Raw genomic sequence first — 72,089 nt, 5'->3', positions numbered from 1 at the left:
TGATGATAGAATCTACTTCAAAGGACCCTAGCAAGAAAGGAAGAAATAGGTAAAAAGCATTTGGAACGGTAGAAGGATAAAATAAGCACTCAATGCTAGTTCTTGGTGTCACAGTCATTAAAATTATTCCTAGAAATTGAATTGGAATCGAGGATCAGCAGGAGAACTAGTTACTGGGGAATACCTACCCACAAACAAGCGCTAATTACTGTTCTCCAAACAATTTTCTATACCAAATCTCTAAATTAAATTTTTGGTTGGTGCTGATTTTCTACCTTTAAAAATAGAGTCACAAACGCTCCATTCTATGTCAAATTATCTCCCCAAATAGTAGAATGCCAGACAGTTAAACAGCAGTAGCAACCTCACAGTATGCACATTTTCCCAGTTTATATTTGTGCCATCACTAACAGAACTTCATAAAAACTGGTTATTGTGAATGCTTACATTCACATAAAATAATCTATAATAAACATATTGAATTTAAATAACCCATGACCCAGCTCAAGAAATAGAACATAAAGATTTTTAAAACCTCCTGTTTTTGTCTCTTCAACCATATCTTCTTCCTCTAGACTTTATTCTGAATTTTTTCCTCTCATTTATTCTTCAAGGAAGAGTTTTTACAAAATGTTCACCTAATTCTGTGTCCTTCTGGGTCCTGTTTGTATAAGCACTAACATACTCTCTTCCCTTGTAGTGCTCCAACTATTACCTCCTGTCCCTTAACTTTTTCATCACCGTCTCTCCTGGCTCCTTCCCATCCACTCCGTGTACCCATATATTCCCTAATTCTAAAAAAACAAAAACAAAAGCAAAAACAAAGGCTCCCTTCCATTGAGACTGCAATGGCATTAAGTGACAGTCTACCTCTTTCCTCCACTGATAACTTTCTTGTAAAAATACTTTTCACTTGCTGCCTCCAAATCTCCCATCACCTACTGCTTAATCTTTTATAATCCATTTACTACCAGCAACCAGGAGCCTCTAGCTACCCTCGACCCCAGAGCTGGATGGGTCAATCTCTTCAACGCTCCCGTCTCGCTACCCTCTCTGGCGCCATAATCTGCAATAAGAATCTTCAGTTGATGTTCCAGTCTCTCCCCACCCGGCCCTGCCCCATGACTGAGTGATCTAAGTCAGAATCACCTGGAAGTTTTGTTAAAACACTAGGCCCTGCCCTAGGGTTTCTGTGATACAATATTTGAAGGTGATGTCCACTATGTGGCTCAATATCATTGCCCAGTGGGGGGACTTTTCTTTCACAGTTTAGTCCTATGAAAAGCTTGGCATTTCCAACAAGCTCCCAGGGCATGTCCATGCTGCTGGTCCCAGGTGGCATGGAGAATATTTTCATGTATTTCTGACTGTTAGCACCTGATGGTGCACCACGTGCAAGGCTTTTCCAACCACGCAATGAGCCCCCTTGAGAACCACTGCTCTGTGATACCACAGGCGTACATGGGCTCAGGTGTGTGGGGGGGGGGTCAGGTAGGGGGAGCCCAGGTGTATGGGGGGTCAGGTAGGGGGAGCCCAGGTGTATGTGGCTTAGGCATATGGGAGGCTCAGGTGTGAGGGAGCTCAGGTAGGGCACTCAAGTGTATAGGGGGCTCAGGCGTGAGGAGACTCAGGTGTGGGGGAGCTCAGGTATGAGGGGATGTGGGGGGCTCAAGTGTGGGGGCTCAGGCATGTGTGTACAGCGGTACAGGTGGGTGAACCCTTTTCTGAAATTAAGTGCTTCTTGGTCATCAGATAAAGCTCCACTAACTCAGCTCTCATGGGCCACTGGAACATTTGACATCATTCACACTCTTTCTCGCTTTCAAGCCTCTCTTCTTGGCGACTAGGGCTCCCCACGCCTGCGGATCTCCCACTACTATTGCAGCTTCTGTCTCCTTTGCCATTTCTTTCTCCTGCCACCAGCACTCTTCCTAAGTCCTCGTCTCCTTCATGACAGGCTACCTTAGCTGTCCCACACCAAGCCCATGGACCAGCAATCTTGGCATAATCTGGAAGTTTGATAGAAATGCAGACCGCAGGCCCCAGCCCAAACTGAGCCAGAATCTGCATTTTAGCAAAAGCCCCAGGTGATTTTTACGTACCTTACATGTTAAGAAGCACTGCTCTAGGATGAAAATGGTTCTCAAATCTCTCCCCAGTCCCACACCCCCCAAGCTTCCAGGCACCTTTCCAACAGCCAATGATATGTCGCCACGTGGCTGATGCCCAGGCATCCAAAGGCTCAGTGCCAACCAAGCTCCTGTGCTTCTCTCCCCTCCCCTTCCTCAGCCTGCTCCCTGCCCCGACTGCAAACCCCTGCAAACCCCGGGCTTCCTACTTTCCTGCCAGTTAATAGCACCTGCAGGCACCCAGGGGTCACAAAGCCAAACTCAATGGGCACCAGGTAGGTGATATAAAAGTGGGCTGGGTGGGGACTGGGGTGCACTGGAACCGCCTGCTTTGTCTAGTGGGTGAGCCTCTGAAAACTGCCATTTGGAAATATGGTTTCAATGTTGCCAAACTGTGAATTTTTATGTGAGATCTCCGGATTTTATTGTGGCAACAAATTCAATTTTTTTGTTAAACTATGAGAGCCAAAGAAAACCTGTTGCAGGCTTCATTTGGCCTGTGCTCAAAACCAAGTTATCTTTGGCTTTCTCCTCCTCCCTTCACCTTCGTTTCTCCAATCCCTGCCAAGACCTATACATTTCCCTTTCTGGCTAAGTCCTAGCCTCTCTTTTCTTCTGCCAACTGACTCCATGCACCAGGGAAGGTGCATAACATCTGATATTGCTGCCTCCATCTTTTTGTAGTAAAACCCACCTAAGAATTGCTAAATTATTTTAAAATATTGCTCCAATCATGTATGCTACCTTTCTATGCAAAACCTTTTAGAGACGCCCTGGCCTCCAGCTGTAAAAACCTCGTGTATCTCAAGTGGTGGTTCCTTCCCCTCACTCCCTTACCTAGTCATGCTTTTGATTGGAGCTCTCAAGGCTTGGAGAAGGCTCATGGTGGTTATGGAGATGCAAAGAAATGGACAGATTTGAGAGGTATTTAAAACTGAAGTCAGCATCACAGTGTAGCTGCTCCTAAGACTTCAGTACAAAGCAAATTATCTCCTACCTACTTCCTATCAGAAGGCCAGTATGACGTAGCACAGTATGCACCTGAGTTTGCACACTGAAAGCCTAAGGATCAAATTTGTTGTACAAATATCTTTTGTTTAGTGTGCATTACTTTAAAAAAAAAAAGTACAGTCTAAAAATAGTGATTACACATGAATACCAGGATTCACAGTGACATATCCAGATTAAAACTTCTGCGTGGCAACTACTGACTGCAACTGACACTTCCTGCCTTTACCAGTCTTCACCTACCCAATGAACTTACTATTAACGAAAAGAAAAGGTTATGGGCTATTTAGAAATCAGTTTGAAATGGGAATCGAATATTCCATGTCCCAAAATTTCACAGATAAATTAAGAAAAACAAGTTAGCAACATTGCACATCTGCCCCATTCCCACTGATGTTAGATATTTGGCTTTTTGTATTATTAGGTTTACTTGGTAACATGCAGGACAAAATTTAAAGTCCTGGCCAGTTACATGATTCAGTTTCTCCACACATAAGTCAGACAAGCGTTCATTGCTAAAATGATAAAATGTCTAAAGAATTAAACTTTAATCGCCCCCCCATGCTAGATCTTCCACTGGCCACTCCAGACCCATCCATTCTCCACCCGCCTCTGGCCTTGCAGAAGGACTTGTATGGATCACCTCTGGATTCCAGTTGCGTTTGGCCAATGGAGGGACCCAGGTGGAGGGGGAGAGAATGAGGTCAGGGTGTTGTCACCCTGGCTCTACCACTGCAGGGATGGCACAGGCGGGCTGTGTTCCTCCTCAAATGAAGGGATCCTTTCCCTGGGGTCCACGGTGAAAGGGACAATTGCTCCCTCCCTTGGCCTTTGAGGGTACAAAAGACTCCTAACAGCTACCCTCCACCACTGTAACTTCAGCCACAGTTTTCTCAAATTAATTTTATTTCCTGCTGCAACCTGATTGAATTACCTCCCTAGTCCCACTCCTCTAACTGAACAGTAACCCAACGCACACACTCACAAAAAATCCTTGTTAAGAGACATTTTCTAGAATTTGAATATAACTATTTAGGAAGATTTTGCAACAATTTAAAATTTTGCCTTTAAATCATTAAGAATTTTAGAAATTACATATTCATCTATCTTTAAACTTGAATTAATGTTTTTAGACATTTAACTAAAAAATGTGATGTTTAGCCTTGAAAATTAAGAAATGATGTTTTCTCTAAAATTACACATATTTAATCCTAAAAATACCCTCACTTTGTATTACGAGTCTCCCACTGGTATTTTGGCACAGCGGTGCCATCTGCTGGAATGTTAATACAATCAGGTCTTCCAAATCCCCAAATGTATTAATACGTTTTTAGGGGAGGAAGTGCAGGGGTAAATATACTCTTTATTTAAGAAACAAGCCTTACTTTTAAAAACACAGCTGCTTAGCTGCCACATCATTATCAATGTAAAGCCAAATTAGTTACAAAGCACTAAAATAAAGTCTAAAACTTATAATTTTAAAAAACACTATACGTCTCTGGGTTTCTAAAACATTCTCCTGTGGTTCTGTTCCGTGTTTGTACAAAGCTTGACATGCCTCAACCTGTCTCAACATTACCTGCTCTTTTACCCAAATATCTGGTATTTGTATGTAAAAGATGTTACATGTATGTTTAAATATAGTCTATAACATATATTTAAGTAAAATATACACACATCTATTTTTAAGTCTACGACAAAGTTTTAGCTGTGAAATAAGCAGACAGCTGCAGGACTGCACATCTTTTTGCGGTGCTGTCACCACTGCTGGACAGCAATTAGAACCAGACATAAACGTGACACAACTGTTAAGTTCTTACATATGAAAATTGCAACAAATATTCTAAATGATAATATAGAAACATAAAGGATTGCTTAACTGATTTTAATAACATGACATAAAGCCCCTAGACTTGACATAATCATTATGCAAAATACATAGATGAATACTGTTTTCTTTTAAAAATATAAAATAAATAAGCAAGACATGTGAAAATAGGCAAGTTTCCATTAAATAAATGAAAATTTTAAAAAAAGAGTTTTCCTTTTTCCATGTCATTTGAAGGAAAATTATCAATTTAAACAATATTCAAGTTTATTAAACAAATTAAAAAAAGTATTATAAAATGTTTAACTTTCATCAGCTTCAAGGTTTATGTTGCTCCCAAATTTTGCATATAACTGAACTTTCAAATCTGCCAACACCCGCTGAATTGATTCCACTCTGGATTCTAAGGCGTCAATTTCTTCTTGCAAATTTTTCTGGAAAAAAAATAGTTTAAATTAATTCTATTCAATTGGATGGTTTCTCAGCATCTGTATCTGAAACAATATTTGGAAAGGATTTTAGGTCAATAACTTTCTAAACTTGGACAGGCAGCTAAATAACACTGATAATTAGATCTAAATCAAAAGTCTGAATGTGGGCATTTTTAATTCATGGTCCATATTTACTTATCACAGGGGATAAATCAAGTTTGCTTTCTCAGTTTCTGCTGATCTGAAAAATGTAACAGCTAAAAGAAAGTTAATTTCTAAATTACCATATCCTAATAAAGAAAGAACCAAATACAAAGACTTCTATAAACAGTTTATCATGGGCCCGCCTGGCTTCTAACAGTTTCTTCCAACTTTTCACGAAAATAGCTATGAAACTAGAGGAAATGATAAAAACTCACACCGCCACCAATAATTAAGAATAACTTATGGTCCAAATCTGTCAGATATTTTCACTAACTTTGAGGCCTCTGGAGCCAAACTTTGGAAGAGAGTGGTAATGAAAGCCTCATTTATAAGACAGTTTTGCCTAATGAAATGTCAGAAGTTCAAGTTTCTGAGGTGATAGATATGTTAAGTATCTTGATTTAATTATTCCACATTTGCACTCATAAATTATAACATCTCTTTTTACCCCCAGGATTTACAATTATAAATTGTCAATTTATAATTTAAAAAAATATATAATTCCAAAAGACATATTTACATACCTATCTATACTTAGTCTCTCCAATTCTGCAACCAGTTTTATCCTAATGCTTCCCTCATTAACAGATTAAATCAATTTTAACATATATTCTTTGTATCAAAAAAGAAAAAAAAAAGTCAGAAGTTCCTTACTATCTAGGATCAAAACAGTTTTTCCTAAATATGACAAAGAAAATATAAAGTCATACAAATGACATACCCATTAACATTAGGAACAAAAAAATAGGCAGTATTAGCAACCGTCATTCTTTTAGAAATCTAGCCAATGGTTCTCAAAGTGTGGCTCCCAGAGTGGTTTCAGGGGTGAAATCACCTGGGCACTTGCTAGAAATATAATCCTGGGCCACTATGCCAGGCCTCCGGAATTAGAACTTCTCTGGGTTAGGCCCAACAATCTGAATTTTTAACAAGCCCTGTGGGTGATTCTGATTCTGATATGTGGCCAAAGTTTAAGAATCACTGTTACAAGACAGGAAATAGATATGAAATGTATAATTATCAAGAGGAAATAAATTTCTACACCTAGAAAACCTAATTAATAAGTAAAATAAGATACTAGAAAATTATTTTAAAAATCACAAGTCCAATCACATTACTCTTTTCTTAAAAGCCCTGAAAGGGTCTTCTCTGCTCTAGGATGGGGTGGGCAAACTACAGCCCACAGTCCAATCCAGACTGAAGCTTGTTTTAGTGGAACCGAGCCCTGCAAATTCATTTACACATCTTGCTTTCACGGTAACGGTGGCAAAGACCACGTGGCCCACAAAGACCAATGTATTTTTATCTTCTGGCCCTTCGCAGAAAGCTTTCTGACCCCTGCTAAGTACAATTTATTCAGCTCAGTAGACAGAGATCTCCAAGATCTTGCCACAATTTCAGATACTCCCAAAACTCCAGCAAATAAAACTTTCAGTCCTATTTTTGTACCACGACGGTTCTATGACCATTCACACATGCTGCTGCTTCTGGCTAGAACACCTGAATCCCCTTTCTCGCTAACACCCACTTATTCTTCAGTAGTTGTCTCATCGCCTTCCCAGAAAACCTGTCCCTGACTCTTGACATCTAGACTAGTGTGGATTCCCCTGCTGTATGTTCTTAAAGCTGCCCCTGTCCTCATATCACCTGCCACTCATTATTAGTGTGATTTGTTTAATTTTCTTTCTTTCCATCTAGACCATACACTCCATGCAGTCAGGGGCCAGGCATGTTTTGTTGTCCCCTACATCCCTAGTACATGACAGAACCTGGTGTAGAGTCAGCACTCAATAAATACTTCCTGGAATGAATGAATAAATATCAAAATAAAGGTACAGTACCTATGTGCATATGGGGCACCGGGGGGTTCACAATAACCACAGAAACCATAACTATGAAAAACTTCCAACACAAATATTTTAGAATGGTTAAAAAAAAAAAATCACAAAATTTGACTATGAAAGAAACAATTTAAACATAAGGGAGACATACAATGTTTCTGCATGTTAAGACCCAGGAGTAAAAGTGTTAGTTCTTTCGAAAGTTTACCATCTATGGGTTTAATTCATGGAAGTTTTGCTTTTTATGACATTTAAAGAAGGGAAACTATCATGTGAAGTAATATTCAAGCTAATTAAGCAAACAGTATTAGGAAACGTTTAACTGCGTCGTAAATAGTGTGACTGCCCCTCTCATACACAGTTGGAGGACATGTGAACTCGGCAGTAATTTCATACCATGGATCAAATGTCTCAAGTACTGTCAAAGAATCCATACTCTCTCCAGTAGTTACACTTCTCCCATTATGTCCTTAAAACAATGAGCTAAATGTGAACAAAGACTTACAGGTAAGAATGTGCACTGCAACATTTTACTTTAGCAAAATATGGGAAACAAATTAATGCTAACAGTAAGAGCACAGCCAGCCAAATCAATGCCCATTAACAGAATGTGAAACGGTCATTAAAAAATGTTTTTAAGGCCTATGTGCCTGGCTTAGAGCAGGTTCCCAGTGAGCATCTGCTGGACAAAAAAACATGAAACAGAACAAGAAAACAGTCCCACTAGAACATTAATTACCCAAAGTGTGAATCAAAACTACATAAAGAGAGGGAGGGAAGGAGAGAACATAAAAGAAATACATACAAATGTTCATTATGGATGGTTATCTCTGGGTAATGATTATAGGGCATTTTTCTTTTCTATTCTGTATTTTCTAAATACTTTTAGTTTAGAGCAAGGTTCTGGAGTCAGCAAGACCACAGTCTATGTGTCACTTTGAATAAATCCCATAATCTCTCTAAGCCTCTTTTCTTCATCTCCACATTAGGATAATAGCAGGTCATTGTTTGGATTAAATAAAATCATGCAGGCAAAGCATTCAGAGCATGCCTGGGACAACATAACAAACCCTTCAACATTAGCTGGCATCCACGATTTCCTTACATCTACAATTACATGTTCTTTATGATGATATAAATCCTAATTTAAGAACTAGACTTCAACATACCTTTGCTTCTTCTAACATTTCTTGTGTTTCTTCTTGAGAATGGCTAATGAAAACATCACCAATTTGATAAGGTATCATTAAACAGTCATCATCTGCAAGCATGATGTCATCACAAGCATCTTCTAAATTTTGGAGTTGTTTCTATAAACATAAAAGTAAACAGCAATGAAAATGTATTCAAAAGGCCCTGACAGAAGCCAAAAGCCAACTTTAATTTGGGGGACTCTTGGAGGGACCCTTTCACACAGGTATTATCACACTAAAATAAGACTTTGATTTCTTACATTTTTAGATGACATTTCATTAGGAAGCACTTAAAAACGAAATAACACATTGTCCTCTCCATATTCCTAGATTACCATAAGCACCCTGTGGTGGACAGCAGATATCCAAAGCTCTATTTTAACAATGTTCCACTTTGTGAATTCTGCCTTCCTACAAAAACAAAGCCAAAAAAACCTACCTACGTTGCCCAGCCTTGCTTGCTGATAGGCTTAAGTAAGTAAATCACACTGGCACGGCAAAGCACGAATGCTGGCCCAGCATGTGACAGGGTGTAAACAATAACTTAAATTCCACCAATCAGATGCACTTGAACTGGACTTCAACTCAGGGGAGCTGCATGAGGAGAGAGGCTGGGCACAAGGCCTCCGGTTTACAGCGGTAGATGGCAGTGGCGGCATCAGCAGCCCAGTGTCCCTAGGACTGCGGGGGCAGCTTCCTCGTTGTGGAGGCAACAGCAGTTCCACTGCCACCCAAGTTCTCTGGGAGGTGTGGTTCCAGGAACCTCATCCCAGACTCAAACCCCTCAACGATTCTGTGAGTTATCTCACAGCCCCTGAAAACTGACTGTCTCCTTTAACTCGAATGGATCGTGTTATCTGCAGCTGAGTCCAGAGAGAGATAATCACTTGTTAACTGAATTCAGTTTTAAGTAGTTACAGTATAAAGAACTTTTTTTTTCTTAAATAAGATATTGTCAATACCTTCTTTACTTCTATTTCTTCCTTCAGCTCTGTGATTCTACTCGTATTCCGTGCAAATTTGTTTATCTTTTGTTGATCTTCGAAAGTAACATTGACATCTTCTGCAGCCTGAAAAAAGTTTTTAATTTTTTATAGACTTTTAATGAAGAACTTATAGCTCAGCTTTTTATATCGCTCTAAAATAATAACCTACTTGCCTTCACTTTGTCAAGAATCACAAGAGGTATAAAACATAAACAAATGCCTTATTTTTTGCTCCACCAGCTTAAGATTTGTTCCTAAGTCTATAACCTTTTCTGACATTCTACTGAATAACCCCTAAGCTACAAAAACATTTCAAATATCAATTAATAAATTCTAAAAAAAGACAGAAAAAATTATCCAACTTTGGGCCTAGAACAGAATTTCTCAAGTTATAACATTCTTTCATCAAGATAACCCAGGAAACAGAAAGTTATGTGGTCAAATAATGCTGGTAAATTCCTCATATCAATTTTATTATTTTCTTAGAGTCAAAAGTTGCACGAGCTTATTTATTGTGGCAATCAGAAATTTGAGTTTCTACAGTTTTTAACCCAACAAACATACTGACTAGATGGTCACTATGCACTTCCGTGGCTATATTCCATTCATGGTAAAAATTGTGTTCATTTTAATACAGACCCTGTTTATATGCCTTAAGGAGGTCTAATTTGCTACAAAATGATGAAAATTCAATGTTTAATATTAAAAAATATTTTCTGTGACTAAATTTACAAAACTGCAAATAATGTTAGAGTGCTTAGATGACAAAAGTAGCTTATGAAATAATAAAAATAGTAGCTAACATTGAGAGCTATGCACCAAGAACTTTGTAAGTACTTTATCATCTCTACTCATCCTCCAACTAACTGATCTTAAAAAGTAGGCTCACCAGTACTACTATTTTACAGACAGTAGTACTTAAGATGTGCCTTCAGAACTGTGGCACAGAGAGTTTACATTTGCCCAAAGCCACGCAGCTGGTAAGCAGGGGAACTTGATTTCAACCCAGGTAGTTTGGCTCCAGAGTCCACAGAGAGATCCATGAATGCTTGGAAACTGAATGCAAAAGTGTGTGTATGTGTGAGTGTATGTGTACACTCATGAGTGTATGTGTGTTGCACGTGCACACAGACTTATGCACGTTTGGAAGAGGCAACAGGAAGTCAGAGTTCATCAGATTCTCAAAGGAATCCTATATATTTAAAAAACAAAACAAAAAACCAGACTCTCTTTCGGGTTTCCCCTAATTCATAAAATAGGAACAAGAGCACTTGATTATAGTTTAAAAGAGGACAAGTGTGTGTGTGTATAAGTAGTCCTTATTGGAAGACTATTTTTAGGTCTTTTGCAATAATAGTAATGGGTTCACAATATCCACACTCCATCCTATACCTGGTCTCTTGTGAGCAATGACATAAGATATGTGGACTTTCATTTCTCAGAGGTTAAAGGGCAACTTGCAGTGTCAAGCAATACAGAGCTCAGTGGTCAGAATACAAAGGTAGAACCTAGACCGCAGCCCTCCCCTCTCCCAGTGAACAACTTCACAGGCATCACGCCCACCCTCAGAGACCGAGAGGATAGCTTGAAAACATCCTTTACATCATGCTACGCATAACTTTGAGTATTCCACCCTGAGCATAATTTTTATGAATATAGAAATTAGGAAACACTGAGCTACACTAAAAAAACCAAAGGAAAGTCTACATGTAGATAATCTTGGCATTCAAATCATTTTGCCTATGGGAACTATCAATTCCCTAAGCAAATAGAGAATGGAGAATTCTAAAGAGTTTCTCCTTAGCTGAAGAGCTTATGCCATTTCATTTAACTATTGAGCCCCTGATACCCTTATAGTATTTACAGATGCTTTTGTCACTGTGGGGGTTTAGCAGGGTGATTCACGTGAAAGGACCTAGCACAGGGCCTGACACATATCTGAGGTTGCTGAAATTGAATCTAAATCATGCTTGATCAGACTCAAATATACACAGTTTCTGAAAAGTGGCAGAGAATTTGGCTACCTGCTCTCTATCTTTCCAAAGCAAGCATTTCCTATTGCAGCCCCACCAAAACGGCAGGCACCAGCTCACACTTGTCCCCTGGTGTCCATTTCCTTCCCGTGGTTTCCCCTGGGGGTTAAGGGGTAACACTGGTGAGAGTCAAATATGCACTGGCACAACTGCATGCTGCCCAGTGGAGTGCTGTTTACAGCAGAAAGTACGACGTCAGCACTTTCGATGACTAACAGCAGAGGCTTCTGTTTAAATCTCACTGTTCGAGAACACTCCTACGTTTCTTGAAGCTACATTTTGGCAGGGAGGGAGTAATTCTTAACTGGGATCGATGGACATCGAGAGGTTGATTTACAGGGAGAGTGTATGCAAAATGGCATCTACAGTATATACATTCTTCTGGAAGGATCCTTGCAGCTTTCATCAGATTCTCTCAAAGGGATCCATAACCCCAAAAAGTTAGAAACTCCTGCCTTGAGGGAAGCCAGATGTAGTTACTACCACTCACAAAGTCACAAGAATTCTACGAGGAAGAAGTTATTTTGTAGTATTTGAGGCAGCACAGAGGGGTGCAAAGAGACAGAATGGATTCCAAGCCAAGCAATCAGGAACCTTGGGCAAATTACTCAATTATCTGCAACCACCTCTGGTTTCTCATCCGTAAAATGCAGAAGCCAGTTCTTACCTTACATGGGTGATAAAATGAGTACCCAGCATAAGGCCTGAGGAGGGAGTCACCTTTCAGTAAGTGTGAGCTAAGCACTTTGTTTCCTGAATATTGTTTACCAAAAATCATTACAAAGGGAGAACAGATCTAGAAGGAAATTCTGCAAGGCCTGAGAGAAACATGACTGCTCAAGATTTAAGGTGAAAATTAAAATTTCCTGGGCTCTGACTATACCCTTTTCTTGAGAACTAAAATCTTATGGGATTATAGAAAGAAATGAACCATATTCACTCAAGCCCCACACTGAGTTTGAGTATTACCCACAGAATCCGCACTGACAGCTGGGTCCCCACAAGAAAATTCTGGCCAATTTCAGTCTGCTTTTATTTTTAAAAGGTCTCCACCTAGTCCTATAATATAAGATTTAGCTTTGTATTTTTTTTATTCACCTTTCATGCACACAGTCATTCATTTAGAAACTACTTAGTGTTTCCTGTGTGCCAGGCACTTTGACAAGAGAGCCACAGTCCCACCCTCACGAGCACTGGCAGGCTTGTGTTCTGGCGGAGAAGGTGGGCACAGAACAAGATGCACACGATAATGTTAGATGGTGATAAATGTGATGGTAAAAATAAAATAGTTTAGGGGTTGAAATTTTGGAAACTGGGGAGTAAAGAAGGCTTCCTTAGGTCAAAGATGGCCTCTCTGTGGAAGAATGAAAAGAAATCAAACAGAGTGCAGACCCCCTCATGGCCAAGAATCAGGTCTTAGAAAGCAGAACTTTAAAGAAGAGAAGACTGAATCGTCTCGTCTAAACCACCCCAGCAAAGGCACGACCAGTTGGAAGGTATGTTTTACAAATGTAAAGTACTACAGATTATAAACAATGTACCTTTATTAAATTCAAAGGGCTAGCCCTCTGATATTTCACTCTCACTCGGTGGCATGCCTGTTATGTTTTCTCCTAGTGAGGGCAGAAGGAAAAACTATACATGTAAGCTAACCTATCAGGAATTGTTCATAACACTGGAAACATCCACAGGACGACATTGCATCTATAATACAAGCCTTAATGGTTCCTAAGCTAAAAAAAAAGATCCTTTATGTTCTGGCTACTGCTATACCTCTATATGTTCTTTTCCCACCATGGTTCAATCTCTCCTCCCCTAACTACCTGCCACCTGGCCTTCCTTTTATTAAACGCTCTCAGAGTCTTTGCACAAGATATTTCCTCGCTGGAAGCCCTCACTCCCTACCCAACTTTCCTTTCCTCTCCTTACATAATCTCACAGATCTCAACTTAAATGGCACCTTCTCAGGAAAGCCTTCTCTTATCTCAAAATAGACCTCATTCTGGCCCTCATTTCACAAGCACTTTTCCTTCATCGTTCTCATCAGAGTTGGAAACTTTCATTTTCTGTGTGACTATTTGATGCCTGCCTCGCTCCCAGTTCTATGACTGTATGAGGCTAAGCGGGTAAGAACTTCATTACTGGTCACCATTGTTATTGCCACTTAAAACTGAGACTGTGCCATGTTATATGTGCAAAACAAATTTACTGAATGAATGAAAGGGGAAAAAAGGTTGGTAAGTAGAAATTTTGCAATCGAAGTCCAGGGTTCAAATCATCCTACCACTTTTTCGACATTCACTTCACCTCTCTGCACTTCCGTTTCCACATCTGTAAAATGGGAATGAAGCATAACTTCTATCTTCTGTGGAATTAAAGACCATACTAAGAACAGAGGGCCCAATTTAACACAATACAGGTGAAGAGACTCTCACAAGTTTCGTACTCATCTGCATCACCTTGGCCCTAGACCCTACTCTGGTACTCAATGAGAATTTGTGGATGACAGACCAGTAGAGCGAGCAATTCATCCTGAGTTGACCGAGGCTTCCCCAGTTCCAGCATTCCCTCATGTCATGCAAATTGAGACAGGTGGTCGGCCTACGGCAGGGACAGGTGGCATACACTATGTGGTACTAGACAGGAGAGCTAAAGAAGTAAGTTCTAATGTGTTGCTAAAAGTGCAAAGAAACAAAACATGCACAAAACCTGGAATGCAAATCCCTTCAGCCAGGGGATTCTCATTAGAGAACCCCTCAGCAGTTAAAAACACAGACTCTGGAGTCAGAATGCCTTTGTCTAAATGCTAGCTTAGCTTCTGTGTTTCAGTTTCCTCACCTGGTAAATAAGAATTAAAAACAGTCCCTCCCCAAAAGAGATTATGAAATAACACATGCAACGCGCTCAGAACTGTGCCTAGCACACAGTAAAGCCCCAATTATTATCAGCTGTTATTTCCTTGCCCTCATCCCCATTTTATTTTTCTTCTATCTAGGTATCTTTGAGCATCTCGGGAGACTTACGGGATTATAAACTGCAAAAGGAAGTTTAGCTTGCTTAGTTGTTAAACAGGTGTGCTTTGGGAAAAACATGCTGAAGCATGAGTTTGAACTCCAGCTCTGCTTCTTACTAGCGGAGTCACTCTGGGGCTGCTAACCACTCTAAGTTTCTCCATTTGCAACGTGGGGGAAACCCATGCACTTGCTGAGCTGCTGGGAAGATGACACAGGAACGACGGCCGCCGGGCCCTGGCACACCGTCCATCCCCAGTGATCGCTGGTTTTAGCCTGGAGGACGCCGAGGGCGGCTCCGCGCCGGGCACCGGAGCTTTACGGCCTGAGCAGCCCAGAATGCGGGGCCTGCTCTGCCCGACGAGCCGCGGGGCCGGGGGCCCGTTGCTGCGCCCCCCGGGCCTCCGCCTCCTCACCGTAAACGACGGTGCCAGCAGCTCCTGCCCGCGGGCTTTGCCGGGCAAAGCGCCCAGTGTAAAAGCCACCCGCAGTCAATGGGACCTTCGGCTCCCACACCCCGAGGACACGACCTGGGCCGCGAGGTCCTGGGGCTGCACAGGGGCCGCCTCAGCCCCGCGAGGGGTGCCCGGAGCCCTCCGAGGGTCCCGGCGCGGCCGCCCGGCCCCCGCTGGCCCGGTGCCCGAGGAGACGCTCAGGGCGCCGGGCGCGGGCGGGCCTCGCCGCCGGGCCGCCCTCAGGGCTGGGGGCCTGGGCCCCGGGCCCCACACCGGGCCCCACACCGGGCTCCGGCGCCGCGCACCCCCCGCCCCCGCCGCCAGCCTCCCGCGGCCGGGCCCGGCCGCCGCCCCCGCCCCGCGCGCCCCACTCACCGCCTTCTTCATGGTGGCCGCCATGTTGGGAGCGGGCGACGGCGCGCGGCGGGGACGGCCCAGGGGCGCGCTCCTCCCTCGAGCCCCCTCGCTCCCCGTGGGCCCAGGGCTCTCCCCCAAAACACAACGCCGTCTTCACGTCCCCTCCGATTGGATCTTTGACCGATGATTCCCAACGGCTAAGACTCAGGGAGGAAATGTAACCTGGAAGGACTTGGTACGTGCCAATTAAAGGGACAGGCCTCTCCTCGTGAGCCGACACAAACGGCGCGGGTGCGGCGAGCGGCCGCGGGTTCCCGCCGCGGGCAGCAGGGGGCGCGCGGCTCACAGCGCGGCGGGGCGGGGACCTCGACGGGAGGGGACGGAGGACGGCCCTCCAGCCAGCAGGCGCGCACTGAGACTCTGCCCTTCCAAACAAGAGCTAGGAACGAATGTCCTCGCACACAGGGTGTGAGGTTTACGTGCCTTGATACTTCCCGTGGTGTTAAGGAGGGGACACCGGTATTAGTTTATTCAACAATATCACTGAGCAATCACTGACATCCTGTACAGTCTGTGACACTTATGCCTCCTGATTCTTAATTTTTTTTCTTTTTCTCTATTGCCTCGGGACCCCTTTACACTCTTAAAGATTATTGAGGACCCCAAAGAACTTGTTTCTGTGGGTTATATTTCCTGCATTAGAAATTAAAACAATTTTTAAATGTATTTATTAATTCATTTAAAATCATTGTAAGAACCTAGTCCATAGTAATAAAAACATTTTAAATTAAAAGTAACTATACTTTCCAAGACAAAAAAAAAATATTGAGAAGAACGGCGTAGTTTTACAGTTTGGCGAATAGTCTGGCTTAATGGAAGGTTAGATGCTCATACGTACTTGTATATTCACTATCTTGAGATAGGTTGTTTAGTTGTATATAAGAAAAAAATCTAGCCTCATGCAAATATGTGGTTGGAAAAGGGAGCCCCCTGGGTCTCCTGAAAAAGTCTCAGGGACTCTAGGGTCCGCCGGCCACAGTTTGAGAGCTGCTCTACACACGGCTTCTCTTCTCTCAAAGGCCCGATTTCCTCCCCGGTTCAGTGGGTGCGGGGGGCTCTTAGCACCCTGTGCTCTTCCTGCTGAAGCACCGCCACGTCCCTCAGGCAGCTCCTGGCTCTGGATGTCCTCACATGGACATTGTGTCTTCCCTGTGTCTAGCTTACGTGTGCTTAAGATGTATTTGTTGAATGAAGGAAGTTTTTTTAGGGTTAAACCTTTGCACAGGGTCTGGCGCCTAAGAGATGCCCCGTCAGTGGTACTCATTCATCCCAGAGCTACATTTAAAAGTGCTGCAGAAACAGACAGTGGAGGGGGAGGTAGACATAAAAGGGCAAAATAAAACAAATGTGGTGCTGAGATGGTGCAGAAGGGAGCTGGCCACCAGGCTAACAGAGGGCGAGAAGGAGCCGCATGGGGAGAGAGGAGAACAGAGGACTCCAGGCACAGGGGGCTGGGATGGGAAGAGCTTGGCTAGATACGTAGGAAGGTGCGGAGCGGCATGGAGTGGGGCTGGGGTGCAAGGCAGGGCCAATCTGGGGCGTTTTAGCCCATGGCGAGGCCAGAGAGAGAAAGTTCTGACTTTTCCGGTCTTTCATTAAGAAACGGCTGGGCTGAAAGGTGAGCTTCAAGGGAGCCTGAGTTTTGAAGAGGTGTAATTCGATTGTGGGAAGTGAAAGTAGCATGGGGTGGGGGTGTCAGAGGGAGAAGCACTTCAATTCTCAGAGTTGTAGATCTTAGGACTGGAAGGGACTTCAAACGTTCATGTAGGCTAACCCTTCCCTTGCACTGGCAATATAATAATAATAGCAATATATAAAACAGCATGTATTCTGTGGCATGCACTTTGCTAAATGTTTTCATTTTCACCATACCACACAATATTGTTATCAAGCACTTTACAGGTGAGCAAATGGAGTTTTAGCAGGACAAAGTTACTTGGCCAAGGCTAGAACAGTCAGGAAGTAGCAGAGCCTGGGTTTGAACTCTGGCCAAACTGGCTGCAGAGACCACACCTCAAAGCACCCGGCTTTACACATCAGCACACGTCATGCAGAGTCAGATGTATCCTGGATTGGGCTGCTCACGGTGGAGATTAGAACTCTTATCTCCTGATTTGCTGCATGAGTAAAGTGTTTAGGACCCCTCAGAGGGGGTGCTAGAGCCAGACTGCCTAGGTTCAAATTATACCTCCACCACTTCCTAGTTTTGATGTTGGACAAAAACTATTCTTTTGATGACAAAAATAATAAAACCTCCCTAATAGGATTGTTGCAAAGAGGAGAAGAGATAGTGCATACAAATAAATTACATCCTAAGCTCTGAGAAGATGTTACCTATCATGACTTTCTCAATTCAGCCCCTTTGCCCCTGAAATTCCTCAGCCCAAGGGTATGATCTTTCTAAACTTCTCTTAAAGAACTTCCCCAGCTCAGTATTACTAATAGCCACCACCGTGGATGCTTGCTGCTCAGCATTACTGCTAACTAACTACCACTGTGGCTCCTTGCTGCTCAACGTTACTACTAACTACCACCATGGCTACTTGCATCCATCTGCAGGGATGCGGCCTCTTGAGTCTGCAGCATCCATTTCAGATGTGCGGAAACTGGCAGGTGTCCTGGGGGAGAACGATGACAATGGTTAGAACCATCATTGCCTGGATTTTTTAAAGTAAAGTTTAAGACAAAGACTGAGCTACTGCAAAAGTGAGGAAAAGGGGAATGAGGCCGGTCAGAGGGGGCAGAAGAGCCACACAAGGAGGCATCACCAGGCTGACCTCAGCTCTGGATCAAGCACAACCGGTTGCTCCACGTCTGGGGACTGTCCTCTAAGAGGCTGTGTTAACCATGACACAGGAGAGTCCACTGGGGGGCAGTGGGGGAAGACGTTACCTGCCAGTTCCCACCTCCCATTCACAGGCTGCCCGTGGGGACTAACCCCCCATGCTTCCATGGTGGTGTCTGACACAGAGGCTGGTAAAATCAGCTCAGAAATTCAGACTATGGTATACCAAGGGGTGATTGAAATAGATTCCCTTAGACATTTAAAATTAGTTTGGTGCAAACGCTAATACATGTGCAACTGAGAATCATGGAGAAGCCTGCCTCAGCCAGGGCCCACTTAGCATGATGCCTCTTCAGTTTCATCGAGCCAAGAAATGGCACAGGAAACGCTTGGCTCCAGGGCTGACTGACAGTGGCTTGCATGCCAGGGGGTCATTGTCTCCTCTCACGGTGCTATGGAGGTGGGGGACAGAGCCGTGATTGGAGCGGCAGCTCAAAGAAGCTGTGGCTCTCAACTGGATCCCCTGCGAGTCTTTGGTTGTCCCTTCCTCACCATAAGATGATGGCCGGTGCTCCTCCGAGCATCAGGTCTTCACACAAGGGCATACAAAGGCAGAGAAAAAAGGGGCTGGCAGAGTCTCAGGGCACAGGGCAGTGCCATCAAATCTGGACAGAGGACAATGGGCTAACTGCCTGCAGCCTTGGCACTGACTTAGCTCTCTCTATGCCCCTGGCTTCCCCTTGCCCCAGAGGTTCTCCTCTCTCTGTCTCTCACCATTCCTGTCTCCCACCTCTCCCCAGCCCCTGGTATCCTTTGAGCTAATCTCTCTCCTGGCAGGCAAACCAGTTCTGCAAGTGCAGACAGCTTGGGGACTTTCAAGTCTTCTGCTTAGCATCTTTTCATTTCCAGATATGGAACATTTCCAACCTTTGTTTCTGGTTCTTTATCCAACTGGGGACTGTCCCTATCTTTTTAGGCCAGCAAAAGGGAGAAGTCTGGGGTATAAGTGGGAGCATTTGGAGGCTGCAGGTCAGGGAGGAAAATCACCAGTGACCACTTCTATTAGGTTGAAAACTTGAATCCTCCCACTGACTGGATCCAAGATATGTTTTATTTGGCCCATACAATGTTTTGCTTTAATTGAACCAATATTTGAAAATAGTGTGACTTCACTCCACAACATCATATTTTTAGTTTTGCTTGAGCTTGTAAAATCAGAGACTTGGTGACATTGGGCCTGCATTCCTGCATGATGGCAGTTTCTGGTGCTGACTTGGCCTGGCTCATTTAGTTAGCCCTGATCTTGGACTTCACAGACTCCAGAACTGTCAAAAATAAATTTCTGTTGTTTATACCCAGACTCAGGAATTCAGTTGTAGCAGCACAAAGACAGAAGCTTTCGTTAAACACTCTTACCACCCAGAAAAAAGCAGTACCCTTCCGCCCCCTGTAAAGGGCAACTTTATAGACCCCCTTGCACATTTAGTTTTGAACTCTTGTCTCCCTATTAAGGGAAGGGAAAGCACCAAGGGAAAAAGACCATGCCTATGTTCTTCATTTCTATAATCGTAGAACCAGTAGGGAAGTGGGTATTCAACAAATATTAACTAATGAATAAATAAATGCATGCATGAATGTGCATTTAGAGAGTAACACGGTAATATATAATACAATATAGCTGTTGATGAATTCATTCAGTTACAGTGTACACAGGACCATAAAGTATTTCATTCATTTTGTTTTATGTGGACTCATTGCCAGAGCAACCTTCCTTTTTCCACCAGATGTCACTGTGACTCCAGAATCTGACATACTCTCTCTGCAACTCCTTAGGAACTGTCTACACTCTGCAAAGCAAGATGACACAAATCAAGGAAACCAATCTGTCTTGGAGCCAAAATATAATCATCTTATGCTAGTTTGAATTTTTGTTTTAAGTTTTACCTGGCAAAAAGTACAATATTTTTTAAGTTTTCCAATGTATACAATGTTTTTAGACCTTTATAAAATAAACTAACCTGTTTATTTCAAGGGTAAATGCTAATAGCAACTTGGAGGTTGAGAAAGGACTCAGCACTTATTATAAGTAGCAATTACAGAATTAAAATATAAATGTCCCAGTGTGATCCATTCAATAAAGATTTATTCAGAACCTAGTATGCATATAGCATTGACCCAGCAGCCACTTCACACTGAGGCTGCCCCTGAAGGGGCCTGGTTTGCAGCAAAGTGGACATCTTGTATATTTGTGACTGCCAAATGTCTTTTGAATACTTTTCTCTATATTTGCAGAAATTGCCAGGTCATGAGTTTTACCTCTCCATGCTATTTTAATAGAATTCAGAATTCGACTTCTTAGCATCTTTTAAACTAGGATGCAGGCCTGGGTCAAACCACTCAGATTCACCAGTGCTAGGCTTTGTTTTCTAAGAGAAAAATGGCATGGGGCGGGGAGGGGGTGTTGGCAGGAGCCACAGAGAACCCAGCCCTGGAGCTAGAGGGGATAAACCACGTGCCATGAAGAACCATATAGAGATTGATTGGTTGATTGATCGATTGATTTAAGAAAAGTTATTTCTTTGCCATTATAAATTCAGCCAAGACAATCAGGAAAGAATGGAGAGACAAAATGTGGCAATATTCTTTAGATGGTTGTGAGATGCTTCTGAACGTAGACAGCTACCGAGGTAAAACCCTCTCTGAAGGAAAAAGAAAATCATCCTTACTACGTTGCCATGGTATACACCGATTACAACCACAGTGGTGCTGATTTTCCATGCTTTTTATTTTATATATCACCTTCCCAAGTAACTCTCAGGACGTAATTGTGTAAAATTGACACAGACCTTAATGAGAAGCCACGGGCTGAGGGTGTATCAAAACCATGACAAAGCCAACAGCAACCCCAAGACCCATACGACCAACCCCCACCACCGCCGCAGAATTATAATCAGCCAGTAGGGACTGCACATGTAAATGGGGGGAAAAAACAACAGTTAAGAAAAAGAGAGAAGCTGTACTGATATCTCAGCCACTGTGTTGATGCTTATAAAAACCTCAAAAGGCATCATGACCAATCCCTTTGGAGAAACCTGGTTCTTTCTTTATCTTGATGATAAAGAAAGGATGAGATTGAACAAATCACGGGATCTGTTGGCAATAATTAATGTGTCTTTAGTCTTTCTCTGAGCAAAATACTTTGCAAGCATTGAGGCTATAAAGAGGGATATCAAAAAGTAGCCCCTACCCTCAATGCTGTTACGCTACTACTCGGAAAAGAGATTAATGCTTAGAAATGGTGAGAAACCAGTTTAATAAAGTGAATATAATTTTTATTGTTTTAAGAATAATTCTATTTGTGGCCATCTATTCTGTGAAAATAGACCTAAAACCAGAAATAGTCTACTTATAGTACAGTGTTTATTAAAGCAGTGTTTATAAAAGTAAGGTGTTTGAACTACTTAAGAGTTTCACAAAAGAGACCAGGTTAAGTGCCCATGAGATTCCCACGGTAACATGCATTTATCACAATGCCAATTTTGAAAGTAATGACATGGGAAAACATGTTGAAAAAAAGATAGCTTACGAAATTAGAATTTCAACTTTGTTTTTTTAAAAAAAATCTTTACAGACATGGATATGTTTGGAAAAATATAGGAAGCAAATATACAAAAATGTTAATATACAATAGTAATTTTATATCTAGGTGTCAGGAATTAAAACTGACTTTTTATTCTATTTTTACAATTTTCTCTATTTTCTGAATTTTTGAAAGTAAACATGGATTTTTTATTCGGGTAGAAATCAATATTAATTTAATTGATATGTCATACCGCAACATATGACAATAAGGAATGAAAGCAACCTATAAAATTTTCACATTGTGATTCTAACTAAAAATTGAAAACCTACCCATAAATGGAATACATAGGAAGAAATATACAAGACTCTTCTTAGTAGTTGTCACTGGGCGGTAGGTACCGTGAAGTCCAATTATTTTTTTCTTATTTGTACTTTCTCAAATTTCCTTTAATGAAGGTATATGATTTTAATAATACTTCAAAAAATTATTTTTTAAAAGATTATCATATTATTACCCTTCTAAATAAAGAAAAGGAAAATCAGAACAAAGTCTAACCATCAAAAGCAAAAAAATTAAATCTAAACAGGTTTTCCACATTGTTTTAAGTTTCTGAGAGGAACAAAATGCTTCCTGAGATATGAAACAGTTAAGTACAATTTTTTTAAATCCCCACAAATTAAATCTTTAATGGGATGAGCACGAATCTCATAAAACATGATTGCTATAAGAAATTGCATTTATTCACTTAATCTAGAAACATGTTTGTTATACGAAATTATTTTGCCCACTTAAGCTTAGCTAAATGTACGTACTTTTTGATAATTTACTTAATACCATATGCATAGAAATAGATATAAGAGATATATATTCTCTTGTTGGAAAGAAAGCTTCAGACTCATTGATCCCTATTTTCTCCTTTACATTTCTTAGAATAAAGGGTGCCTCTAGCAGATTCAAATCCAAACTTACAGCAAAGCCTCATCCCTCCACAAAACCAAAGTTAAGAATGAGTTGCTATTGTATGTGTAAATGTAAATGAAAGCAGATTCACTCAAATGTTTTCCTTATATACTCTCTTCAATTAAATAGGAAGAGCAGGGACAGTGACAGCTGCTAAACTTGGAACTGGATATATCTAGAATAATTCCTGTCATGGGAAGGATTGGAAGACAGAGCTGAGAACCATTATATTAACATCAGGTAAGGAACTCAGCCTAAGGAAATAGCAGAATCACGTAAGTGAAGTCAAATTGTGGACCTGCAGCCCATGCCTCAGGATTGTCCTCACTCCAGAGAGAGCATGTATCCACCCATCCTTGTTTGGCCAAGTGTCGCCCCGGGCGTGTTAACGCCTTTGCACTTCCAGGTTTGGTCTTGCACCAGAATGGCTGTGGGAGCTTTCCTCCAGGAAAGCCCCAGGAGGTGAGGCACAGCTGAGGCAGGTGCACCGGGGCACAGCTGTTTGTCAGCTCAGTGCCAGACCAGCCAGACAGGTCAGGAGGACATAGGAGAGGCACCAAAGATGTCTGACATCATTAAAGTTAGTTATCAGCACAAAAAATTGGTCCTCTAAGACTGAATTCTTTACAAGATTGGACACGTATAGGGCTGAATCTGGTGAAGCCCAACCAGGACTTGAATACTGATGTCTCCTACACACCATTACTTAAGACCAAATAGTCCCCCTTTAGGAGAATTTCCAGGAAAAGTCTTAGGGAATTGTTCTTTTGCAGAATTGGGTCAGACCACTTGCTTGTGGATAGAGGAGAGCTTTCCCCTGAAACAAGTGGGTGGATCTCACTGCCAGCCCTTGCTGGAAAAGATCGGTCTGGAACCAGCAAAGGAGAGCTAGAGAGATGACCCTTAGATTCAGGTGAAGGAAAAACATACTGCTCTCACCTTGAGCCAGAGTTTAAGGGTAGGGTAGAGATGTAATCCTGGCCTTATTCACTCACTCCTTCATACAACACATATTTATTGAATGTCATTAGCACCAGCCACAAAATTTGCGAGGCCCAGTGCAAAATGAAAATTCAGGGCCCCTTGTCTAAGGTTGCATGCCTGCAAAGTCGGCCCTAACTGTCATCTACATGTCACTCATTGTGCTCAGTTCTAGGCATACATTGGCAAGCAAGACAGATCTGGCACCTGTTTTCGCAGAGCTTAGTGTCTAAGCTGGGCTTTGTGCTGTTCTCTGTAGCAGTCTTCATGGGCACTCACTATGGTGAGTATGAGTCTAGTAACAATTTTTCATGCAAGCTGTCCCTTAAACCTCTGGAGCTCAACTGAAGAATCAGCGATATATTCCAATGCAAGGGTGGCAATCTGGCTACGCTGAGGAATGTTGGGAGTGGCTCCAGGAAGCATGTGAGTCTCTGAGGGGCAGCTTCCTAAGGGATTGTCAAGTACAACTTTAACTATCAGCATTAACTCAGATGTCTGAGAGAGACACCAAAAAGTTAGATTCACCCACCTGTTTGAGAAAGAAAAATGTCTAAGCAATTTGAGTCTTAAGAATCAGAAAGCAGGAATCTTCAAATATCACACTGGTATTTAACTGAGTATCACTCTGTTGGGGTCTATTTTATATAAACCAAACCACTTTTGTTTGAGGTTTATTGGCTTCAGTATTGGATGTTTATGCGATCCTCCCTCCCCAGGTTTTCACCTGTTATTAAATACATCTAGAGTTGTCCAGGGTGCCATATTGTGTATTCTGGAGTGAGTCTTTCTGTTTCATTGGCTCCAGCCTTTGTCACTGTGCCCATCACTGCCTTTGCTGTGGCACAGGCTCCCCTTGCCAATGTTGGTCACTACCACCACCACTCTGCTTTCAGAATGCACACTGTACTTTCTTGTACATTTTAGCCTGTAATTGCCAATAATTTCCTATAAGACATCAGAGACAAGGCTTGGCTATGGGAAAATTAAAGAAAAGTTAAACCAGAGAATAATTTACAGATATTGAACAGGCTGAGACCTGACCTCGAGCCACGGAAGAGGCCTGTTTCCTGACTATTCCATGGTCTGCCACCTTGGCAATAAGAAACTCTACCTCCAGCACCAGAGCGTGTTCCAGTGATCTATGCCCAGCTGACCTCCCAAGCCTCTCGAGTCTTCATTTGTTACCTGGAGATTGGCCTATTCCTAAAATGATTAACAGTAGGAATCTCTGCCTCCTTCAGGGAAAACCCTATCTTCACCAGCAGGGTTATGGCTTGGATCTGAGATCATAGGTCAATCATGTTATAATCTGTACCCACTATTTTCCCAAAGCATGGTTGTCTGATTTTAGTAAATGTTATATGTAAGGTTGTATTCTAGGTTTTTTAAAATCTCTTCTTTCAAGGGCGCAAATGTCTTGAAGTTCAATGTTGCAGTTGGGTGTCTTTGCCTACAAGAAATTAAAACAAACTTGAACTACCTTAAACAATGGTGATTTATTAAGCAATATATGCTGACCTCATGGAACCTACAGCAACCAGGATTCTATTTTCAGTAAATCAAATAGATTCTTTAATGTCAAGAGAATTCTGGTTTTAAAGCATGTCTGCAAATTCTTTGACATTCCTCTAATCAAAAGCCTAGTTCCCTTTCCTTTGAATATTGACTTGCCTAGTGACTCCCCTCTAACCAAAAGGATGCAGCAAAAGTGATCATGTATGACTTCCGTGCTAGGCTAGAAGAGGCGACACAATTTTACCTTGTTCTCTCTGGGGGCACTTACCCTTGGTACCCACCTTCCATGCTGCACGGAAGCCCAGGCACCTGGCAGGGCCATACGTCAGTGTTTCAGCCCATGGCCTCCTACTGAGATCCCAGCTCTCAGCCAGTATCAACTGCCAAACATGAGTGAGGAAGCCTTAAAATGACTCCAGCCACAGCCACCAACTCTCTGTGACTACACAAGAAACCTCAGTGAAGACCATGTAACTGAGTGCAGTCATCTCCTGGAATGATGAAGCATAGCAATAATACAAGATTGCTGTTGTTTCACACCACAAAGTTCGGAGTGTGATGTATAACCACAGCACCCTGGCAGCACTCAGAACCCCAGTACAGAGTACGGAAGTCGAAGGGCAGTAACTTGCTATTCCCACTGCCAGCAGCCAGAGGGTGAGCACATGACCTGAGCTCTGATCTGATGCTCTTAATTCTTCACAGAGGTATCCTCCAGTGGTGGTACTGGCCATACTTCAGTGGTGACTTTCTGTTTGGAATTCTTCCCACATCCCAAGCTTGATCATCCAGCCACACTTTTGCAAGCCTTTGTCTAATGCAATAAATTCCCTATTGATTAGGATAGCCAGGGCCAGTTTCTGCCATCAAAAAAGTCTGAACTGTCACTGGATGTACAAGTTGGGTCTCCACCAGGCCTCTGGAGAAAACTGCAAATGAGAACTGTTAGGACATCAGACCTTGGCTGTATTTCTCCTCTCTGCTCTCTGCTCAGCAACCTCAATCCTCTTTGTCTCTGCAAACCTCCTTCCTCTGCTGCTTCAAGGGCAAGAAATGGGGGCAAGAAATTGTCTTCCCCAAGCTTCTGATCAAAAGACCAGTTCACATGGATGAGCAGGCTGTTTCTCAAATCCCAAATCAATGCTTAGGAGTAAGAGTCTGTGCAGGCCAGTGTGGGTCAGGTTCATCCATGGCCAGGACCCAGCATCTCTGCACCAACCCAGTTGACAAGGGCCCACCCTGTGGGGTAAGTCAGAGAAGCCACTTCCAGACAAGGGGGCACAAACATGTAGCCCCTCACAGGTTGGGGAAACAGCGCCAAGGAATTCCACTTCATCCAAGATGCCATTGTTACCCACATGATGATTTTTTTTCTGTGATCTCTCTGCTCTCCAAATGTAACCCCAAATAACTTCTCTGCCTTTTTACCTCCACCTGCCATTTTTCCCATGCTCCTCATGACCCTTTAACATACCTTAACCTATGCATGTTTAATTCCTTCCTGCTTTTATAGAACTTCCATAAGTGACTCATTTCTCTTAAAATATCTCTGCTGCCTTTCACATCCGGTTTTTAACACTCACTTGTTTGTCTTTCTACCTGGGCTTCCTTGAGCCACGATTCCAGGAGGCTCTGCACTGGGGTCTGTGATCATTGCCTCGCACCTGGCTTGCACCTCCACATGCCGCAGAGACCACAATCTTGTAAGTGTCGTGAATGACAGTTTCTTGAAAGTTCATTGGTAAATAAAATACTAGAGGATGGTCATTTCGGACACTGGAATTGTTCGTTTGTGCCTTTTTTCATTGTCTTAATTAAAATGTCACAGTTCATATTACCCAATAGGAGAAAAAGAATTGGTCTATTTATATCTCCTGGGCCATACCCATTAGGGAAGCAAAGGGACAGAGAAGGATACTAAAGTTGGGGATCAAAGAGAGAATTTCATGATAACGATATAAGTAGTTCCCAAACATTTGCATTCCACATCCCAGTACATTTTTTAAAATATGGAGGGGGAAGCAGTATCCTCAGAGGGTTGTCAACTTTTTACTTTGCTAAGAAAGGACATGAAACCAAAGAATCCTAGATCTAAAATTAGCAAACCAAAAGCAAAATCTTTACTATAAAAGAAGAGGGCAGGAATAGAATAAAACACAGCCCTTACCCATAAAGTAGTGTTGATAAACTTGTTCCAACTTTCAAAATCTCAGGCCACTGAAGCAGTAGACCACCCAGCAACCCTTTCCAGCCAACCCGCATTTGGGATTCACTCCAGGACACTTTCTACCCTTCCAGAGTGTGGAGTTTAAAATGGGGCCACAGACTTTACCACTACACAATATATCCATGTAGCAAAACTGCACTTGTACCCCCTAAATCTATACAAGTAAAATAAAATAAAATAGGGCCAAAGAAATACCATTTCCTATAGAATTCTTTCTGCCTGCAACCCTGGTTTCCTACAGAAGGGAGATCATGTCCCCACATCTGAGTGCACCATGACATTCCAGCTGGAAGCAAAACAGAGCCTTATGCTACCTGCTTGCCATGTGCCAGGAACTCTGCAAAATAGTATACATACAGCAACCTTACAAGATTGGTAATATTAATAGTATCCTTTTCACCAGTGAGGAAGCCAAGACTGGGAGAGGTAATGCCACCTGCACGCAGGTCATAGAGGCTGATAAACTCTGGAGCTGGGATCTGGATCCAAGTACACCAGGTACCTAACTCCGCTTTCCAAACCATTACTTTTCCCCTTGAGATTTATGCAAGAATTTTGACAACCAGGTGACATACACACACTTTCATTTTAGAGAGAAGTTATTCCATAAAATTACTAGTTTCATTTTAGACTCCAGATTTGAGACTTCAGGAAATGTTAATAGCCCTTTCACCTGAGTCACAGTAGTAGTCTTGTTGAATAACAAAATATCTGAGTCACTTGGATTCATGTAGGAAAAAAACACATGAGGAGCTTTATTTGTGATCTGATGGTTTTGAAATCAAGTGACAAGCTTGGGCGTGAGAACAATATATTTCTTTATGTTGGCAAGGTGAACTGATTGCGAGTGTTATATAAGTAAGAGTGACAGGGTTGACACCCCCAGGGACATTGTTAAAGGTGAATCTCTGTGGACACATTCATCACAAGTCTTCACAACGGCGAGGGGACCCTTCTTGTTGCATTCCACAAAATGGCTATTTATCTCAAGGATAAAAAATAATTTCCCTCCATTTCCCTCTCTTCAGATGCCTTTCAAAGTCTGAATTTCATTTCCCTCCATTTATATGCAGCCTTGGCCTGTGGAGGTGCCGTTCTCATTGTGTTCAGTGAGAACGGGAGACTCTTCTGCCCCTGAAAACACCTCCTCACCTACTAGGAATGCCTCACATTCCCGCACCAGGAATTTCACAGTTAGAGAAAAGGCTTCATCTGAGGACACACCGGTAAGGGAAACAGATTTAGAGTGAGATCAGTAAGCAGTAGCAGATTCTTTTATGAGAGCTGGTTTTGATAAAAGAAAAAGCAGGAGAGCAAGCATGCATTAGCTGTGACAATAATATGTAAATAGCCGACATTTACTGTGCATTGACTACCGGCCAGGAACTGTTCTAAGTGCTTTGTATGAATGAACTCATTTAATCATTTTAACAGCCTCAGGAGGTGGGTATTATCATAATCCATATTTTATAGATGAAGAAACTGAGACACAGCGTTACTGAGCAATTTGCCCAAGGTTACAGAGCCAGGAAGCAGGACAGCTGGATTTAACTGGCTTAAATCTATCCTTTTCCACCACGGCAGGAGCCAGGCTGTTGCAATGAGGGCAGAGAGGTGTCCGATAGAGGCAAGAGTGCTACAAAGGGAACGTTGCTGGATAAAAAGCAACTTCAGGCTCTGAACTATACTGAAGACATCCTGCTAGTTCTGTGTTAAGATTTTAAAAGAAAATTGACCATTTTCTTACTAATGCAAAAAGAAAAAAATCTAAACATTCAGAGAGTCTTCGTTAAAAGTCTCTGTTTACTGGCAGGGCCTGGCAAATCCCAGAAATGGGCAGCTTTCTCAGGATGCTTTGAAGGTTTAAGAGAAGATATCTTGAAACATTTGAAAAGAATACGCCTCTTTTCTTTTCCACACAGCCCTGCCGACACCTTGATTTTAGCCCCATGAGACCTGTGTTTTCTGAGAAAAACTAGATTTCTCAGAGACCAGAAGACAGGCCGGCCACATGCCTCTAACCTCTCAGGTGCTCGAGGGTGTTTGTGTTGTGTTGGGTTGACAGAGAGGCCTTCAAATAACTTCTAACTGCAACATGCGGGGACTGAGAAACTAACCAAAGTTTACTTCCTTCTAATGCTTACTCTGTAAAAGTTTGTCGCACCTGGGAACAGGTAAAAGTAAAGAAAGTAATCCTAACTACATTATTCAGCTTAATTCTTATTTCAGGAAACTCATGTCTGTTTAAAAAAACTTAACTTTTACACCTGTGCCACCAAACGAAACAATGTTGAAACAATAAAACACCTCTGCAGTAGGAGAGCTTGGCCACCAGGAGCCATTTGATATTTAGGTTTTGAGATGACAGTGGGAAAACTGTCCCTTTGTGTTTAGGGTAAGTAAATAAATTTGTGTTTCTGATCAGGATCCTTTGTGTTATTCTCTGCGTGGGTCTCATGAAGTCTTCAGCTTAAAGAGCTAAGAGAGCTCCCTGCCTCTCCTCCTCCAGGTCTTGGTGAGACTCACTACTTCTCATAATTTACGTCTGGGCTCAAAAGTTAGTTTCATGCCAGTCTGAAATTATACTGTTTCTTTGTTTGCATGTGTGTTATCTGGCTTCCCCAGGAGCATGTGAGCTCCCAGAGGGCAGGGCCTTGTCTGTCTTGCTCAGACAGCAGTGCACCCCTAGTGCTGAGGATGGTGCCTGGCACATAGTAGGTGCTCATAACCATTTGTTGAATGACTCCACTTCCGAAGAATCCCATTCTATTAATAACCAGACAGAGTAAAAAACAAATCAAGAAATCCCTGGAAGTATACATTAAATTATTTTTCAATGGAAAATCCTATTATTCTAGAGGAAGCTGTGTTCACGTAAACATACAAGATCCCAAATTGTTCTATCCAAGTTGCAATAGAATTGGACTCCGAGCAACGCTCTCCTTGGTGCTGTAAACATCATCATTTGATACTGCACAAGAATCAGAATATAGGAGATTGCATAGATGTTCTCTGTTGGTGGGAAATCAGGTAATAAAATCTAGATTGTGAGGGCTCTTTGGCAATTGCTACTACACTAAGATGGCATTAAGTACTCTGCTAACTAAATTCTTTTTTTCCAAAAATAAAAGGATTCTTCTAGAGTTTTCTTGTTTTGGAATTGCTCAATTGGCCCACTTTATGTTCATGAACAAACAACTGGATACCCCTATGCACCCATGGAGTTAACTCATCCTAACCACGGAAGTGCTTTCCACCAATTCCCTGTAGGTGCCAACTGCCTATCAAGGTATGTGCTTGTTGGTTCACATTAAAGCTCTGGTGAAATATATCCAAAGCTCAATAATGCTTCATCCAAGTTAACAGCAATAATAAGATATGTCAAGGCAGGCTCTTAACATATAGGAGCAAAGCAAACTCTACTTTGGGTCCAAAATAATTAGCAATAATAATACTGTCATGGAATTTCCCCGATTTTCACTGTGATGGAATTAGCCAAGTTACGCATGAAAGCACAGAATAGGTATCTATGTGATGATGTAATTTTAAAAATTAATTATGAAATATATATAGTGCCAATGGAATGTTTAAAAATCAATGGAGTTTTTCATTAGCTGGCTTCCCTCTAAATAAGATAGTTATATCCATATCACCCAAAATTATCTTTAATAATAACAGCTAAAACCAAGCTTTTATCAAGTAAAAAATACTGTTCAAAATATCTTACATTTATTAATTCAGTTAATGGATTCTCTAGCTTCATGTAGAGATATTCCTTTGTTTTTTGTCTTTTGTTTTTTTTTTTTTTTTTTGAGACAGAGTCTCACTCTGTTGACCCAGCTAGAGTTCAGTGGTGTCAGCCTAGCTCACTGCAGCCTCAAACTCCTGGGCTCAAGCGATCCTCCTGCCTCAGCCTCCCGAGGCATGTGCCACCACATCTGGCTAATTTTTCTATTTTTAGTAGAAACCGAGTCTCCCTTTTGCTCAGGCTAGATAATCTTTTATTTTAAAGAGTGCACACAGATCTCTATTTTCCTAAACATTTTCAAAACTTAAAAAGCAAAACAAATGTTTCTTTACATATAAATTTTATAATCAGACACATCTTTTATCAGGACTTATGTTTTGTTAGAATTATAGACTCAATTGAACAAGGACAGCTATAACAATTAAGGCCCTTAATCTTTGTTATTTTTGTAATATGTTATTTGACAAATATTTACTGAACACCTAAACTGATCCAGACATAGTTATAGGTACTAGGAATGTAGCAGAGAACAAGACAGTCTTCCTGCCCACAAGGAGTGGGCATCTCACAGCAAGCTAAACCTTAAGTTATAAGATCATAACTGTATGACATTATTATAACTGTAATATTATAATGATACATAAGAACCACTATTATTATTATTTCCATTTTATAGGTGAACTAACTTGGTTAGCTATAATGTATAGCAGGGTAGGTACAACCCAGGTCTGGTGTAAACTCTGTAAGAAACCGAGGCTTTGTCATTGTCAAATCGGAAATAATAATATTAGCCTCACAGCATTGTTGTGTGGGTAGTGATAATAAATACCTAACACAGACATAGTAGTTCCTTAATAAATTACGATTTGTAGTAATGGTAAAACTTGAGTGTACACACTATGTTTTTCATCTCCTTTGAAATGGAGCAGCTCTTTTTATGGGGAATCTATTCAAAAGTTCTCCCCATGTAACTGCACTTTGGAGGATTGAAGATACACTTTACAGGTATATTACATACCTGTAATATAACTTTAATTTACCAACATGACTGAATTCTACTCAGAAATCATCAAGCAATTACAGAAGCCAAACAGATTTTTGTGACAGCAATGGTTGTGTTTCACCTAATATTTCAAGTATTCATCTTGGCCTTCCTGAGACATGGGTATTGTAACTCTCAATTTTACCAGTAAGGAAACTAGACTCAGAGAAGTTCAGTAACTCCCCAAGGTCACACAGCTAGTGAGTGGGGGAGCCATGGTTTTAACCTAAGCTGTTGAGACCAAAACTACTATTTTTGTCATATAGAACCGCTCTCCCTGTGACTCACAAATAAAGCCCTCCAGGAGTCACCAACAATTTCCTCAGAAAACAAAGAATACATTGATATTGATCTTCCACTGTTCACTTGGGAATGAGGAAATAATCAATAATCAATCGCCTATTATTTGCTTAGTGGGTGCCGGCCAATGTAAACAGCACTGTGTCATATGCTCTAGAGAAACAAAAACAATGACAAAAAAACAGTGTCTATAATCTCAAGGAGATTTGTCTAATTGGGCAAAGAACTCCAAGATCAATGCAATAGATTATGACCTTGATTATTTGAGAATCTAATCCCTACTGCAGCTCATAATACTATTAACAGTAAGCACTTATGCCAGGGACTTTCAGTGTTTTGTCATCCTCAGAAAAACCCTATGGAGTGCGACTCCCATTACCACCATGTCTGAGATGAGGTAACTGGGGCTTAAAGAGATAAGTAAATTGTCCCAGCATTTACTTATCTCTTTGCTAATCTTCCCTTGGCTTTAGTCAGTTACACTGTTTCCTGAGTCAAAATTACAACTATTAAGTTGAACATAAAGTATAATTAAGACATCTAAATGGCCTCTCTTCAATGTCCTTTGAAAAAAACCAAGGTGTGCAATGTAGTAATGCCACGAGATAACATTTACTAGGTACTTTACTGTGCGAGGAACTTTATTGTCATTATTCTCAGAGCAACCCCATGACATTGGCTATTGTTATTTCTATGAGGTTTGAGGTTGGTCCCAAGACTTCCCGTTCAACAGGTATGGAATGAAAGTCCTCCAAGTCACCATAGTCAGAAAGTACATCTAGGACTCACACCTCAGTGTAACCAAAGTTTTAAGCACAAAACTCTATTATCGTTCCATATATTTGAAAGGTTTTACTTTTTATTTTCCAGTACAGAGAAACGAGGTCTTGCCCCCCTACAGATTCTTCCACCCCACCCGAGTTACACGTGTGTGTGCATGCGCACACACAAACACACATGTTGTCATCTGTGGTTGCTTAGTGCGAGGGCTGGAGTATAATTATCCATTCCAAGACTCGGTAAGATTTCCTGGAACAAAACAGAGGGCCCAGGCCCGTCTCAGTAATGATGGCAGCGTTTATGAGGCACTTCGAGATCTCTCATTAGTAATTCCCGACAGGATCCCTGTCCAGATGACTCACAGAGGCTAAGTAGTGAGTGAGGGATGAAGCCAAGTGAGGAACAGTGAGTTTCAGGGAGTGGACTCAAAACAGTCCTTTTGAATTTAACTGCACTTGCCACGATGGGTATGTGTTGGAGTCAAAGAAGTTCCCAAGAACTAGTCTTGCTTTCCTCTGCAGCCCAGCATCAAAATTATTGGAGACTTTCTCCATTGAACATGAGAAACCAACTTCCCTGAGATAGGAATTTTCTTTTTGGCTATTATGTGACTAATGATTACCTGTATTAGAGCATAGAAAGCAATATAGCACTAAATTCATAGGAAAACCTAGCAAATCTGAAATTATTTCCCCTTCTGCTTGAGCACACCTGCTGAGAGAGAAAGAAAAGAAGGAGTAAATGGGAAAATAACTCAACAGCTGAAATAACAATAAGACCATTCACTGTGTCCAAGCACCACACCAGCGGCACACAGTAGTGAACTAAATGCATCTTCTCTTTGGGGCTGTTCTTTCTCACACCGTCACCACATAAAACATGTGCATCACACTGTTCCACACGGCCCGCTGTAATAGTCATTCTGATCTCACCCACTTTCCTCCTAAAGATATTCCCATTTAAAGAATATTTCCAATATTCTGAAATATTCTTGTTTAAGAAAAGGTGACATAACATAGCATGATGTATGTGGGTATATATATATTAAGGGCCTGGGCTAGAATCAGAAAATATTGGGTCTGAATCCCACCTGAGCCAATGGTAGGGTCTGTGACATTAATCAAATTATTTAACTCTCTAAGTATCAGGAGTTTTTAAAATTTGATTTTGTGGGGGGTTTTTGCTTGTTTGTATTGGCTTTTTAAATTAATTATTTTTGGCATTGGGTTGAGGTAAGAACTAAATAGGAAAATTGATGTAAAATGTTTAGCTTAGTGCCCTGCTTATCATAAGCTCCAGAAAACTTTCATTTGTATATTATATAACATATGATATTTACATAGAGTATATAATGTATAGTATATGTTATATAAACTATATAGTGTATAGGTAAACAGGTATAATACATTACATATAGACCATAACATACATCAACAGCTATGATTTTTATTAACATAAACAGTCATCAAGACAAATCTGAAATGACAGTTTTCACGGTCAAGTTGTACTACAAAAGGTTTTCAGGAAACAAACTTAAAGTTCACAAGAAAATTATCAGGGAAGGGTTTGCCAACACTAGAGTCAAAATGCCCCAGTCAGGTGACGGAAAAGCATCCTCCCTGGCAGGTGATAGTTTTGTGCTGGATCAGAATGAAAGGATTATGAGCCACTTTAAAACAACAAAAATCTCCAACTTCCCTTCCTTAATTAGTAAAGTGATTTCTACTCTCACCAGCGGTGATGACTCTAGAAATCGTGTGTGTTCCCGTGCTTACTTAGGACAGACTTTGCAGGGGTGGGGTGGCTGGGAGGCCTTGGTTTGGAGCTGCCGTGCCCATCCTTTGCACAAGGTAGTGCATGTACAAGAAGAGGGAAGGGCTGGTGGACAGGGGGAGATGGCCCAGCTTGAATTTAAGCGCCGCCACGCAAGCTACGCTCTCAAGGCGCCTTTCATAACTACCAAAGAGGTAACAGCAGCAATAACTAGGCTCTACCAACAGTTGACTATGAACAAAGCTCTGTTGTAGGCGCTTTACTTGCATTAATTCATGTACTCTTCGTAAGAACTCAAAATGAAGCAGCAGGAAAGAAATTCCACAAACCCAATTGGCTTTTCTTGCTCAAGTTAAGACCCAAAGGTCCCCTCTTTTGGTGCATTTCAGTAAGATCCAGATCCTTCCCACCCTGCCTGGGAGGCGCAGAAAGCCAAACTTCCTCCAGGGAAGTTCAGTCCAGGCTGGGAAAACCTGGCTCCTCGGGAGGCGCCCGCAGCCTTCCCGGCGCGCACCCGGAGACCTCGCCCGCCCGGCTGCGCGATTGTGCAAGCGCCGGGCTGCACCGGCGGCCGCTGCCGGCTCCTGCCCGCCGAGGGAGGGCGGGGAGGCGCGCGGGGCGCACACCCGCTGAACTCTCGGCTCGGCCTGCCTTCCCGGGGGTTATCTCCGGGGTGGAGTCCGTGGCGCACCGGTCACCCGCGGCCCAGGCGCCCTCGCTCACCTCGCTGACTCCATCCTCCTTCCACCCCCTCCCCCGGGTCCTGCGTCCCTCGGGGCCTGGCCAGCCGGGGGCCACTCCGCCCTACTCTGCGTGCTCATTGGCCACCCGGGGCCTGCCTTGTCTCCATAAATGCTTGGTCCCCGGGCATGGGGCATGGAGAGGGACAGGAGGAAACCGCGGCGCCAGCAGCATCTCTTCTACCCTCCTTGACACCTCACCCCGCGGCTCCAGACCCTAGAAGGCAGATCGTGGACCAACAGGCGGACCCACAGTCCTCCAGCCTCTGTGGCCAGCGCAAGGCGGGCACCCGCGCCCTGAGGCTGCCGCACGGTGCCGTGGGGAGCATCCTCGCCGAGGTCCTTTCTGCTCCCCGCCCCTCCTCGGCCCCCTGCATCACACCTGCGAGTCCTCTTTGCCTCTTTCCAAGAATCATCAAGCCCCCAAATCCCACCAGTGCCTCTTACCAACCTCGCCCTGCCCAGTCCCTGCGCCACTCCTCGCGCCGGGCCCCCCGCGCTGCCATGAGTTCCCCCATCAGCAAGAGCCGCGTCCTTGCCGCCTTCCTGCAGCAGCTGCGCAATCCCGGGCAGCCCCCCCCGACCCGTGACTTCTACCGCGTGCCCGCCCCCTCAGCCGCGGAAGGTGCCCCTCTGCCCGGTGATGGCCCCTGGCGAGATGCAGAACGCGGCGGCGCTGCCCGGCCCCACCAACTGGCCGCTGGTGGGCAGCCTGCTGGAGATCCTCTGGAAAGGGGGGCTCAAGAAACAACACGACACACTGGTAAGTATCTCGTTGCACCTCAATTCCCTCTCTCCTCCCTGTCCTGCCCTCCCAGTGGCGCTCCAACCCCTCTCCGAGGCGCGCGGCCCCGGGCGCACGGGGCGCTCGGGTGATCGGGCAACACCTTGGCTCCCTGTCCCGGAGGAGAATGCAGGCGGGAGGTGGGGCGAAGCGCTCCGGGGCCAGCCGGGATGCGCGCTGACTCCGCGCTGTGCCCGGCCCGCTGCAGGTCGAGTACCACAAGAAGTACGGCAAGATTTTCCGCATGAAGTTGGGTTCCTTCGACTCGGTGCACCTGGGCTCGCCGTGCCTGCTGGAAGCGCTGTACCGCACCGAGAGCGCTTACCCCCAGCGGCTGGAGATCAAGCCGTGGAAGGCCTACCGCGACTACCGCAAAGAAGGCTATGGGCTGCTCATCCTGTGAGTCCGCGCGGTCGGAGGGACCGGGCAGGCCGGGCCTCCAGCGCCTGATGAGCCTGGAAATTGGGAGGGGGGCGGGAATTAGAGTTTCCTGGAGCTGGACCCTTCTTAGGGCGGATAGCAAAGCCCCTACTCGGTGCAGGTGCAATCTGACCCCTTGCGCAGACTGCAGTGGATCCAGCGGAGACCGTAGTGGATCCAGGGGAAATGTGCACTGCGCACCCACACCTGCGTTCTCTCTGGCCACTGGGCAGGACCACGCCCTTCCGTCAAAGAAATGCCAAAACAGGGTTATACAAATTGTGGTGTTCAGACTCCTGGGCAGGATAAGATTCCGAAGTCTGTGCCAGGCAAACGTCCTACACAAACAAAATTATTTCTTAAAATTCCCTGAAACTCCTCCTTTTAAGCTCAAAAGCCAGAAATTAACTTCTTTTGCTTTTGACAGTGACCTTCCTGTCACTGACAAAGAGGACTGGAAATTATGACTTATTTCTATTTGCAAAGGTGGGATGAGGAGGGATGTCAGGGTTGCATTTTATAAATACTACAATGTGATGTGATTCCTCTGCTTTGTAATGGTTAGCATTTATCAAGCTAGCACTTTTTGTTAAAGCCCTCAAATTGTAATGCCTAATAGTTGTGTTAAAACTTTCCAGGATAGAATTACTGGAATTAAAAAACATATTAATGCACGGTGATGCATCATGGCTATGGGCAGGTGCAGAAGGTTGCATGATGGCTACAAGCTTTTTATAACTCCTGTGAATCTATGACTGTGTGTTATTATTTGGAGGTAATGGTAAAATTCCAAATTTGAGTTGTTTTGTGAATGTGAGGCCCAAGCCAATAAGTTTAAAGAAGACAAGGCTTTTCTTTAAACAAATCTGAGTTGCTGGAGAGGGGTGTTCATATGCCCACTCTTGTTGTTGGGAATCGAGGCCTCTGGCCTCCCAGCCCTCCCCTTACAAGGGCATCTCAAAATCCCTGAACCCAAATTATCTAAGCTTCAACTTCCTGGTGCAATCTTTGGCTAGGAGGAAAGGTGCTTTTTTGTTCTGTTGTCCAACTACTGTCAAAATATTGTCAGTATTTCACCTGAAATATTCTAATGTTAATACTCTCTGGATATTTCTTGGCATTATTCTCAGTGTTTATTTGCTTGTATAGTCCATGAAGTTGCAGCTGAAAGTATTTCTGCATCTTCCTTCTTTTTTGATTTGCTCTAAATATAATCCTGCTTCTCTCCCAGGGAAGGTGAAGACTGGCAGAGGGTCCGGAGTGCCTTTCAAAAGAAACTAATGAAACCAGTGGAAATTATGAAGCTGGACAACAAAATCAATGAGGTTTTCAGGCTGGGGCCAGCTTTTCTGGGGCTCTTAAGGATAGAGGGATATTAATGGAGCTTCAAGTCACAGCTATGAAGTGCAGAGGGAAAAGAATGCAATTTGGGTGATTCAGGGGTCTTCTCTTTCTCTCCATTCCTCCCGACAACCTTCTCTCCCAAAACCCTTATTTCTCCTTCTTTCAGCCTCTTTTAAAGTAACATCACAATGAGGGAACAGTGAGGAGCACAGACTTTGATATCCTACAGTCTTAGATTTGAGCCCTAGCCACTCCACCCACTAGCTATGAGACCTGGCTATACCACTTAACTTTCTAAGCCTCAGTTTCCCAATCTACAAAATGGGAGTAAGAGTTCCCACCTTGTGAGAATTATAATAAGATAATGCTTGTAAAATTCTTAGGTAGTAACATTGGAGCTGGGTTTTGCAGGAGAGTAGGAGTTTACAAAGCAAAGAAGGTGGAGGAAGGTATTCAGGCAGAGAGAATAGCATGCTGAAAGTATGGAGGCATGAACCTGACATGGTGTGTTCAGAGAATGGGATAGTCAATGCAACTGAAGTGAGGCCGCCTTTGAAATGACCCTGGCCAGGGGGAAGGTCTTTACAATGTGTTTGTACCATACTAAAGTATGTGGACATTATCCTTTAGCCCACGGGGGTCAGAGGGTGTTGTAAGCATATAATAATCTCTTTTTACTCCTGTTCACTTTGGGTGTTTATTTTGAATTGGACTTGGACCCAGATGGGATCACATAGGTGAGGGATTGCAAACTCAGAAGATTCCAGAGGCCAGGTAACTAACATAAGAGAAGAAGGCAGGCCTCGTAAAGATTTTAGCAAACACGGTAGTGTGTGCCTTCCTAGAGAGCACAGCCCCCCAGCTCCAGCAAATTACTGCCACGTGGGAATTCAGACCCAGTGTCATCACATCTTGTAATTATTATTTATTTTTTATGATGAATAGTGGGAAATCCACATGTTAATGTGAAACCTCTTGATTTTTTGTTTAATGGTAACAGATTCAAAGTACTTTTAATGCACTATGTGGGCAAGCTAAACATGCCCATTGATTACATATGCAGGCTTTATGGTCACACAATACCTTGTGTCAGGGTCTGGCATGACAACTTATCAGCTGTGTGTCCATGGATGAGTGACTTAGCCACTCTAAGCCTCAATTGTCTCATCTGTTATATGGGAAATGGGAGGAATGACAGTGCCTACTACCTCATGGCGTTGCTATGAGGATCAGCTAATACATTGTACAGTGCTTGGTACTATACAAACCTCATTCGGTGTGAGGCATTTGTCATCAAAAGCCTTGGTTTTTTGAAACTGGCATCCAAAGGCCTTATGTGATTTTCCCAAGGTCATAGACCATTTAGGAAAGAAGCTGTGCCCACAATTTTCAGATCTCCTGGCTCCAAGTTCGACATGCTTAACACAACCGCCAACAGTTCGCTTGTCCAGATATGGAAGTGCACACCTCAGGGTAGTGGCAGCGTCACAGTCCTGGAGAGGTTGTGCCAACAGGGGCACTTGGCCGATTTCTCCTTCGTGGTTTATTGCCCCATTCTGATGAGAAGAAATGTTTTCCTTTTCTTAAATTGCCAGAATCATTTTTAGATCAAAAGCTGAAACTTAAGCTTCAGGAAATAACCCAGGACAAGGTTGTTAGTGGATAAAGGGGGGTTCCCAAGGAGGCTATGTAATTAGTGTCATTTCAGCATGAATGGCAGTACAGCAGTATGGGCCATCAATACACAACATGACAAAACCCAAAGTTAGCTTACTGAACTTTAAACTGTTGTTTTCCTTCAATGACTTTAAAATGTGTCTTTTGTTGTTGCCTTCTTTTAAGGTCTTGGCTGATTTTATGGTTAGAATAGATGAGCTCTGTGATGAAAGGGGCCACATTGAAGACTTGTACAGCGAACTGAACAAATGGTCATTTGAGAGTAAGTTATCTTCACTATCTTGCTCGTTTGATTTTGCAGGTGATTTTGAAGCTGACACGGCTCTGTTGGTAACTCTCCTGTAAACATACACTATTGCTGACTGTAGGACCAGGGAAAGGCATAGCAGCCCTTTTAATGATAATAGAGGTGTATGTTTTGGAAATTTTCCACTGGAAGTACCTAAATTAAGGAGTATCAAATGCATTTAGTTGCAAGTCAAAGAAAACCTGACACTGTGGGTTTAAAACCTATCATCTAGCATTACAGGAAGTCTCAAGGAAGGCAGTTCGGCCCTTTCTGGCTTTCTGCTCATCTATGCTTAGCTGGTTGGCTTGTTGCAAAATGACTGCTGCAGACCTCACCTCTGCATTCCAGGCAAAAAGAAGAAGGAAAAAGAAAAGAACTAAGCCAGCTGCACTGGTTCCCTTTATCGAGAGACCAAAAAAGAGTTTTTCCTTTAGGTCTCATTGACCATACTTGGGTTATGGGGTTACTGCGGCTGCTACAAGGAAGGCTAGGAAATCAGGGAACAGGACTGTGATCAGTCTTCAATCAATCCTGATATTGCCTGGAGACTGGTACCACTGACAGCCTAAATAAAATCAAGACTTTCTTAGGGACAGAATGGGGGGAAGTGAGTATTTGGTGGGCTATTAACAATGTCTGCTACGCATGTTATCAATAATAAGCTCTGGCAAAAGTACGACATTACAAGAGAGATTCATTCATGTATCAAGAATGGCTACATTTGCATAGTGGCAAAATCTTGTGGATTCAATCTGCAACATGTGCCAAAAAATGCCCCACAAATGGGAAAATAGCACTCTTGGGTTGCACCCACCAGTGCTTAGTGTTTTTGAAACACTGGAACATATATGTGAATCAGTTCTGCTGCTACCGTGATACAGCAACCCACTATTAATTAAAAAAAAATGTTTATGCTGTTGAATATGTTTAACAAAGTGGGCCACTTAGCTATTAAAGACCTAGGTATTTATAAATGGGAAAGTATTATCTTAATTTTAATATGCACTTTGTTAGACAATGATCATCTGGTAAATAGTCATGTCCTAAATTGTATGGGTTCCTGTACTGTTTCATGGTATTCTCCATAGATGCCTACTACCTGTACTATTTAACTACTTTTTCATTAATTGTTTTAAGTTTATCTTGAAAAAAATGTTTAATGCTTCCATAAATTCAGAGTCAGAATCACTGCCATAAAAGAATTACCATAAATCATTTTCTTAAAAAGTTCAGGTACCACCCAGAGTTCTGTCTCGGATACTCCCAATGGTACACATGTCACGCATTGTGGAACTCAAATATGGGGAAACCGTGAAAGGCTGGACAGGAATGAGCGGAGTTGGGAACCTATGAGCAGAGTCAGAAAGCTGTGGAATCGCACTGACTAAGCTTGTTGACTCGCCGCTCAGCTTTATGATTTTAGGCCAGTCGTTTACCCTCTTAGGCTCAGTGTCCTAGTTTATAAATCGAGAGCTAATTACCCACCTATCAAAAGGTGGTTGTAGTGATCTTGGATCATAAAAGAGCACAGTCATAGAAGATAATGTTTAGGACATGGGGGAAATATTTAAATGGGCACATAGTAGTTGTACTGTGTGCAGTTGCTAATGTTCTTAGAGATGTTAATGACATTGTGGTTATATGGGAGGATGTCTTTATTCTTAGGAGATTTCTGCTAAAGGATTTAATGATGAAGTGTCATGAGGGTTGAAAATTAATTTCCAATGGTTCAGCACACACAGACACACAGACACGTACATGTATACATACAAAGAGAAAGTCATTGTAGCAAAATGTTGATGATTGCTGCATCTGAATTCAGAGGATAGAGGTATTTATTATACTGTTCTTTCATTTTTTCTGTAGGCAAAATAAAGAGTTGAGAATTTTAAAGAGGTCATGTCTAAATAAAACGATGAAATGGGGAAAGAAAGCACATATAAAGTGCTAGCCCTGTGCCTGGCATACAGTGGGTGCTCAGTACATCATTCCCTTCCCATCTCTTCCTCTCGTGAATGGCTTCCTGTTGGTCCTGGAAGGCAACAGAATCCAGTAAGGGACTCCAGCCACACAGCTGGGTTAAGGGCGTAGCACACCCTGACCCAACAGCACGTTTGCTGCAGCCACTGGATATCCCGTGTGACTGACGTGATTAAGGACAGTGCATTTCTGACCAGGACGTTCTAAAGGCGATGATGGGTCATTGGACCTGGAGATAATTTCTAGGAAGAGAGGAGAGTGATCGCTCCTTTTGTTTCAGACTCTTTGCCTTTCCTCTGTTCTTGGACGTCTGTTGTGTCTTAGAAAACCCCACGCTTTTAGGAGACACAGAATCGAGTCTTTAATAGCCAGCTAATCACAGACTCCATGTTGCGGTATTGTGTGTAACACGGATAATTATTTTAAATAACAGGTATCTGCCTTGTGTTATATGAGAAGAGATTCGGGCTCCTTCAGAAGAATGCAGGGGATGAAGCCCTGAACTTCATCACGGCCATCAAAACGGTAAGCACCCCTTCCCTGACATTTACAGATTGATCTTTACAGAACTTCCCAGTGTTTCCCAAGGAGTGGCATGCACGCACGCTTTGTGTCAGCAGTTAAGTGTTCACTGTAATGTGTATTGCATATTTTAGTGTATTTATGTGCATATATGCCCATATCATAAAGAAGCATGTAAAATCCATTATTTCTTCGTTTAGGCAAGGTCAAATATGTAATAGGTATTTCAGTTAAAGTTGTCAGTCGATTAAAAATACTTTTTAAAAAGAGCCTGAAAGTTTTCAGATTTTAAATTTTTGAGTAGTTTAGGTGGTATGTGGACATGGTAGACATTATGAAATTGGTCTGGGGATGACGGAAGTTTGGAAATTATTGGAAATTTAAGTGAATATGAAAGTTCATTTTTCCTTTTTCTTTCTTTTTATGATTAGGTCCTAAGATCAGATTTTTTTTATAAGACACATCCAGTGGAAAATCATCCCAAAGGTTGCCTTCAATATTCCACTGGAAGTGGGGTGTGGACGTTGCTTCTGGGAATACTCCGGAGAGGGCTGGGGGTGTCCATGGGGTTCTGTCCTTTCAAGAAGTGCAGGGTGCCCTGGTTCAGAATGCTCCTCTTCCAGAATGAAAGTTGGTTTTGAGAGAAGGAGAATTTAGAATGAAAAGGCGTTTGCGTTTCTTTCAGATGATGAGCACGTTTGGGAAGATGATGGTCACTCCAGTCGAGCTGCACAAGAGCCTCAACACCAAGGTCTGGCAGGCCCACACGCTGGCCTGGGACACCATTTTCCAATCAGGTAAAAGGGCTGCCCTTCACATCCGGCCAACACCATCCCGGCAGCCCTGTCCTGGAGCTGCAGAGGGAAGGTCTGGAATGTTCTTGGCCAAGCCACCTCGGTCCTTCCATGGAGTTGCTCCTGATTTGTTCAGGCTTTGCAAACACATGCATTTTGGGATCACCCTGGTGTAGACAAATTCTAATAATAAAAGGCACGAGACAGCTTTTTATAGTCTTCTTTGGGAATTAAGAGTGATTAAAAGCAAAAGTTTTGAAGTCAGAGATCTCTGGGTTCAAGTTGAGCTCTGTTACTGGTTATGGTAGCTTGGCCAAATGTGCTGTCACCCTTTCATCCTCAGTTGCTTTGTCTCTAAAATGGGCTAATAATAATAATAGTACTTACCTCAATGCAACTGTTCCTGAGTCTAATATAGATAACATAAGAACCTGGCATATCACAATATCTCAATGATTCAGAGCTATTTCTGCTACAGGATGCAGGGAATATTTGGTGCTAGGTATTGTTCACACATATTCTCATTTAATTTTCACAACAAACCTATAAGGGACATCTGTTAGTCTCACGTGATGCACCTGAGCCACATGGACATTAAGTGACTCTCCCAAGATTGCATGCTAGGTGATGGCAAAGCCAGGCTTTGAAGTCAGGCAGAAGGGCTCCAGGATTCAGACTTTAAATGCTATTACCCTATGTGATCATCATTATCATTACCATTATCATCATTATAATTAGTCTAGTGGTTGCTTGAATAATAGATTTAAGGGAGGGAGACACATGCCTAGAATTTAATTTATAAATGTTAAGAAATTTTTACTGTTATTGTCAGCATACATGGGCACTGTACTTGGGCATGTGTGTGATATATGTGTGTGTGTGTGTGTGTGTGTGTGTGTGTGTGTGTGTGTGTGTGTGGTAATATCTGGGTCCAAATTCTGATTCTGAAAGTGAACCCAAATCCCACTACCTTTCATGTTGGTCTCTTCCAAGCTCTAAGCTCTTGCTGCTCAAATGTGCCCTGGAGCTGGTTAGAAATGCAGACTTCCAGACCCACCCCAGACCCCTGATTCACAATGTGCATTTTAAGAAGGTGCTCAGGTAATTTCTATGCACATTAAAGTTGCGAAGCCTTGCTCTGTGGGCACTGATAAATCCTGGCCGACCTAACAATAAGGCAGTATTAGTACATGTTACAAATTCTCAGTGTCCCTGAAAAGGCCCTTTAGAGATATCAAAAAGGACTTTGGTCTTTGGTTTCCTTTTGTCCTTTTCCTCATCCTAAGTTTCAACCGACTTCCTTTCTTTTCTCTCTTTTCTGACAGTCAAATCTTGCGTCGACAACCGGCTAGAGAAGTATTCTCAACAGCCCAGCGTGGATTTCCTCTGTGATATCTACCACCACAATCAGCTTTCCAAGAAAGAGCTGTACGCTGCCGTCACCGAGCTCCAGCTGGCCGCCGTGGAAACGGTCAGGGTGGGCCGGGTGTTAGTGTGCTACGTGAACAGTCTGTACAATTCTTTCATGACAAATTTTAAATAGTAATTTAACTCACTCTTTCCAGCGGGATTAACTAAGCACCAGTTTAGCAAAAATGAAAAGTCTTGTACTAGGTGGCTCTGGGGGCTCAGGGCACAGTCCTTTGGGCTTAAGCATAGAGTAGGAGGAGCCTTCACCTGCCCCAGTGACAAAAATCCAAAGTAGGAGCTGATGGGTGCCATGCAAAACACACAAACTGCTGTGGGAATTGGGAAGCAGTAAAGTTCCCAGCCTTAAAAAGATAGATAATCTAGATTTTTTAAAATTGCAGATATTTTGATTCATTGCTCATGTTACCCCAAAGTACCTAATTGTGGCTGAAAAAAAAATTGGAATATTCTTTTTCAAGCCAATAATTTTTTTTTCTGCTTAAAATTGTAAACATAGTGAGGTTGGGAAAATTTGATTTTAATGTAAGTGAAACAGCTAATTTCAAATACCAAAACTGTGCGTCTGATGTGGTGGATACCCCACGTAGATACCCAACACAGCCAAACTCCACACACGAATGCTGACATACGCATTCAGGTGGGTTTAACTGACAGATCTTTTCTTGAGCTGCAATTGGAGTGACGCCTGCTCACATTCCTCACAGGGCAGCAGTTCCTGCACCTTAAACCTCTAAGCAGAGTGTGGACAAGTTCATTTTTTTCCCCACATTTCCCTCCTTCCATAGTATTTCTTGTCCAGAGAAAAAATGGGGTTTTCTAAATCAGGGAATAACAACCTTCTCATTTTTCCTCATGCTCCAGAAGGCTGTTAAAAGTGGGAATTCATTCTGGTCACTTTCCTGTTGAATCACTGATCCCAAGTGGCTCCTTAGAGTGATAAAAGTAAAGCTTCACCCATTATTCTTTTCTTTCCAACTGGAAGATGAGCTCTATGAGGGCAATGGCTTAGTTTTGTCCACGGCTGTATTCCCAGGATGTAGAACAGAACTTGGTAAAGAGGTGGTCAGTAAATACTTATTGAAGAAATGAAAGAAATCAGGAACTATTGAGTGCCTGCTATGTGCCAGGGACTGTTCCAGGTTCTTAAGAGACCACCATGAAGCAGAGACAAAGGCCCTCATCCTCATGAAACTTACATGCTAGTGGGGAAGACAGACAGTAGACACGTAAACAAACAAGTGTGGTTATTTCAGATGGTGGTATGGGCCATGGAGGAATCCATCAGGATGATGAAATAGAGATCTCCAGGTATCAGAAACAGCACATGCAAAGGCCCTGGGGCAGAAAGAGGGATGGAGCTAGAGAACTAGCAAATGTGGTCAGAGTTAAGACTGGAGAAGTGGATGGGCCACATTAGCCAGGGCCTTGTGAGCCTTGGTAAGGCATTAGGATTTGTTTACACCTGTGATGAGAAGCTCTTGCAGCATTTTAAGCAAGGGAGTCACCTGATCAATTTATATTTTGAAAAGTGTACCCTGGTTGATGGGAGAAGACTGGACTTAGCAGAGAAGAGTGAATGCAGACCAGTTAACGAGATCGGTCTCTTCCCCAGAGGTCAAGCCAGGATAGTTTGTGCCCCTGAGGTTTCCCAAGCCACTTCCCCTCAAATCAGCCCCTGAAGTTTCCCTAACAGGCCCAGACTGTCTTACATGGCTTTGGTGAAAGCTACAGTTATCTGCCTTTTGGAAGCCCTATTTGGTACTTGCGGTGAGGAACTCACTGATATGGTTAAATCGGTTTCTTTTTTAGTCCTGGCTATTCTGAAAGTCACATTTGGAAAATCAGAGAAATTTGAAAGTATATCTAATTTGGTGGCTACACCCTCTTCCTGTTTTGTAAATTAGACTCTTATAATAATGCTGTCCACAGTTTATTTGCAGCTGAGGCTGCCAGTCCTCTGACATGAGGAAACCTGCCTTGGAGGCATCTTCTTCCAAAAATAATAAATAACCATTGGCCCTGAATGGTCTTGCACTTTGCTCGTTTGTGTGAGTGGCACATAGCACGTACCAACAGCGTCTTCGTGTCTGCAGAAGGGGGACACAATGACCATTTTTAGGGAATATTTGGCTTAAATTAGCTAAGAAAGGCCTAAAAAAAACACATATGACTACTAGTGGTGAATATTATGTAGCTAAAAGCTACACTGGCTGGTTCCACCAATATTTTTTCTCTTCTTTTGCCTTTGGAAAGGAAGTCAGCGATGCCACTTGAAAGGCCATGGGCCTTTGTCAGAAACTATGGCCCGTTCCTTGAAATACTCAACTCGATGCTAGACTTTCTTATTCTGCTGTTGGCATCCTCCTAGGAGGGCTCGTTGCATGTGGCTGAAACCCCCGAATGGAGATAATGCCTTTGTATTTTTGTGGTAACTTTCCAGGGTGTGGCCAAAAGAATTTTCAAATTCCAGAAATGCAATTTCTTATGCATTTGCACGATAAAAATTGTTTAAATCCTCTCATTCACAATGCTCCAACGATCTCTGTTCCCCTCCCTTGACTCAAGATTTATATCAGTTTTTTACATCAAACGATTTTTATTTAAACTGTTTTGAGATAACTGTAGATTCACGTCAGTTCTAAGAAAAAATAGGGAGGGATCCCTTGTATCCTTCACCAAGTTTGCCCCACTGGGAACATCCTGCATTATAAGAAAACATCATCGCAACCTGGGAATTGGCATTGCTGTACCCCACCCACCTTATTCTCATTTCACCAGTGTTACATGCACTCCTTTGCGTTCAAACAATTACTGTGTCAAACTATGTATTTTAAATGTCCTAATGTAGCTGATTACCTAAAAGATTCTATTTTGGTTCCCTCGGTAAACAAGCTATCCTTAATTGATACGTTTTGTAAAATAAATCTGACCTTTTGTATATTGGATTTCTTTAAGGCACAGTAAATAAAGACATGTGAGAAAGCATCGCTAATATATTTGCAGAGCAAGATGGTTGGCATCACCTTTTGTTCAGCTGATAGTGGTTTAAGGCAGTTTATTTGCAATAACTCAAATTTGTGTCCATTTGACTTTCAGACAGCAAACAGCTTAATGTGGATTCTCTACAATTTATCCCGTAATCCCCAAGTGCAACAAAAGCTGCTTAAGGAAATTCAAAGTGTTTTGCCTGAGAATCAGATGCCACGGGCAGAGGATTTAAGGAATATGCCGTATTTAAAAGCCTGTCTGAAAGAATCTATGAGGTAAAAACATACGTCTGACCTAATATGAATGTTAGAATACTGTTCTCTTAAATAGATAACAAAGACTCCCCCACTCACAGACAGCTCCCCAGTTAATTATAAACATTTATCAAACTGCAAAGAAAGAACATTGGGGCTATATTCTTTTTCTATTACTCATTTCCTAAATCATTTGGGCAAATCCTATTAAATCTTAGAAACTCGATGTGTCCTCCCCTTTAAATCAATGATACTAGTATTCTAATGAATGCTCCGAGCACTGATTAAGATCAGGGCATGATTGAAGATTGAGATGACAGCGCTGCAGGAGAACCATAGTGTTGTATAATAGGACATAGAAATATCTTTCTTGTTGAACCTCTGGTATAAAATGTTCTTAGAAAATTCTTTTTACACTCTTTCTGGAAAACGAAACATTTTAGGATTAGAAGAAAACAGTATTAACTTCACAAAGGGTAGACAGGAGAAACGTAGCACAAACATCAGGCTTCAAGGTGAAGCATGAGAAACCTACACACTGAAGTCTGGAATGAAACCGGGAAAACCACCGTTAACAGCTACCAATCAGCCTCGTCCTGGGGGTTTAACTAACACAATATGATAAGAATAAGGAACAAGAGACATAAATATCAGGAAGAAAGAGGCAGAACTCCTTTAGGAAGAGTTGTGGTCATGTTCCCTTTTTGAGTATGAACTTTTGCAGCACTTACTTATCCAACCCAGTCTGGGTTCCCACTGACACTTCGGACGGAACTTGGTCTGTGCCCACCTTACATCTTTGGTTTTGTTTACTCAGGCTAACGCCGAGTGTGCCATTTACAACTCGGACTCTTGACAAGGCAACAGTTCTGGGTGAATATGCTTTACCCAAAGGAGTAAGTAGAATTTGTATATTTTATACCTTACAAAGCTTTGAAAGATCATCTTTCCAAATATTCATCTGATCTCCCTGTTTTCCAAGAGAACATTGATTTTGGAAGTACATAAGTGGTAGTGCATAGTACATGTTGCATAGTATAGGATTAGAAATCATGACTATGGAGACAGAGACCTGGATTCGATTTCACCTTTATCTGTGTACTCTTAAGTGAGTTACATAACTTCTGTGAGCCTCAACTTCCTCCTCTGTAAAATGGGGTTAATAATAGACTCTTGTAAGAATGTGATGCAAGATTTTAAAGTTCCTTACCTATTTATTACTTGGCACATTTTAACCACTCCATGCATGTTATGGGGGTTTACTTTTACGTTTGTAAGGTGATCACTTTTGTAAATTTTGCAATTCACATGTTCTCTTCTGGTTATTTTAAATGCTCTGTATTTCTGTGTGTTTTTAGACAGTGCTGATGCTAAATACCCACGTGTTGGGGTCCAATGAAGACAATTTTGAAGATTCAAGTCAGTTTAGACCTGAACGTTGGCTTCAAGAGAAGAAAAAGATTAATCCTTTTGCACATCTTCCATTTGGCATCGGGAAAAGAATGTGCATTGGTCGCCGGTTAGCTGAGCTCCAGCTCCATCTGGCTCTTTGTTGGGTAAAACCCTTACTGGATTCTGCAGTTGTGTTCTGTTATTTTACAAGGGAGAAGAGGGGAGTAATTCTGCCTTTTTGTGCATGCATGTTTCAGATCGTCCGCAAATACGACATCGTGGCCACAGACAATGAGCCTGTCGAGATGCTGCACTTGGGCATCCTGGTGCCCAACCGGGAGCTCCCCATCGCATTCCGCCAACGATAAGATGCCTCAGGTGAGCATCGGGGGCGTTCCTTATCCTGTGCAAGGTGCCGTGAATGACCAGGTACTGTGAGTGAGCGGAACTCAGAAGTCAGCCAGACTAGGGTTTGAGTCCCCGCTCACCTCTCACTCCCTGGGTGACCTGGAGCAGTTACCTAACCTCTCTGCCTCCTTTTTGTTTTTTTTCCATTTGTAAAATGAGGACCAAAAGAGTATCCATCACAGAAAATTGAAATGAGTAACAAATACTTAGTCCAGAGCCTTGCTTTAATTAAGTGTACAGTAAATGCTAGCTTCTGTTAATGGTGTTTGACTGTGAATAACAGGAGTTGACAAACTTTTTCTTTAAAGTGCCAGTTGGCAAATATTTTAGGTTTTGTGGGCCACAGGGTCTCTGTCACAGGCACTTAATGCTGCCTTGTAGCATCAAAGCAGCCACAGACAATTTGTAACTGAATGGGCGGGCTATCTTATTAGCTTTCTATTACTGCCATAACAAATTACTAAAACTTAGCGGGTTAAAAAACACAAATTTGTCATCTTAACAGTTCCGTAGGTCAGATGTCTAACACGAGTCTTCCCAGGCTAAAATTAAAATGTTGGCAGGGCTACCTTCCTTTCTGGAGGCTCTAGGGGAAAATCTAGTCCCTAATTTGCTAACCTAGGTTGTTGGCAGAATTTATTTAATAGTTTTTTATGGTTGTAGAACTGAGGTCCTTATTTTATTGCTACTGTCAGCTGAAGGCCACTCCCAGCTTTTAGAGCTTGCCCACAGTCCTTGGTTTATGACACCAGCTCAAAGCCAGCAACTACCGTTGAATCTCTCTCATGCTTTGAATCTCTCCTCGTTCTTCTGTTGCATCTCTCTGACAAGGTGTTATCCAGGATGATCTCCCCATCTCTAGGTCCGTAACATTAATCACCTCTGCAAAGCCCCTTTCCTGAATGTAGTCAGGGGTTCCAGGGTTGGAGCATTGACATTTATGAAGGGCCATCATTCTGCCTATGAAGGCTGTATTGTAATATTAATACAAACTTTATAAAAACAAGTGGTAGGCTGTATTTGCCCCTAGCGTCTTGGTTTATGGTATGTAACATGTAGCAACATGTAACAATGTCAATGTATGTATTTATCAGCCTGGATTAGGTACAATGGAAGACTTTTTTTGCAGTGTGCTGGTCAGGACCTTTTTTTGACAATAGAGGATTTCTCATGTCCCCCTCACAACTTTTGTCATAGCCATATACCGACTGCTATTTATTTTATTACTACTGATTATTTTCTGTAAATTAACACAGGTCTAATAGTTTACGTTAGCCTCCTACTGACCAATAAATTCTTGAATGAAATGAACAGTTTGTAATTCTAGTTTTCTTCTAATACACATTAAAATAAATTCCAAGCTTATTGAAGTGATCAAGTTACCCTGAGAAACTTCTACTATCACCGTAAGTGGAAATATGACATTTGCAACGCACAGCCTTCTAGAATGATGTCAGTATTTAAACCCAGCCTTAATCATTCTGCCCTTTTATCAGCACCTTCTAGAATTTTCCCAGAACTAGCTGCTATTTGCCAGCTGCGAGTTAAGGGGCATTTGCTGATAGGTGGACTATTTTAAGAGAAACATGTAGTTACAGATGAAATTTCTGAATAAGACCCAAATGAATACTTTACTATTCCTCCCCAAGTGCCTGGTGCCACTAGGAAATTTGTTAAATTCTGAGTATTTCAACCAACAGAGCTGAATCAAATAGATAATGAAAGAGTTAAAGCTTAATTGTGAGACCCCATTCTTACACATGTTTATTGCTACAGACCACACCTCTGGCACGAGCCCAAGGCAATTTTAGTTTTAGCATCTATTTTTTGCTAATAATTCTTCTTACTTAAATGCACTTTTTGATATATAATTGGGGTGTACTTTATTTTTCAGATTTTTTTTTCACCAAGACCAAGAGCAGCAATATTTACTCTCCTACAAGAATGGTGCTTGCAGCTTCTGCATTACTGGAAAGCAAATTTCAAAAACTAGAGCATGCAACAGCATATAAAGAACATCTGGGCCCAGGTGTTTGTACTCTTTCTTGTGTACCACTGTTCCAGAAGCTGTACTGTCTAAATGATGGTATTAAGATCTTACCAACTCAGGGAAGCAGATTGAGTGTTGGAATGCCAAGCATCCTACAGGGTATACTGCTAGTTTACACTTCACCAGTGTCGACAGCATCTGCACTTACATAGACTTGCCCATGAACCTGCTTTCTCTAAGACCTTTCATGACATGAAAGAGAGGCTGGGCACTTGTCAGTTAATCAGGTAAACATCTACTAAACATTTCAGCTCCTGCTCTACCAAATTCACTGTCTGAGTTTCTAATTCTCAAGAGTAAGTTTACATTTCCCAATAAAAGGCCTACTATGTCTAATTGTCTAGGGCTGGGAGTGACACTAACAATGTCCATTTATCGTAACTATTTAATGGATTTCTTGGGAAAATGCCTACTTAATAACGTAAGCAAGTCTAAATGATGGTTAAAGTTATCAGGACCCCATGAAACTGCACTTTCACTGCATTGATATGGAAACAATTTTAGGAAATTAGAGAATACCTCTATTTTAAATAGAGCTTTAATGAAGTCAGAACCTCTTATATTAGAATACCTTAATGATTCACCGTGGCATCATTTTGTCAAATGACCCTGAAAGTCTTTATTTCATTGATGTATTTCCTCTATGGCACTGGAATGAGAACGAATGAACAGTTTTTAAATTGCCTGTGTGTACATGCCGGCACAGGCATACACGTGCATGTGTGCATGTGTGTGTTCTATGGCAGTTTGCTTCAGTCATTTTTTTAAATATATATAGGACCTGATTTAGGATCTGTGGTGCAGGACAATGTTATGAAGTTCAGTCACAGCTTAAAAATATTCAGTATGACTTTAAGAAAATGACTTCCTATGCTTTAATTTTCCCAGCTATTGAATGGGTAAATAGTAAAGCAGCAGTCACCAACCTTTCTGGCATCAGGGACGGGTTTCATGGAAGACAATTTTTCCATGGATCGGGGCGGGGGCAATGATTTTGGGATGATTCAAGTGCGTTACATGTATTGTGTAAACCTCTCTGCTAATGATAACCTCTGTATTTGCAACTGTTCTCCTGCACTAGCATCACTGCCTCAGCCCCACCTCAGATCGTCAGGCATTAGATTCTCATAAGGAGCGTGCAACCTAGATCCCTGGTTATGCGCAGTTTACAGTAGGGTTTCTGCTCCTACAAGAATCCAATGCCCTGCTGAGGCAGAGCTGATGTGGTGATGCAGCGATGGAAGCGGCTGGGAATGCAGATGGGGCTTCGCTGCTCACCTCCCACTGTGCAACCTGTTCTCCAGTCTGCAGCCCAGGGGCTGGGGACCACAGTAGTAAAGCATGCAAATGTCAGAGATTAATTATGTAACATTTGCTATGTGATTTGAACTCCTTGGAAAATATGATTTCATAAATGCAAAATGCCTAGAAATTTACACAATACTTGTAAAACTTAAAAATTGTGTTTACATATGGTTTATTTTTGCATATTTTTACTATCACTTTTCCTAAAAGCCTATGTATATTTCTGTATATTTGGTAAAGATTTCCCATTTTAGGTTATATTTTTAGAATCTTTCAGAGTATACATTTATATCTTTATATTTTAATAGATATGTACATATCACTAAAATAGGTATATGCTTTCTCTCTGTGGTGAAATTATTTTTAGAATTATAAATTTGCATGTATTGTCAGATTTCATCTGTATATCTTAAGAATTTTATGAAAGTAAGAATAAAAGTTTTTAAGTATTTGAGAGATTTTTCCTCTTCATTGCATTTGTTACAAAAATAAAAAGTTCAAACTTTGGCTTACTAGTAGAAATTTTTCTCATGTGACCATTTTACAAGACTGACATCATAAAATATACCCTTATGTAAATGCAGACTTCAATAGCAGTTTTACCAAAAGATGATTATTGGAATCGCAAAATAACTTTCCATTTTTTGGCCCAGTTCAAAAGAGCAAAAGTCATTCTATAATAAAGACGTGCACCCGAATGTTTACGGCAGCACAATTCACTATAGCAAGGATGTGGAAACAACACAAGTGCCCATCAATTCATGAGTGGATTATTAAAATTTGGTAAATGCATACACTGGAATATTACTCAATTATAAGAAACAACGGTGATCTAGCACCTCTTATATTTTCCTGGATAGAGCTTGAGCCCATCCTTCAAAGTGAGGTATCACAAGAATGGAAGAATAGGCTCCACAGGTACTCGCCGTCAAAGTGGCACTAACTGATCAACACTATGGTGCTCACACGGTAGTGATATTCTCCAGGGATTAGCGGGTTGGGGTGGGTAAACTCATAACTAATGGATGTGGTGAGCATTGTAGGGGGGAAAAGGCACACCCCAAATCATGGTATGGGTGTGGCAAAGTCATAACATGTATCCAAAATGTTTGTACCCCTATAATATCCTGAAATAAATAATAAAAAAAACCCAAACCTGATCATGTCTCATACCTGTTCCTGTGGCCTCCCGTTGCTCTTACACGAAGACCGGATTCCGTGAGCTGCATTTCCACGTCCTTGTGGCCCCGCCGACCTCCAGGCCTCAGCCCATGTCATCCACCCCTGAAGGCCTCTGGACTCCAGCCACAGGGGCTTCTGCCAGTTTTCTCTGTTCCTTAAACACTGTCCTCCCAAGAGGGCTCGCACCTGTGGCCCTTGCTCCTGCCGTGCCCCTCCTGGCGTGCTCTTTCCCTGCTTGCTCTTCTACTCCCACGCACCATTCAGCCCAGCTCTGGCTCCCCGGAGGGAGTTTTCCTTGGTGACTTAGATCCCACAGGGGCCTGACCCTGGGACCAGGACTTGCTGAAGTCGAGATTCCCGAGGAGACCTGTGTGGCCGTAGGACAACAGGACATGGGGAGAGAAAGGAGCCGAGGTAGCGTGTAATTTCAGGTGATGTTCCAGCCTCAGCCTGATCCCTGGGCAGCTCTGGAGTGCACGGGCAGCTCTGTCTGTTCTCCTTGTGGCCAGGGAGTGAGGCTTCCACACTCCTGCAATTCAGGCTGCACTGTGGAGATGAAAACGCCCGCCTACTTCTGGCTCTTGGTGTGTCCAGGCAAAAGGGCGATAGCAGCTGGAGGGTCATCTTGGCAGAAGGCTGCAGGTGCCGGCCATTAGGAGCAGAGCATGCAGAAGCTGGGGGAGGGTGCACAGCTGTGCAAAGGGGTGCGAGGGGCTCTGAGTGGAGCAAGGATCAGGTTTGCTACCCCCGACCTCCCTGAGCAGGTTGCCCAGAGCAGATACTGACATTGACATAGCTGTGATCATCATGATAATAACAGCTAATATTTATTGACCACTCTGCCAGCCCCAGACACTTCTGAGCACTCACTACGTATGAATTCACAAATCCTTTCCACTGCCATGTACAGTAGGTATGATACTTCTTCCCATTTCACACCTGAGGAAACCGAGGCACAGAGAAGGCCAGTCATCTGCTTAGACTCTCCAGCTAGAAGACAGAAGAGCCAGGATTCCAATGGAGACAGAGGGGCTGCAGGCCCTGTCAGCTACACACCACGTACCTCTCCATAAGTCACCACAATGGCGAGTTTATGAGCATTTGTGTATTTGCCGTTCCCCTTCTTCCCTCCACACTAGAATACAGGTGCGGTGAGAGCAGGGCCGTGTGTATTTCGGTTTGCTCCTATACCGAGGATGCTTGGCTCATAGATCACAGTAAACACTCATCAGAGAACTTCCTTACTTTCTGGAATAAAATATTCCAGACTGATCTTTTACTCTACCTGCCCCAGTCCTGGAATCATTTATTTCTTCAAGAAGTCCTAGTTTGTTTCAGTAGAGAACGAGGTTGAGAGAACAAGGTTGGCTCTAGGTTTGCTTATCGCTACTGGGATGTTATAGCTTCTAGACGTGCTCAGCTTCAGAGCTGGGAAATGTGTGTGTGTGTGTGTGTGTGTGTGTGTGTGTGTGTGTGTGTGTGTGTGTGTGTGTGTGTGTGTGTGTGTGTGTGTGTGTGTGTGTGTGTGTGTGTGTGTGTGTGTGTGTGTGTGTGTGTGTCAGGGCCGGGGGGAGCGGGGAGAGAAGAACGGAGCGGGGAGAGAAGAACAAAGCAAAAGTAGTAAAATGCAAACACTCGAAGCATCTGTGTAAAGAGTAAATGGGAATTCTTTTACAGTTCTTGCAACTTTTCTGAAATTATGTCAAAATAAGTTAAAAACACAGGCAGCTTAGCGAGGCGGTTCAGAACTGGAGGCAGGTAGATTTGGCTGAAATCCTGGCTCCTCCACGGTGTAACACTCGGGAGGTGACTTTGACCCTCTGTGCTTGAATTTTCTCATCTGTAAAACAGGGATAATGATCACAATGTACTTCATGGAGCTGTTGAGAGACTAAGTTGAAACAACATGTTAAAACTCTTAGAAGCTGCGTAGCACATTGAGTCCTCAATAAACATCAGGTGGTTAAAAACACACCAGCATTTCTCAGCTGTGACGGGAGACACATCATTTCAGATTTCTGGCTGGTGGAAAAAGGGAAGGTCAGGTCTGCACGGCCCACAAGCCCACAGGCCTCCGGCCAGCTGGAGCCGCTCCTCGCCCTGGCAGGGCCTGTGCCTTGGCCCCTAGACTCCGCAAACACTGACCCAGCCTTCAGTATATCTATCACCTGCCGCACCTCACTTTCCACCTCCACTTTGCACCTCCTGGAATCGACTAAATTTCTCCTTTGGTCTTTAGGGAATCTTGTTATATTTTACTAACAAACTTGATTAGGGCGACTAACATCTATTGGGCATGTCCCAGGCCCTTTTCAACAACGTGCCTCAGCTATTGTTCACACGGCCTTGCCGCCAAGGAGCTGGGAACCTTCCCATTTTTTTAAGAAGTGTAGAGAAGGTAAACATCTTGCTCAGGGAAACACAGCAAGCAGAAAAGTTGGACTGAAACCCCGGCCCATCTGACTTCCCAGCCTTTGCTCATTTCTCTACACTTTGTGGCGCTCCAAGAACCTAAATGGGTCAGTAAATGAATCTATCAGTATGTATTTAGGATAAGCCTGTTGAATAACTTTGGCTGAAAGCCAAGTTTCCATTTATGATTCAGCCCAATTTGTTGAGCTTTTTCTAATCTCCCGGATTGGACATTGACCCAAATGACATAATCACTTATTGCTTCTCCGTGATTGTCCTGTCCTGCAGAACCTCCTTTACCAGCAATAAGATATTTGCATAACTCTTAATCATCGGGATGTCTTGCAGCTGGGCCTTCCATGCAGCATCAACCCCCAAGTACCAACGCTTTGGAATTAATTAGAAGATTTGCACAGAGGCAACATCTCCCTTCCAAATTTGTTGTGCCTTTGTAAAAATGAGTATGTGACACCTTTTGCACACACTGAGTGGAAAGGTGAAGTGATGGAGATGTCCCAGATTGTGGAATAAAAGAGATCAGGAAGAAAAAATCAGTAGGAAGCCAAGAGTTGACGACACAGACTTGAAAAAACAAATGCTTTGCTTTTGCATTTGCATTTGTTTTCTTTTTAATAAATCCATTTACCCTTTCAGTTCACTTATTGTTAGGGAACTTCTTCGGTTACAATTTGCCCATGTCTCTTTCCAACAGGTGAAATCTTATCAGAGGCCGGTAGATATCCCCTGGATTGTGTCAACACCAATCGATTGGTGACAGCTGCCGGGAACACAGTATGGAGAAGCATTCTAAAGTTGGGTCTAGACGTAGCAGGAAAAGAGGGTCACAATCTGCCAACGGTGCTGGAAGAGATACAAAGCTTTTATTTTACATTTGCCCATTCTATACATAATATATTCTGGATACCAAACTTATAAATCTGTAAAGAAAATAGCTTACATTTATTAAGCACTGTGTGTTTGGCCCTATAGTAAGTGTATTACATTGACTTTTTTCAGCATTTTATTAAGGATGCCTATATACCAATCACGAGTTATATACAAGATGGATTTTTGAGGTACACAGGCAAATAACTTTCATTACTCGTAATGCGTATGTTTACAATTATCTTCTGGTAATATTAGGTTTGGTTTATTTTTTTTTAATTACTGGTGCTGTTGAATTTACTTCATAAATTGAAATTTCAAAAGGGTGATGATAAAATAATAAGAGAATGATATTTCATGAGGCAAAGAAATTGGCAAAAATCATGAAATGGCAAAAAACTGGCTGCAAATTAAGAATTGGTAGACTCTAACAGCCCCATGATGAGGCGTGAGTGGACTCTCCGTGCTCCAGGTGAGAGAGCCGAGGCTTGGAGGTAGTAATACACTCAAGGTGCACAGGTGACATGGGCTGAGAATTGCACCCAGGATGTCTGGCTGTGGACATCAGACACTAAAGTGACCACTGAGGGGGCCCAGGTGATCCCTACCTTCCGGTGGTCACATCTTTGTGTAGACCCCTCCCCTTGAGTGTGGGCAGGGCCTGTGACTTGAGTCTAACTAATAGAATGCGTCAAAGGTGATGGGAAGTCACTCAGAGATTAAGGCTCAGAAGATTGTGACATCCGTCGGGCTTTGAGGACACAGGAGGCTGTATTGAGAAGGCCGCACGACAGGGGACAGAAGGCTGCCTGCTTTGGAAAAGGGGAAGTCCGAAAATAAGGACCCTAAAGGTCCTATCAGCACCAGGCATTAATTTATCCAGCAAATAAATGTCCGCCAAGCCCTTACTTTTTGACAGGCTCCTCATACTTGTTAAACAACAAAGGAATCCTGTCCTCATATTACGAGAGTTGTTTCTTATTCCCACCTAGACATTCTCTGTTCTTCACAGAAGGGGACGAGCTCATGCCACCTTTTTTGCTGGGCTTTATTTGTACTTCTTTAGTACCTAAAATTGTAGGAAATTTTCTGAGATCATTGTTCTCAAATACTTTTAACATTTTTAATTCCAGGGACCTCGCAACTATAGGATAACTCCATATATGAATTGTCCCACTTGTCATTGAAAATGAAAAAATGAAAGAAGGGAATAAAACGTGAAAGTGAATAAAAACAGAGGCACTGATGTTTTGGAGACATCACTGAAATGGTTTTGGGTTTTCATTAAATGACAGAGGCAGAGTATTTGTTCACATGAACAGCTAAAATCATAAAGATGGAGGCTGCAAAGGTTAGCTCCTGGTTGCTTTCTAAGGGAACAGTGTTAGCTAGATCAGAAAAAATAAAACAAATATATGTCGCCACTGGGTTCTGAATGACAGATTCCCGACACTAATTCCATCTTTTTTTTTTTTAAGAGCTTCCGGAAAAAGAAGCTGAGTCTGACTTTGGACAACCATTAAGTCAATTTGCCAATTCTTTCCAAGGTTCACTAGCAAGTGACCTGGAAAAGAATTTATATTAAGACTTTAAAAGTGTACAAGTTCCGGAAGAGCTTAAAATAGTTAACTCATCAACTAAACCAAAATGAACTTGGGATAAGCTTGTCTAGCATGTTCCTTGTTGGGACCAGAAAAAAAAAAAAATTAGAAAACAACTTCATTTGAAGAGAGGACAATTCAGCTGTAAAGGTCAATATCAAACCTCTTAGATAATGAATGACTGTGGCAGTTATTCATATTTTGGCAGATCTGATGAAATCACATTTTAATCCTAAATTTCTAGACGACTTTGATCGAGAGATCTTGGGAGCTTGCAAAGTCACACTGATCTAAATCGAACTGGGTAACTTGCCTTCTTTTCCTATTTTTAAAAGTTTTTAGATTATCTGTACCTTAAAATTAGTCATAAAACTATACTGGCATGAAGAAGACTGGCTACATAATTTGCAGGGCCCAGTACAAGATGCAAATGAAAAGCTTATTAAATATATCTATATGTATAAAAAAATGTAAGATAGTGGCAGCAAAGCATTAAACCCAGAGCAGGGTCCTTCTAAGCATGGGGGCTCCCAAGTGACCAACCACGTCAGGTGCCATGCCCACTGAGCCAGCCTTGACATGCATGGGCATGCAGATGTTGCACCCCCCACTTTAATTTATGGTTACTGGTTTATTCAGATTTTTTTCCTTTGGGGTCAGTTTAAGTAATTTACTTTTTTTCTAGAAAATTGTCAATCTCAGATTTATAACCCTAATGGCACATAGTTGCTCAGTGTAGTCCTGATGATTTTTAAAATATCTACTATAATTGTAGAGGTTTTTGTTTTACCCTTAGTAGTATCTTTATGTTCTCTGTATCTCAACAAAAGCCTATGATTTTAGTTCTTTCAAAGAACAAAGCTTTGGTTTTTCTCTTTTCATTTCATTAATTGATGTTTTCATGTCTATTATTTCTTTACTTTTTTTGTTTATCCTTCTTTATTCCTTGATTTCTATCATCTTAGAAATTAAAAATAGGGCTTAAATATCTTTCTCTTCAAAAATCATTAGTTTGAAAGACATAGTTTTAGTTCCCAAATTTTGGGTACAAATCATGTAAATTAGCAAGGAGCAAGAGCTTGATGATGACAGAAGAGGTTAGCAACCATGACGCCAATCCCAGCAGCAGCTGTTTGTATAAAACTGTCCTCAACATGTTGCCCCAGCTTCCAAATTCATGCTGACTCCTTTCAGCTGACAAATGCCCTTAGCCTGACAACTGCTCACACAACACATGGATATTACTTAGGTGCAAAATTTCCCCTTTAAATATAAACAAAAAATAAATTTTTTAAAATAACCCTTTTAAAATGCTTAATGAGAATTATTGAATTCACAGCTGTGAGTGAACTTTCAATAAAATTTCATTTACAAAAACAGGTGGCCAGCCACCATTTGTCAATTTGATTTTTTTTTAAACATTGCATAAAAATATTTATCTTGACTAGTGAGGTTTTTGGCACTCCCTTGAAGTTTGCACCCAGAGCGAGTGCCTCGCTGGCTCTGGTGAGACACACAAGTTGCACAGGAAGCGCCGGGAGAAGGAAGCCGGGAAATGGCTAAGTGACTTTCGCCCAGCCCTGGCTTGTAACTTACGTGATTCTAATTCCAACTTCAGCAAAATGCCACAAGAGCATAAATTGTGGGCTTTAGGATTCAAACCTTTGAATGGCAAAGATGTAAACTAGAAGAACAGAATTATTTTATCTGAAAATAACTCACCCCATAACAATAACATTTATTCAATAAGCATTTATAGAGCACTTATCATAAGCCATTCATTGTGCTAAGCACATTACATTGTTATCTCTTGTAACTCCCTCAACAACCTCATCAAACAGGTGCTATTTTATCCCCACATTTTTTTAAAAGGACGCTTAGAGATGGTAGCTGGCTAGAAAGTGGTAGATGTGGGCTTAAAATCCAAGTCTTCCTTGGGCTGATGCTCACTGAGCACCCAATCAAATGGCTTGTAACTGCATTAACTGAGCAAGATGCTTCATTCTCCAAGTCTTCATTTCTTCACAAAATGAGACAAGAATGCCCTTTCCCATTCTGGTTCTACTCACTGGAATACAAGAAGATAAAATGAAGCCAGCTGGTATAGAAACAATGTAAGCTACTAATATTAGTTATCTATTGCTGTGTAAGAAAATATGAAAAACTTGATGGCTTAAATGAATTTATCTTCTATAACTTCTGAGAGCCAGGAATTTTAGGTGTGGCTTAGCCGGGTATTTTTGGCTGGGAGTCCCTCATGGGGTTGCTGTCCAGGTGTTGACTTGAGCTGCCTTCATCTGAAAGCTTGCCGGGGGCAGGAGAACACCTGCCATGGGCTCTCTCAGGGGCTGACAAGCTGCTGACTGTTGGTCGGAAGCCCTAGTTCCCCACCACGTGGGTCTCCCCATGAGGCTGCTTGAGCATATTCCCAACACAGCTGGCCTCCCGCTGAGAGTGAGTCAAGAAAGTCCAGCACCCCCTCTAGATCAGGGTGGCATTTAGGGCCTTAACCTAAAGTGACAGTCAGCACTAGTGGCACTTAGGGCCAGATAATTAATTCCTCATTGCAGAGAAGCTGTCCTGTGCATTGTAGAATACTTAGTAGCACCCCTGGCCTCTACTCACTAGATGCTAACAGCGCCCTCCCTCAGTTGTGACAACCAAAGATGTCAGCAGACATTGCCAAATGTCCCCTAGGGAGTGATATCACCCCTGGTTAAGAACCAATATTCTAGATCTCTCTCTCTCTCTAGAATTTTTCTCTATTGAGATGTCATTAAAATATATTGCCAAATTTCAAGTGTGAGATGCAAACTCCATTTATTAAAATGGGAATTTTTTAAAGGAGTATGTATTCATTCCATAAACATTTATTGTCTCTCTGGAGACCTATATACACAATTTTTAAAATGCCTACATTGGCAGTTATGAATTTTTCAAGATATGTGGGAATGAGTTATTAATTATTGGAGATTAAAATCTGCATTATGGATTAGCAAAGGAACAAAGAATTGGCTTGCAAGGCTAGATTGCGCTGACCAAATTGTGAACCGTAGGAGCAAGTGAGTTAATTGTAACAAAAGGTGCAGTTTACAGAATGCATTCCATTTACCCAGTTCAGAAGGAATTTCACCTGTCTTGAAGCAAAGCTAGGGAATGTATAAATTTCCATGCCAGTGTTGAAATTGCTTGGGGGATCTATTCATTACTAAAGTATTTACCTTGCAATACAAATGGTTCCCATGGATCTTGTATCAGCACTAAGAAAGCCAACTGAGAAAAATGACTTCTGGTCATGATATTACTGCTAAAACCATGTTGTTGGTAATTCAGTTGTAGACAATGTCTTTGGGAAACACATTTGTCTCAACAAGTTAATGCATTTTTATACATTATTAAATAATAAGGCAGCTTCTGATTAATGGGGTACCTGTGTTATGGGGGAAAAAACTTCCCTGCCTACCACTAATGCAATTTATTTGAACATATAGCTGGAAACCCCTCAAATTTCTAGTAATTTCTGACAACTTGTAGTAAGTTAAAGCACCAAGCTGAGTCATAAGGGCTGGACATTCAGTCTAGCTGTTCACATAAATTTTGGACACCATGAGAGCAGGAGCTCAGGTAGTCTTATTCTCAGCTACTTTGCCAGAACCTAGCCTAGTACCTGGTACATAGTAGGTGCTCAAAAATCTTTGCTGAATAAATGAATGATCTTTAAAAGTTCATTAGCATCATTTCCTAGAAGACTCATAAGAAATGTAATTCTGGAATGGATGTGAAATCCTGTTTTGTACCCTCCACCATGTTCCAAATAATCTTTTAACACCTTTTGATATAAATACCTGAATCATCAGCTCACTCTTTGACGTCGAGAATTGGTTAGATTTTGCACTGTGCTTGAACTTTGACCTTCGACGCTCCTGGGCCAAGCTGCTGGCCCAATCCTTGACTTATAGCTCGTGTGAGGATGAGTGGGGAGCCTGCCAGATTTTACCAAACCAAAGGGGAATTTTTCATCATAGGCCTGAGCATTTGGAATCCTGAACATGCATTCCCAGAGCTCTTCAAGATCACCAAGTTCACTGTTCCTCCAATCTAAACTGACTGTATGCTGGACTTCCCAGAAGTGTTAGAATGTCACCAAACTTTATGAAACATTCAAAGGAGTAGCTTTGCTATGTATTAATAATAAAAGAATTAATAGCAAGGGGAGTGATTGATAATACACACTGAGAATTTTTATGCCACCCATGTGGCTAAGTTTGTCATAAGCATTATCTCACTTTCATCTTGCCTTCGATCATGAGCTGTGACCTAGGTTTATCACCCAGGGTTTTTTCAGACGAGGAGATAGAAGCTTAGAGAGGTTAAGAAATGTGCCACAGGCCACAGAGCTAATAAGAGTTAGACCTGGTCTTTGAACCCAATGTTCTTTTTCACCCCAGAGGATAGGCTCACAACCACTATGATTTATGTCCCCAAATGAGTATCTGAAAACAAACAAATAAACAGACATGAAAATAGTATAGGCATCAGATAAGTTTACGTTCAAAGCTAAAAGGTATGGAAAGAAAAGTTGCCTCGACTTACTGCTACAAGCAGTCCTCACTTTAAATGGTACCACGATACATGAGACCCTGCCTCCCGCCCTTTGCATGGTTCCATGGTGCCATGGTCTGAATGTTGGTGTTCCTCCCAAATTCATATGTTGGAACCTAGTGCCCAATATGATAGTATTAAAAGGTGTGGCTTTTGAGAAGTGATTAAGTCTTGAAGGATCCACCCTTACAAAAGAAGCTCAAGGGAGCTCCCTTGCCCCCTCCACCATGGGAGGACACAAGAAGGCGCCATGGCTGAAGCAAAGAGTGGGCCCTCGCCAGACACTGGGTCTGTTGATGCCTTAATCTTGGACTTTCCAATGTCTCAAACTATAAACAACACGTACTAACCCATTGCTCAAGCAAAGAAAAGAAGAGACCTAGGGACAGAAACCACAAGGCTGTATTGAACTCCCCTGCTGAGTTTTGTGTTGTTTTGTTTTTTTGGGTTTTTTTGCCTAAGTATGTAAGTCAAGGGTCTCTAGATGTACCGATGAGGTATTTTCTCCCACACGTTTGGTTCATGGCCCAGTTACAAACCCCCTGATTTCAATTATGGACCAGGAATCACTGTTCCCAACAGGGGTTGTGATAAAATTACCGAGTGAACTCATCAGGAACTCTGTGTACAGCAAAAAAAAAACCGTCAAAACAAGGAAAAAAAATGACCTCCTATATATGGGGCCAAAATTCCTTCCTATGAGCCCTTTATCACAAGATGTATTACCTACTTTCTCATCAGCCACACCCTCCACTGGTACTGGATTGGAACTGTGGGATTCACAGTGTCACACATTTGGGAATAATTTATTTTTTTTATGCTAATAATTTTGAGAAAGACTAAGAAAAACAACCCAAATTAAGAAAACAAAACAAAAAAAAACAATTGGCCAACAGTAAGTGGTAGAGAAAATGGAGGAGAAACTTGAAGGGAAGCAAAGTAACTACTTTGAGAAACAATTCCATAAAAACCAAACACAATGTCTCGCTGGGTTGGAGATTTTTTTGTGTCAGACAGAATAAGCATCTAAAGGCTCAAAAAGATTCTAACTTGACAGTAATAATATTCCTCTGGAAAAGGACTAATGATACACTGCTACACACAGGAAACTCTGAGGCCGACTTTCCAAAGCCGGTTGTCATCTGCAATGAACAGGGAGATGGTTGGGTAATGTCACGGTGTCTTGTGCTATTTCTCAAACACAAATTGGGATAATTACCGAATATTTTGGTGGGTGTCCTCAAGCAAGGAATGGGCTGCATACACAGCTGGCTCCTCCAAGGAAGCCCTATAACATCCTTCCTGGTTTCCAGAACACCAAGATTCCTTTGCCTTTCCTTCTCCCTGCACACCTGGGCCAACTCTGTAATTCCGTGTGGGGAGAGGAATTCATTCTTGACCTGGCGATGGTAAGTTCACAGGATGAATGTGCCAGATGAACATCCCTGCACTGTCTCATTCTCCTTAGCTGCTGGCTCTGCAAACCACCAGGGATGACGCAGGCCTTACCAAAATGCACCCCACAGCATTGCCTCGAGGACCTTCTGCTAGGCTGCTTTCAGTGAGGGACCATTTTAAAGACATGTTTCCCTTCCTTTCTTCTCTGAGTGTTTTTATTTGACTTTCAGACACATATTGGCAATAATTAAAACACACATCAATATTTTCTGGGGCAGAAAAGTTAGAAGGTGCCAGTTTGAACTAAGTCTCTCCTGTATGTCCCTTCTTCAAATGTCATAATCTTTCCCAAATCCCACGCTGCTAAAGACATTACCAGGGTACATTTTCACATTATTAAAAATAAAGGGTGACCTATTTCCTTAAACTAAAGATGTCCAGGCCAAGAATAGTACCCTGACATATCTTACGAACCATTTAAACAATATTAAACACACCCATGCACACACACACACACACACACACACACACACACACATATTCTCTTTTCTCTTGATCCAAATTTCTAGACTACTTATTTATTAAGAAGAAAATAACCCAATAACCAAAATCACTACGAACACATTTTAACTCCAAAAACACAAAGAGCATAATACACTAAAAATAATTAAAGCATCAAGTTGACATGAATCTAAACAGTTTTATATATTCAGAAAACTGGTACCTAAAAAGGAAGTGCAACCACCCTGTGACACAGGTACTTTCATTATCCCCATTTTATAGATGAAGAAACCAAGGCACAGGCAGAAGTGACCTACCTGAAGCTATACAGCAAGTAAGTGACAAGCTGGGGCTAAGACCCTGGCAGTTGAACTCCAAAACTACACACATAATGACTGTATTATGATGCATTACTCCAGAAAAGTGGTACATGAAAGAATTCATTGAGTACCTACTATGTGCCTCTTACTGTGCTTAACTCAGGGGCTGTAGTATGGGAAGCTCAAGCAGACACAGTCCTGGCCCCCAGGGAACTCCTAGTCTCCCAACCAGGAGTCACGCAAGGAGCTGTGAGTGTCTTAGTGGGGCTTTGTTGCAATTAGGGGTGGAAGTTTTTGGTCTTTAAGAGTGGCTCCTACAGAGACCCATGGATAGGATACCCTCCTTTGAGGATGACATTTCAAAGAGCATCTGATTTGCCCAAATTCACATACTGTTTGAAAAACATGCTCTTCTCAGTTCAAAATTTCCCTTTTGGGATCTCAGTGCACACACTGGATCTCCTTCCCATTTCTCCGGTGGTTTTTAGGACATGGGAGGTGACATCCCTCCCTTCACAAGCCCCAAAATAGCCAGGATCCAATTAACCAGCTACAGAATGGAACCCCCTAAATTTATCAAGTGCGTAAAAGTCAAGTATATAAACTCCAGAAATCTTGGGAATTGTTTAGCCTGAGAAGAATCTAAGGGATAAGTTCTTTTATTAATGAAGCCATAAAATGTATACTCCCTTAACTGATACTCATCTTAGCTGTGTTGGGACTGTTTGAATTAGGATCCGACTTTCACAGGGCCTATAAAAATGGTTGAGACCTGGAAAAAAAATAGTTTCTAATGTATGAAAAGAAAACATGAAAATCACATGTAATAGATGTTTAACTAAATATCTACAAAGCAGAAAACTATGCCCTTAATCAACTGTTAATCAAATTAGTTCATACATATATATGTGTGTGTGCATATATTTATGTGTGTGTGTGTAAATATGACTTAGTGGTGATGTCGTTGAAATTAAGTCTGTTGCAGTATGTGATTGAACATTCCAGATATAAGAAGAACCTGAGTTTGAAGAAAAAAAATTTGTGAAAAATAGTAAGGAGGTCTAAAATTGAACTGTATGTTGGATGAGGCATCTGAAATGCAACCCAAAGCAATTATTTTATCTTTGCTATTCAGAAAGAAGAACAAAGATAAAATAATTCATCTGATTTTTTTTTATTTCTTTAAGTTAATTGTCTGAATCGAGCAGCCCAATTTCCATGGTAGCATCCTCTTGGATTCAGGCCCCAGGTATTTATCAAGCGCCTACACTGTTGGATGACGGTCACATTCCTCTTCAAGGCTTAAGCCTAAACATCTTCAAAGCCCTTCTGGGTCTACTCTGCACCAAGAGACAGAGAAAAAATCAACGGCGTCTCCTTACCTGATTTCTATGGCAAGAGACAACATGACCTGGTCTTCCCTGGGGAGGAATGTTGCCTGCATCTGAGAGTGAACCCAGCCCTGTGAACCCGCTAACCTCCCACTTCCCTCCCTTCCTCGGAGTGATTCAGAGGGAGACCTGCTGTGTCAGTTGCCCTGCCCGGGTTTGGTGAGCCCGGTAAGCAGGCAGCCTGCCCTCTGATGTGTCTAGACACAGAAATGATTCACAAGGGCCCTCTCTGGAGCTCCTTTGAGGAGCGCTGGAAACCTCAGGAGGAAGCAGGCTTCCTTCAGGGTCCCGGCTGCACAAAGCAGACCTCCCCAGTTACTCCCTCCTTTTCATTCCCTGCAGGAACTAGGTGATGAATCACCAGCTTGAAAGATCCTGTTCATTCCTTCCTAAGAAACAAAAGAAAACTTTCAAGCCCCATTTCAAAAAGGAACCAAGCCCCATTCTCCCTAACCATACCTATTTACCTATTCATCTTGCCACAGTTCAGAAAAGATTTACGTTATGCAGACAAGTACTAATGTGGTTTTCATCCGTAAACACACTTCTCCAGTCTCCTGTACATTTCTAGAACAGAGGATCTTGGCCTGCGGGGTGAGGGGGTAGGAAAGACCTATGAACCCCTGAAAGACCATTGAAACGCGGGTGTATGTGTGCATGAACATCTTTCAGGAGAGGGCTCAAAGCTGGGGGCTCACAAGTTGGGAATCTCCAGCTCTCCAAATTGAGCTCTTAGGCCTTTGATTTGTTCTGAGAACCAGCGCTATTCTACATATTCGTTTAATCCTCCCAACCATGTTATGAGTTGACACCACTATTTCCACCATCTCTGTCTTGTCAACCCCAAATTTACCAACCAGTAAAAGTGGTACAACCAAGAATCCAACCCAGGTACCCTTGTTCTAGCATTTGTGTGCCTCACCCCTGCCCAGCTGAAATGAAAACAGGTGAAGTGACTAATTTCTATTCATTTTAGCTGTGCCTAGTCTGAGTGAGAAATTATGAAGAAAAAGTGGATTCGACAACAACAAAATACTGCATTTCCTGATCTGTTCCTTGATCCAACCAGCAGAACATTGGGCAGATTTCCCTATGCTTTATAGAGGCAGGGCTCTTGTAACAACTCAAGAGCAAGAGCTTCCTTTGAATTCATCTAACACCCCCAGAAACTGTCTCCTCCCTTGAGACTTCAACGATCACAAACAGAAATACTGCATCTCTCCACTAAGTCATTTTGCAGAGAACACATGCTTCACAGGGACACACGCAACTGTCAACATGGGTCTTTACAGGCACAAACCCAGGCACATTTAATGAGATAAATATTGTCCGAGGCTTGTTGTTTCTCTATCTCAACATGATGTGAAACATAGACTCAGGTTATGGACGTTGTGGTACTTATTCTGGTCCCATGGGCTTTGATGGGCAGAGCACAAACTCTGGAATTAAACAATTCTGTCTGCCCCATGGAATAGCTGGAAACAAGGCATGTCTAAGGACATTAGTGGTGGCATTATTAGTAGCATTAGTAGTACTTACCGCTTATGGACTTTTTGTTTATGTGTCGGATACTGTGCTATAAGCGTTGGATGTTTTGTATCATTTTAGCTTCACAATAACTTTCTGTTATTACTCATGTTTTGCAAATGAGGAACAGAAGGAAAAAGAAGTTGAGGAAGGTGACCAGCACCATCCAGCTAGAGAAGAGCCATGAAATGAACCGATGTGGTTGGTCTCACTAAATATGTGCTCACTGTCTTGTGTCTTGGAAGTGTGTGTGTGTGTGTGTGAAGGTATGTGTAAACTTTAATAGGTGAATAATCCCCAACTATTTTATTATAATGTATTTTCCTATTCTAAATAGTTTGAAGCCTGATAACTATTTTAGTATTTCTTTGAAAGGTGATGTCTGTTTCACGACTTTATTGATTAGTGTTTTAAAGTAAACACATTTGTTCACTAAATAGAAAAAATTATAGTCTGGGGAACTTGCTTCGTCTTAAATGATGGCCTTAACCCGAAACTGAAGTTCATGGGTTTACGACTCATCTCTGACTCATTCTTCGGGTTTGCATGAAAACTCAGGAGAAAGACTTGTAATCAAGCTGGGTGTTGTGCTGCTGTTTTTCTTGTTGTTGTTGCATTGAAGATGCTCAAATACAATGAGCGGTACACAAAAAATGAAATTAGCCTCCTGGTCAGTGTCCTGCTCCATGTGCAGAGGTGGAATTGGTTCCAATGACTGCTTTAGTTAGGAGGAATAGTATTTGACATTAAAGATTCACCAAATTGTATTTTTGTCAGTCTATTTTGGGGCTCTGCTGAGCAAAAAAAAAAAAAAAAAAAAAAAAACCCTGCACCTTATGAACCTGGACTCTGAACATCCTCTCTAGTTTACTATAAAAAGAAAATTCTTTAATGAAAAACAGTGCTAGGATGAGAGTTTAAGATGTTTTTTAGTTCTTCAGAGCCTTCCTGTGGTTTCTGAATTTCTGGCTGAACAAGCACAAACCAGTGAATGGTAGGGAGGAAACAAAAGTAAAATATTGTCTTGATTTAAGGTCCTTATTCAGGATGAAGAGTTACAAAAACGATCACACCAAGGGTTCCTGACGAGTAAACGCTTGACAGGAAGTGAGGTGAAAACCACCTTGTCAGGAAATGTAGGGGGGTGCTGGAAGATTCTTTAGCACAAGTCACAGACTAGCGGGTTCCCAGCCAAATGCAGACCTCAGATGTGCTTTGTTTGGCTTGCACGGTGTGTTTGAAGGTTTTGAATTCATTGACAACTTTTAAAAATCAAGAGATTTCATTCTCAAAATTGGGCTTTTCGCTTGTCTTCTAAAGTTACATCTGTCTACCAGGGGCCCCCTTCCTGTGTGGCAGCGCTGGGTATGCCGGACCCTGCTATTTTGTCACACTCCCCACCACTCCCTATGGTCTCCCCGCTGGCCTGTCTCACTCATTTACATCCCTTGCTGTATCCCATGTGTATATGGGATGTTAACATGTGCCGTGGGCCATGGACCAGTCATTTACTTGCTCTAGTTTCCATTTTATTTACCTTTGAAATTAAAAAAAAAAAAGTTGAAAACATAAAGGTCTCTTTATTTCTCTTCTGCTGTAAAGTTCTGTAAGAGAAGTACCTCCCTACACTCGTGAAAAAATCTGACTGGAAAAGGAAGAGAACCTAACATTATTTTCCTGGTGATTTCTGGATTTAGAAGTTCTTCTACAGTGCTGTGATTTGCATGTCTGAGTTCTTTCTTTATTTATTTTACTCTCTCTTATTCTTTTTCTTAAAAAAAGAAAAAATTCTGTGCCCCGGGTCCTGCTTAATCCTTCATATAATTTTGTCTTCCCTTCCTGGTGACATCTTCAGTTTCCAGAGATATTTCCAGTCACAATATCAATGACCCAATTGATTGAAAATCTCTTTTCTTATATGAGCTATATGATAAGATTAATCTTCCAACCTGATCTCCTAAAAGTGTAGCCCCTCTTGGACCACAGACACTTCTACAAATGCTACCAGAGACCTACAAGACAGGCAGACGGTCTAGACACTCACCTCCCGTTTAGAGCCAGCCATGAACTGGTGACCACCTGGGCCTCGTGCAGCTTGTGGATGTGTATCATTTGGCATTTGGTCCATTGTGTATTTTAAAAAATTGACATACATCGCCAACATAAAAAAGCAAATGAGACATTTTACATAAAATTCAGATTCCTGGCCACTATTTAAAGCTGGAGGTGTATCTGACATGGGCCACATCCTCAGATGGCAAGAGCTGGCCAGGCTGAACCACAGCTTGCGCTCAGTAGAGGTCTGAGTTCTCCAGTCTGCCATGGGCCCCATCTGGCTTTTTTGCCCATTGATATCACTTTTCGAGTTCCAGAAAGCATTCGAAATCTAATCTGCTCGTTTGTGGTTTGGGTTCGAAATGCCCCTGTACTTTAAGAATAAGATGCAAATCCAATTCACCTTCAGCACCCACATCATTGCAGTAGAAGTGCATTCTAGTAGTATTTCCATTTTGCAGATGATAAAATGAGGTTTAGAGAAATGGAGTCTGTTGCCCAAGGCACGTGCTTAGCAGGTGCACCAGCCAAGGCATATCTGATCCCAGAGCCCATTTCCTTAACCAAACTGTGATGTTTTGTTCTTTGTCTTCTTTCTTTCTTT

General features: G+C 42.1%; 2 protein-coding genes and 1 long non-coding RNA gene across 3 annotated transcripts; 1 reads left to right on the top strand and 2 right to left on the bottom strand.

Annotated features, from left to right (window-relative positions):
* Positions 1-5,003: 5,003 nt before the first annotated feature.
* On the bottom strand, positions 5,004-15,779 carry PFDN4 (prefoldin subunit 4). Its single transcript, XM_045528451.1, has 4 exons — positions 15,495-15,779; positions 9,597-9,704; positions 8,611-8,751; positions 5,004-5,399 (listed from the first exon to the last, which is right to left on the bottom strand). The coding sequence occupies exons 1-4, from the start codon at positions 15,516-15,518 to the stop codon at positions 5,268-5,270; spliced, it is 405 nt and encodes a 134-aa protein (XP_045384407.1). The 5' UTR covers positions 15,519-15,779; the 3' UTR covers positions 5,004-5,267.
* Positions 15,780-36,129: 20,350 nt separating this feature from the next.
* Positions 36,130-54,065, top strand: LOC123622312 (1,25-dihydroxyvitamin D(3) 24-hydroxylase, mitochondrial). The gene is given in 13 exon segments (XM_045528547.1): positions 36,130-36,546; positions 36,548-36,736; positions 36,966-37,156; positions 38,409-38,502; positions 40,364-40,460; positions 42,901-42,992; positions 43,675-43,786; positions 45,109-45,254; positions 48,311-48,477; positions 49,274-49,352; positions 49,815-50,012; positions 50,106-50,226; positions 52,151-54,065. Coding segments are annotated over 12 exon segments (1,545 nt in total). The 5' UTR covers positions 36,130-36,477; the 3' UTR covers positions 50,217-50,226; positions 52,151-54,065.
* A 2,445-nt stretch (positions 54,066-56,510) lies between these two features.
* Positions 56,511-67,949, bottom strand: LOC123622692. Its single transcript, XR_006729603.1, has 3 exons — positions 67,895-67,949; positions 57,852-58,066; positions 56,511-56,633 (listed from the first exon to the last, which is right to left on the bottom strand). It is a non-coding gene; the product is annotated as an uncharacterized LOC123622692 (long non-coding RNA).
* Positions 67,950-72,089: the final 4,140 nt, after the last annotated feature.

This window comes from Lemur catta, chromosome 17, assembly GCF_020740605.2.
Source record: "Lemur catta isolate mLemCat1 chromosome 17, mLemCat1.pri, whole genome shotgun sequence".
NCBI classification, from domain to species: Eukaryota; Metazoa; Chordata; class Mammalia; order Primates; family Lemuridae; genus Lemur; species Lemur catta.
Note: the sequence above shows the minus strand (reverse complement) of the source record. Positions and strands in the feature narration are given on the sequence as shown.

Bases quoted from the DNA above. Each gene is read 5' to 3' on its own strand.
- PFDN4 (XM_045528451.1), bottom strand. From the start codon at position 15,518: ATGGCGGCCACCATGAAGAAGGCG. The intron at 9,705-15,494 runs GTGAGTGGGGCG...AACTTTTTTCAG, and splicing joins CGGCCACCATGAAGAAGGCG to GCTGCAGAAGATGTCAATGT. The intron at 8,752-9,596 runs GTATTGACAATA...TTATGTTTATAG, and splicing joins AAGAAATAGAAGTAAAGAAG to AAACAACTCCAAAATTTAGA.